Source organism: Arachis hypogaea, chromosome 1 (genome assembly GCF_003086295.3).
Source record: "Arachis hypogaea cultivar Tifrunner chromosome 1, arahy.Tifrunner.gnm2.J5K5, whole genome shotgun sequence".
NCBI lineage: Eukaryota > Viridiplantae > Streptophyta > Magnoliopsida > Fabales > Fabaceae > Arachis > Arachis hypogaea.
The window spans coordinates 107,841,387-107,913,475 of NC_092036.1; the positions used below are offsets into that span (position 1 = coordinate 107,841,387).

The 72,089-nt window shown below is 33.1% G+C and overlaps 2 protein-coding genes across 2 annotated transcripts; one reads left to right on the plus strand and one right to left on the minus strand.

Moving 5' to 3' along the window:
- Positions 1 to 23,616: 23,616 nt before the first annotated feature.
- LOC112770049 (uncharacterized) lies at positions 23,617 to 24,532 on the minus strand. Its single transcript, XM_025814493.1, has 3 exons — positions 24,095 to 24,532; positions 23,950 to 24,002; positions 23,617 to 23,908 (listed from the first exon to the last, which is right to left on the minus strand). The coding sequence occupies exons 1-3, from the start codon at positions 24,530 to 24,532 to the stop codon at positions 23,617 to 23,619; spliced, it is 783 nt and encodes a 260-aa protein (XP_025670278.1).
- A 19,278-nt stretch (positions 24,533 to 43,810) lies between these two features.
- LOC112708391 (serine carboxypeptidase-like 2) lies at positions 43,811 to 47,501 on the plus strand. Its single transcript, XM_025760556.3, has 14 exons — positions 43,811 to 44,193; positions 44,299 to 44,444; positions 44,680 to 44,756; positions 44,905 to 45,027; positions 45,131 to 45,233; positions 45,359 to 45,396; positions 45,625 to 45,723; positions 45,820 to 45,906; positions 45,999 to 46,157; positions 46,252 to 46,323; positions 46,416 to 46,534; positions 46,657 to 46,770; positions 46,887 to 46,932; positions 47,034 to 47,501. Exons 1-14 carry the CDS (start codon positions 43,991 to 43,993, stop codon positions 47,115 to 47,117), a joined length of 1,470 nt encoding a protein of 489 aa, XP_025616341.1. The 5' UTR covers positions 43,811 to 43,990; the 3' UTR covers positions 47,118 to 47,501.
- The last annotated feature ends 24,588 nt before the right edge of the window (positions 47,502 to 72,089 follow it).

Below are 72,089 nucleotides of genomic sequence, written 5' to 3' on the forward strand. Positions count from 1 at the left end.
TGAGTTTGATTATGATTTTGAGCCTGATTGATTATGAATATTATTGAAACTACTCATAAGTCGCTTGCGCCTGGAAATGACGGTTGGTTAATCCTGCTTGTCGAGGTTGTGGTTCCGGTGTAGGGGTTGAGGTAGTCTCCCGCCTACGTTCAGATGTGAGGTTTGAGGCAATCTCCCACCCGCATCCTTTCGTGTCACAAGAGTGATCTCAAGCATTATATCCCATAAGAGAAAGTTAGGGCACTATAAGCCAGGGTGCATATTTGTGTACGTAACAGAAGGGCGATGTCTCGAGGGGATGTGTCGGGTTGGTAGTTGAACCAACAAGTGATATCATAGCCAATTAGGATAGACATTCATCATATGCATCTATGTGATATTGTTTGGGTGTGCATATTGTATTTGATTTGCTTATGTGAATATTTATGTTTAATTGCTAATTGTCATACTTGCTGTAATTATTCTTGATTGTGTTTGAACTTCATTACATGTGTTTGTGGCTGATTGGTTGGATTGTGGTGAATTGAGTGTTAATTGAGTTGTTTCGGTCATAGGCTATAACTGATTATGTGATGGGTCGGAGGCCGTGATTGGTTGTGTTTAAGCTTTAGCAAAGTATGAAAAATCAAGCTGGTTCAGCATAGATTTAATAAACTATACTTGAAACAGGTTGGTCATTCATACAGTCTAAGTAATTTTTAAGACTTTTATAAGAAAAATATGAATTTTGGATGAATAACTAATAATTTTCGAAAAGGATTCATAGACGAACAATAATCACTATAATTGAAACCAATTCTTTTCTTTATACATATCTTCTTATATGACAATTTTTAAACCTTCTACTAAGAATTTGCGAGAATGATGTTCTCACCCCTTATAAATTTTTCTTTTTAGGATGGACAAAGAAGCTTATGAAGAGATCCTTACATTTTTTCTCATACAATATTGTTGTATTAGCTTAATTACTATTTCTCCTCTGCCTTTAATATTATAATTTTGTAAAGAGGGATAGGAGTTGCGATAATAATATTCGTAAGTTATTTATATAAAGAACTTTTATTATTATGTATATGTATCTTAAGTGTTATATCTGGTTTGTATGTATGTATGTTTTCAAGAAAAAAGTATTTTCGGTTTTTCAAAATAAAAGTTTATACGGTTTCAATTTTTAAAAGTTTCCTATCTTATTATATATATATGTATGAAAGTCGTCGTAATATCTATTTTATCAAAGTAATATAGTCGGAAGCGTAACATTTTGGTAGCAAGGGTAGGTGTTACAGATAGGACCAAGAGACAAGGAGTCCTGGTGGTAGAATACGAGTGTACAAAAAAAGATAAAGGCAAAAAGGGAGTGCTTTAAAGAGTGGTTTTTGTACCGCAATACAGATAATTGAAAAAAATATAAGGCGACTAAGAAAGAGACAAAAGTGGCTGTAAGTGGTTTTTGACCAAGAGCATATGAGGGTCTCTACCAGTCTTTAGACACGAAGGAAGGAGAAAAAGGTATATATAGAATCGCAAAGAGCCACGAAAGAAGAACGAGAGACTTGTATTAGGTTAAGTGCATAAAGGATAAAGGCGGAGAGGTTTTGGCTCAAGATGAGAAAATCAATGAAAGGTGGAAGAGCTATTTCTACGAGTTATTTAATGAAGGATAGAAGACTTTTTCAAGCCTTGATCAGTTATGCACGAGGTAAGAAGATCAAAACTTTGATTACTATCGAAGGATTCGATAATTCGAGGTAAAAAGGCTCTAAAGCGGATAAAAATGGCAGGGTAGTAGGACCCGATAATATTCCGATTGAAGTTTGGAAGGACCTTGGGGAGAAATGCATTAGTTAGTTAACGAAGCTTTTTAATGAGATTTTAAGATCAAAGAAGATGCCAGATGAGTGGAAAAAGAGCACATTGGTACCTATCTACAAGAATAAAGGGGATATACAGAGTTACAAAAACTATAGAGGGATTAAGTTCATGAGCCATACCATGAAGTTACGGGAAAGAGTGATAGAATGGAGGTTGAGACAAGAGACACAAATAACAAAAAATCAATTTGATTTTATGTCAGGAAGATCCACCACTGAAGCTACATACCTGTTAAGAAAGATGATGGAGAGATATCGTAGTAATAAAAGGAATCTACATATGGTGTTCATTAATTTGAAAAAAGCGCATGATAAGGTTCCAAGGAAGGTCTTATGGAAGGTTTTGGAAAGGAAGAGAGTAAGGATTGCATATATTTGTGCAATTAAAGACATGTATGATGAGGGCTACAACTAGTGTGAAGATTCAAGGTGGTGTGACAGAGAAATTTTCTATTGATATAGGATTACACCAGAGATTATTCTTAAGTCCATACATTTTCACATTAGTCTTAAAAGTACTCATAGAGCATATTCAAGAGCCTATGTCATGGTACATGCTTTTTGTCGATGATATCGTTCTTAAGGGAGAGTCAAGGGAAGACCTAAATACAAAGTTAGATTTATGGAGAGAAACTCTAGAAGTGTATAGTCTGTGCAAAAGCGATAACAAGATAGAATATATGGAATGTAAGTTCGGCTAACAAAGAAAAAATCCTAATACAGAGGTGAAGATTGGAGAAAACATCCTACGAAAAATTAAAAGTTTTAAGTATTTTGGGCACATCATACAGGATAATGGAGAGATTGAATAGGATATAAATCATAAGATCCAAGCAGGTTGGTCAAAATGGTGGAGTGCGTTTGATTTTATATGTGACAAAAAAGTGTCTTTAAAACTTGATGGTAAATTCTATCGCACTGCTATCAGACAGGCTATGCTTTATAGTATATAGTGTTGGGCGACCAAAGGGAGGCACGAACATAAGTTAAGTGCGGCAGAGATGAAGATGTTAAGATGAATAAATGGTCATACGCGATTGGATAGAATAAGAAACGAAAATATAAGAGAAAGGGTTGGAGTAACACCTATTGTGGAAAAGATGGTAGAATCGCGTTTTAAGTGATTTTGACATGTGAGAAGAAGACCAATAGAGTACCCAGTCAGGTGGGTGGATGAAATGGAAGATGGGTAAATGGTGAAAGGTAAAGGAAGACCTAAAAAGATCATACATAAGGTGGTCAAACAAGATCTACATGTAAACGGTCTCTCTGTAGACACGATACATGATAGAGTTTAATAGCGTCATTTGATCTATGTAGTCGACCTCACCTAATGAGACAAGACATTATTGTTGTTATTATTAAGAATAATAAAAAAAACTCTAAACTTTTTTATTATAAAAGTTCTAATATAATGTTATATCATTCTCCTAAATTCTGAACCTTTATTTTTCATATTTTTTCTTTAAAAGTTTCACTCGTAAACACATTTTTATACCCAAATTTCAATAATAAAATGATGGGTTTAATATTATTTTGGTTCTTAATAATATTTTAGTTGAAAATTATAATAGTCTTAATTTTTTTTTAAAAATCGTTTCTAATATTTTTAAGATGATGAAACCTTTAGTATCATTTTTCTCAGCTTCCAAAATTATCTCACTCTTCTTCACCTCATTATCAATTTATCACTACAATCATCATTACCCCATATTAACATCATCCTGACCAGTGGCCACCACTACTACCATAAATGGTCATAACCATATTAGTTAGAATCTCGATTTAACTTTTAAAATCTTCTGATATTACGATTTTAAATGAGTTTATCGATTTTATGAAATTTGTACTAAATCTGACGATTTTATAATTTAAATCTTGTTAAAATTTTACATTTTACATTTTTTATTTATTTTTTCGATTTCACATAAAATTTCGATTTTCTCTACCTTGCTCATAACCACTTTGACTACAACCACGCTCACTACTGAAGCCGTCACTACCAAGTCATGTTGATGGTAATGTTAGTAGTGATTGGGGTTATATTAGATAAGAGAAAGAGAGAGAAATTAAAGTTGAAGAAATGATATATGAAATTGTAAGAGAATAATGAAAGTATTAGTAGAAACAAAAGACTTAAAGTTTAATTTCAAAAGCATTAGACCCAAGTTTGAGTTGATTACAATTTTGAGGGATGATAATTGTGTATGTGAAAATTTGGAGTCGATTACGTGCATGCTCTATGAGTGGAGATCTAAGTGTTTTAGATGTTGAAAATTGGTGTAAGGCTTAGGCCATTGATGTATTTTGCTGTCTTTTGTAATCTCCCTTGAGAGGGTCGAAAACTTGAAATTAAACTACTTAAAAAAAAAAGACACAATTTTGAGTAATAAAAAAATTTAGGAACTATTTTTATTTTCAACTCAAATTTTTAGAATGCGTTTGTAAAGAAGATTAAAATGGAAAGATAGAAATTGAATTAAATTTTTGTGGTATAAAATATATTTGATTGAGTTATATTTTAATATTATATTTAATTTAAGATAAATATGAAAATTGAGGTATAAATTTAAAATTAAAAAAATTATTAAAAGAGAGGATTTTTAAAAAATATATTATAGAAGTTTCGATCTTTATTTCTAAAAATTTTAATTTTTTATATTTTCATCATTTTTTAGATTTATTGAAGGAACTAAAATTTTATATTCTAAGAATAAAATTTAGTTTTAATTTTTTATCATCGTGCACAATACTTAATCCTCCAAATTTTAGTCTCCGTTTCTAAAAATAAAAGTAATTGTAGGTAGGTGAAAAAATAATGTACTTTACCCTAAGATATTCGTATCAACATCATAGACAAAATAACTGTACACCCATGCCTTATTTAATTTTTCTTTTCCACCAAGTACAGTAGAGATGACCAAAAGCCTAAAACTGATGAGTGATGATAGAATCTTATAAGTTTTAAGAGTACATATAGGATATCAGCTTGATAACACGTGCTTGCACAACATCTTTCGCATTGTACAAGAATCTGGCTTTGATCGTTTTGGACCTTCCATTTAAGGCAAACTAGCAGTTTTACTCATAAAATATGTCCAAATTAAACTTTAAATTCAATCACAGGGCCGCTTTTTTTTTTGTGTTGGAGTTTTAGTCGTGTTTCTTAGCAATATGAAAATTTAGTATGTTTTTCTTTTGTATGGATACCACAAATTTAAAAATTAGATTTGTGGTTTTTAATATTTTTTAAATATAAGTTTGAAAATTAGATTTATATTGTAGTGTTATAATTTTTTTTTAAATATACTAATCGAATCTTCTGATTTATTTGAGAACGAAAATATTTTATCTCACTACAAATCAGACTCTTCGATTTATGTATTATAAAAATTCGATCTTTTGATTTCTCAAATCTGAGAGTCCGATTTATTATTTAAAATAAAAAAATTAAATTCATATTAAAAAAATCAATTAACTATGATATTAAATTACATACATTTTTTTTATTTCTAAAAAAATTAGGCTCATAGGGCAAGTTCCTTTTCTAAAATTTAGCAAATTGTATTGCTTGTGTAAAGAAAAAACGGGGATAAAATATTGATCTTTTTTAATAAGACAAACAACTATAAATGTGAGATAGATAGATATTAATTTGAAAAGACATGGTTGATGAAATTTAAGTAATATTATGAAGTACAAGCGAGTAGCTACCTAAACGGAAAGAGAACACAGCACAAACCATTAATTCATACACTTTCCTTTAGCTTTGAATTTCCGTCGTTCTGCATGGATTAGTAGACAACACGTACGTAGCACTTAAAGAGGCAAGTATTGTACAGTAGGCAACTAATTAAATCCATGTGTACCGAAGCTACTACATTTTACTTCTGAAATAAGTAAGGCTAATTTTTTTTATATCGATTAAATTTATGTGTAATATATTGTTATTGAAAAATTAGATATTTTTTTTTGGTATGGTGTTTTATTTAAATCGGACGGTCCGATTTGTTTGAAAAAAAAATAAACTACAAATCAAAGGGTTCGATTTGTATTTTTTATTTTTTTAATTTTTTAAAATACAAATCGGACGGTCCGATTTTAACATTAATTTTTTTTTTATTTTCGAAATCATAAATCGGACCGTCTAATTTGTGATTGTTTGTTTAAAAAAGAAAATAATACAAATAAATCGGTGCCTCCGATTTATATATCCACAACTTTTTGTTATACACCTCTCTCTCTCTTACACATAAAAAATAATAAGCGAATAAGTAACACTAGTTCAAAATAAAAATATTTTAATAGAAGTCAGCTCAAAATAATTAAAAATTAATTATTGCTAAAATAATTAAATAATATTAAATATAATAAATGTGTAAAGATAATCTGAATCAATTAATTGTAATTACTTTTAAATTTTTTGTATTTTCTATAATACATAATGTAATCTAACTCTAACTCATGGTATTCAACTCTATGACGAATTTTATAATTTTTGACACTTGACAGAATTTTCTCGTACTTTATAATAATTGTTTAATTTAAGAGAAAGTATGGGTTTTGAAATATTATGCGGATTCCACACCCTAAACCAGATTCTATGTCTCAAAGTTCTTATTGTGCCATTGCCTCCAAGTTTTCAATACAATAAATTGAGGATTTGGAGATGATCTTCCAAAGTTTTCAATCACATTTCCAAGCTTACTATACAACTTTGTCACCTTGACCTTAATTTTTTTTTTGGACATTGAAACAACACTTTTAAATAAATCTTCATCATTCCATATCACAAACGAATCATACTTCACAAAATTTGATCTAAGAACAACAAAAATCTTGTAAATCAATTTATTCATCACTTACTTCATTTTATAAACTCCAACATTTTGTAGTATACTATTTTGTATTTTTATAAAATTGGTAGATGAACAAATGAAGACATTAACTGGATCTTTGCTAGTAAATATGATTTTCTTTATGAAATTTTCTTAATTTTCCCTTAGCTTAATGACGAATAAAAGCTAAAAAAATTTTGATAAGACATTTCAGAGAGTTAAAAAACTTTGATCAAACACAAATGTTACACAATCTCTTATAGGCATGTAATACTTAGAGTATCCACCACTAAATCGTTGTTATTTAAAACGAATTAAATATATGTCTTTACTAAATCGTTGTGACCCAAACTAATTTAGTATGTGTTATTAAACCGTATAGAACGAATTATGAGTGTCTTCCTCCATGCTAAATTGTCCTGGCATAGCACAATTATAATTTTTCTTTAATGGTAAATCGTTTTTACAATTTACTAGTATATAATGCATTAGTAAATTCGTTGTAGGTTACAACTATTTTTATGATATGAATAAATGAAGTCAATTCAAGAAAGGGTGCGGCCAACGGTCGCTGAAGATGCATGGACGAGACGAGCATTCGACGTCGCTGGAGAAATCCGACGCAAAGTGGAGGAAGATGGCATGAGTTTGGTGTCGAATGTTGTAGGGTTAACCGCCCAAGAACGCAATTTCACGCCGCCTAAATACTTTCATTCTTTCGTTGCGATCTACTCTCTTACAATGTCTTCTTGAAGAATAACTGTGTTGAAGGTCATCATTCTTAGTTACAGCGGGTTCGTCTCTCAATTTTGCCATGTATGGCATAGAATAAAGCCATAATTAGGACGTCTCCATTTTTTAAAATGGATTATCTCAATTTTTTTAATAATTAAGAAATAAAGTGTGATTTTTTATTATTAATTTTATAAATAAGACTAAAATTAATTATGAAAGAGAGAATAATAAAAGATTAGAAATCACACTTTACATTTTTTTATTTTTTTTAACAATTGAAGAGATCTATTCTCTCATTTTCAACAAGTCCTCTTTGTTTTTTGTATTATTTTTATATAATAATATGAAATTATTAATTTTACCTGAAATTAATAATTAATAGTTATTGTATAAAAATTTTGTTAAATTATTTAAATTATTTAATAATTTTTAACTATTAACTTCACGTGAAGTTCAACGCACTTTTTTTACCATAATACGGTTCACCGAATCACCGCGCAAGGCAAGTTAGGCAACTTCAATTTTCTGTCCTTCCCTAGTAAGATTAGAAATTGGGTTTCGATCTTTCAATGCAACTTTATTTTGTGACACCAAAATGCACATTAACCACATATCAATTCCACTTGGTAATAACCAACTATAATAATCGATATATATTATTATAGTTGTCAAAATCGAAGATGTTAATACATTCTCTTGAATAAAATCACTGCATCAAATTGGGCAACGTCTGTTTTATTTATTTTGTTTAAAATATACTCTAATATTAAAAAAGAAATTTGTCTGCATTAATATAGTTCACTTATTTTTTTTAATTTATTGAAACCAATAGTTTAACCACGCCCACCAATATTTTAAAAAATATTCCGAAAAATATTTTTGTTAAATAATATTTTTTTGAAAAATCTTTTACAAAAATAATAATAATTTATATTTAAATATTTTATATAAAAAATTTTTTATCTATTAATTATATTTTGATAAAATAAGATAAAAATATTTTTTTGTTAATTTATTATGTAAATTTTTTTTAAAATATCTTTTAAAAAAATATAAATTATAATTTTTTAAAAAAATTATTTTTTATTTTTTAATATTTTTATTTTTATTATTAAAAATTTATCAAATACAATAAAAAAAATTTTATATTAATTTTTTTTTATTAATTTAACGACACTCAAACAAACACGATTAAATTAGAGTGACCAAAGTAAAAAGAGTTCCCAGTTTCTTTCCACATGGTGGATTCTTGTCAAAGTCATACAAGGTTTGCCTATAGCCTACAACCTACAGCCTACAGCCTACATCACATGTGCTTAGGAAAGTGATTGAAATTAAAATGGAATTGACTATTCTAGAGGCTTCTTTCATGTTTCTTTATTAAATTAAAATTTAAAGAAAGCTTAAAAGTCATTATAATTTATTATAAAAAAATGTTTGATAATAAAAAAATTTAGGTTAAAATCAGTTAAAATTTATTTTATTTATTAAATAAAATAAATTTTAGTTATTTTTTTATTTTTTAATATTTTTATTATTGTTGGTTTTCAATTAGCGTATATTTTATATAGGCTAAAATATATTATTAATTATCTACTAAACTAAAGAAATTAAATTAATAATTAAAAATTATAGTTAAAAAAATAAATTTTAATAATCTTCTAATATTTCTTATATTTAAATTTAGCAACATAATACGTGGCAAAAAAAAGTAAAAAAAATTAATTTTAAATTTAATACTTTAATTTTTAACAAAATTTTAATCGAACAAAGAGAATGAGTATCTACAAATTAAAAAATAATTTGACACTTAAATTAGTATAAGAATAATAATAAACTCTTTTTAAAAAATAATCTTAAATCAGTCTCTTACTTCTTTTCTTTAGATTTATCCCTTTATAAAATTAGTTTATGTCATTAGTTCTTATCAATCATAACTTATAATCGTGTTAATAATAAAAATTAAAGACGTTTGAAAATGGTTTATGTAATATAATATTAATTTTCAATTTGTAATCTATAACAAGTATATTATAGTCCTAAAATTAATTTGATAATATTTTAATAAAACAGGTTGATGTTTTAATGATAAAGTAAATCGGCATTTGATTATGGTCATGAAGCTCGCAAGATCAAGTGTCTGTTATACCCCGGTGCATTTTATATAAATTATAGAGTTCATCGTACCTTCGGCGAACTCTATAATTTATATAGAGTTCGACGCATTCCCGACGAACTCTATGATGAGTTCGGCATAGTATATATACCTAGTGGGACCATTTGCTTTTGTTAATTTTTTTTCAATCTCTCTTTCAAATTTATTCTGTTCCTCATTTTTTTTTGTCTTTTCGATGCTTGTAAAGTTCATTGTGGACGACATTTTCAGTTTCAGGTCAGTAAATAATAGGTTATGTAAATCATGTTGCTTGTATGCGAAGTTTGTATTCGTAGGTTTTGATGAATGACAAACCAACAAACGACATGAAAGACAAACCTACAAACAACTTGGATGAACAAGCATGTTGAAAGATCAACCAACATTCAACGTTGAGGAATGAAGAGTTGAAAGCAACACAACAACAACAAGAAACTCAAGTCCACAACATTTGAAGACAAGTATAGTGTCTTAGGACTTAGGTAACTTCTTGTTAAGAACCAATTGCTAAATTTCTCAACACACACTCACAAAATATTTTGATGCACATCTTGCAACTCGATGCTAGCCAAATGGTTTAAAACTTGTTTTTCAAAGGTACAAAAGCATAGGAATTGACTCCAACAAGTTTGAGATCAATCCTAAGTATTTTAAAGTGATTTTAAGCCATTCTTTAAGGTTTGCATCGATGCACACTCATCTTGCATCGATGCAAAGCATGCGACGACCTGTTGAATCGATGCAAAGATGTTTGCATCGATGCAACCTAGCTGAAAATTCAAATTTCAGCTTCAAAGACACATTTGCATCGATGCAAAGTGTTATGCATCGATGCAAATAATTCAAAAACATAAAAAACGGCTAGTTTTGACAAAAAGGCTCCATCCCATTAACTCCCCAATGTTTCTAAGGTTTGGGGAATCTATAAATAGATGGATTGAAGCCTTATTTCAGTGATTTTGATTTTTTGAAAACTATATTGTTCATATTCTTTCATTCTACATTTTTTTTAAGGTGTTATAATACACAATTTGAGAGAGCAATATCAATTGGTTCAATAGTGCTAAACTTGTAATCATACACTCTTCTAGAGAGTACTCATTTCATCTCAACAATTCTTTGAGAATTGTTTTCTTGTACACTTTGTAAATTGGAGTGTGATCTCCAAGGTTGAGTTAAGAGTTATAAACACTATAGTCGGTGAGGATACCAAAGAGGTATACTAAGTACTCAAGGCAAATCTTAGAGAAGGTATCTCTAAGTGGAGTGGGTTAGTATACGAGTGGTGATCATATACCGTGAGGTGTTAGAAACTAAGAACTCGGATTGTAAAAGGTTTTGCGCGAGCACCTTGAAGCTTGGCAATAGTGGAACTTCTCAATTGCGATTGAGAAAGAAAGTGGACGTAGGACAAGGATTGTGCCGAACCACTCTAAATAGCGTTTGCATCTCTCCAAACTCATCGCTTCAATATTATTGTCTTTTACCTTTGAGCAAATAAATTGTGATCGAAAAGTAGCTTCGTAAGTACTTAAGGAGTAGCTTAAGCCCGATTGGTGAAAAGCTTGATCAATTTATTTGAGTTGGTGTCTATTGGAAAGTAAAAGCTCCTTATAAATGCTTAGCAATTGAGTTAAGCTCTTGGAAAAATACTAGTACAATAACACTTTTGTATATTGTCTTTAACTTTCGCAAAAAGATTCATTGTTGTTGCAATACTCAATTCACCCCCCCTCTTGAGTAATTGTGCATAGGTTCTACAAGTGGCATCAGAGCTTAACCCTTTGAAAGACTTAACCGTTTAAGGGAAAAGATCATAGCAAGCACAGGCTTTAACAACAACAACACTAGCGAAGGTAACTCAACCGCTAGACCTCCTCTTTTTAGCGGAACAAATTACTCTTATTGGAAAAATAAGATGAGAATTTGGATCCGTTCTCAAGATGTGAGAATTTGGAAAGTGATTGAGAATGGAAATCACATTCCAACAAAGACAACAAGCGCTAAAGAAGGAGAAGTCTCCGTCTCAAAGCAAGTACTGAAAGGAGAAGATGAATATAGTGACGATGATTGGAAGAAAGTGGCAATGAATGATAAAGCCATCAACTTCATTCATTGTGCACTTAACGAGCATGATTATATGAAGATCTCTACATGTGAAACCGCTAAAGAGATTTGGGATAAACTCCAAATCACTTACGAAGGAACCGACCACGTTAAAGAATCAAAGGTATTTATGTTGGTTCATGAATGGAAAAATTTTAAAATGAAAGATGAAGAGAGCATTGAAGAAGCTCTTGAAAGACTCTCCAAGATCTTCAACAATCTAAGCATTCTTGGCACAAAATACAATGATAAACAAATTGTAACCAAGGTGCTTACAAGCCTTACACCAAAATGGAACTCCAAAGTGAACGCCATTGTGGAAGGAAGGCTCTATGATCAACTTACATTTGATCAACTACGAGGTAATCTTCTCACCTATGAAATGACTATGCTAAATAGACAAAAAGGTGAAGAAAGCAAGAAGAAAAGTCTCGCCCTTAAAACAACATCACTGCAAGAAGAGAGTGATGATAATGAAGAAGAAGGAGATGAAGAATTTGCACTCTTATTAAAAAGATTCAATAAGTTTGCAATGAAGAAAAACTTCAAGAGCAAAACAAAGGTACCAAAATGCTATGAGTGTGGAGAAGTTGGACACATCAAACCCAATTGTCCAAAACTTCAAAAGGAGGACAAAAACAAGAAATTTAAGAAGAAGGAGAAAGCCTACATATCATGGGAGAACGAGGATGAATCCGACTCCGATGACGACGAGGTTGCAAATCTTTGCTTAATGGCAAGCGAAGAAAAGGTTAGTGATGACAACTCCACTTTTTTTAATTTACAAGATGAATATGATGCCTTACTTGAGGTGTACACAAAACTTACCCAAGATTATTCTCTCCTAAAGAAAAAGAATATGGATCTTTTAAAACAAAATGAGATGTTGAAAAACGAGAATATCAATCTTGGAAAAGATAAGTGTAGCACAAGTAGTGATCCATACAAATCTTGCAAAATGCATGAAAATGAAATTACAAATCTTAAGAACACTTTAGCTAAGTTCAATGAATCTTCAAAGAACTTAGATAAAATGTTGAAAAACCAAAAGCATGTTCATAATAAGGAAGGTTTAGGTTTTGAAAAAGGAAAATTTAAAAATGCTAAAACTCCTATTAGGCAACCGCAAGCTCAAAAGGCAAGCATGCCTAAAAGGAATGAAGCCTTTAAACATCTTCCTCAACATGCTTCATTTAGAAATTATAATCACAATGCATATAGATCAAAAGATGTTGCATTTAGGAAACAACCTAGGCAACCATTTAGAAACATGCATAGGATGCATAATCCAAATGTCATATGTCATTATTGTAATAAAGTAGGTCATATAGCACCCGTATGCTTTACTAGAATTAAACATATAAACTTTCGTAGTCAAGATACGAGATGGGCACCTTATGGGCATTATGCTCATACTAACCATCAAGGACCCAAATTCACTTGGGTACCTAAATCCCAATTTTAATTATTTTGTAGGTACGTGTTGGAGCTAAGGATACAAATTGGTATGTTGATAGTGGATGCTCCAAACACATGACCGGCGATGAATCAAAGTTCACCGCAATAGAGCCTACAAACGGAGGAAACGTGATCTATGGAGACAACAACACCGGCAAAGTAATCGGCGTTGGAAAAGTTGGTAAAAATCCTTCTACCTCCATAGATAATGTTATACTTGTCAAAGGTCTCAAACATAATCTCATTAGTGTTAGCCAACTTTGTGACAAAGGAAACTTAGTCACCTTTGATTTAAAATGTTGTTTGATAAAAAGGCAAGACACTAATGAAATTGTGCTAATTGGGCACCGTGTTGACAATGTATACATGATTAATCTAAACGAAGTTTCCTCAAATGATGTGAAATGCCTTGTTAGTAAAAATGATGAAACTTGGCTATGGCATCGTAGAGTAGCTCATGCTAACATGGACCATCTTAACAAGTTGGTCTCTAAAGAGTTAGTAATTGGCTTACCAAAGCTACGTTTTGAAAAAGACGTCCTTTGCGACGCATGTCAAAAGGGAAAACAAGTAAAGGCCTCTTTTAAATCCAAAAACATTGTTTCAACAACAAGGCCATTACAACTTTTGCACATGGATTTATTTGGTCCTTCTAGGACTATGAGCTTTGGTGGCAATTACTATGCTTTAGTTATTGTTGATGATTACTCTCGATTTACATGGACCTTGTTCCTAGCAAACAAGAGTGATGCATTTCGAGCATTCAAAAGATTAGCCAAAGTTATTCAAAATGAAAAGAATTTGCATATATCATCTATTAGAAGTGATCATGGTGGAGAATTTGAAAACAATCTTTTTGAAACTTTTTGTGAAGAAAATGGCATTGAGCATAATTTTTCCTCTCCTAGAACACCACAACAAAATGGTGTGGTTGAAAGGAAAAATCGTCATTTAGAAGAAATGGCGAGAACTATGCTCAATGAGGCTAATATTCCTAAGTACTTTTGGGCGGATGCGGTTAGTACCGCGTGTTATGTTATGAATAGGATTATCATTCGACCTATTCTTAAGAAAACACCGTACGAATTGTACAAAGGAAGAAAGCCAAATATTTTCCACCTTCACGTCTTTGGTTGTAAATGCTTTATTCTAAATAATGGAAAAGATAACTTAGGCAAATTTGATGCTAAGGCTGATGAAGGAATCTTCTTAGGCTACTCTTTAACTAGCAAAGCTTTTAGAGTATATAATAAACGCATCATGACTATGGAAGAAAGTATTCATGTCGCTTTTGATGAAACTAACCGTTGTTGTGCTAGAAAAGATTTTGATGAAAATGTAGAAAACTTTGATTCACTAAATTTGAATGGTGAAGACAAAGAAAAAGATTTAAATGAAGCCTCTACAAGCTCAACAAAGGATAGTGTTCAAGTTGAAGAAATTGAACCATCACAAGCACAAATAAATGCACTTCCAAAGGATTGGCGTACTTCAAAGGATCATCCTCTAGACAACGTCATTGGTGATGTTTCGAAAGGGGTAACAACTCGATCCACTTTTAGAAATTTATTTGCATATAGTGCTTTTGTTTCTCAAATTGAACCATCTACCATTGAGTCCGCAATTGATGATGAACATTGGACTATGGCAATGCAAGAGGAGCTTAACCAATTCAAACGAAATGACGTTTGGGAATTGGTGCCTAAACCAAGTAATCAAACAATTGTAGGAACAAAATGGGTTTTTAGAAATAAACTCGATGAAAATGGTACAATTGTTAGAAACAAAGCTAGATTAGTAGCTAAAGGTTATAATCAAGAGGAAGGCATTGATTATGACGAAACTTATGCTCCCGTAGCTAGATTAGAAGCAATTAGGATGTTACTTGCTTTTGCATCCTCTTATAACTTTAAACTTTATCAAATGGATGTTAAGAGTGCCTTTCTTAATGGTTTCATTAAAGAAGAAGTATATGTTGAACAACCTCCCGGTTTTGAGGATTATGAAAATCCTAATCATGTTTTTAAACTCAAGAAAGCTCTTTATGGTCTTAAACAAGCTCCAAGAGCTTGGTATGAACATTTGAGCAAGTTTTTAATAGAAAAGGGTTTTAGAAGAGGGAAGGTTGATACAACTTTATTTATCTTGATTGAAAACAAAAATATCCTTTTGGTACAAGTTTATGTCGATGACATAATATTTGGTTCAACTAACGAATCACTTTGCAAGTTTTTCTCAAACCTCATGCAAAGTGAATTTGAAATGTCCATGATGGGCGAACTCAACTTCTTCCTTGGTCTGCAAATCAAACAAGGAAAAGAAGGAACTTTCGTTAGCCAAACCAAATATTGCAAGGAACTGCTCAAAAGATTTGGAATGGACAATGCTAAGGCAATGGACACACCAATGAGCACTACTTGCTACCTTGACAAAGATGAACAAGGTAAAAGCATAGATGTAAAGAAGTATAGAGGCATGATAGGATCATTACTTTATCTAACGGCAAGTAGGCCAGATATCATGTTTAGTGTATGCATGTGTGCGAGATACCAAGCTAATCCTAAGGAATCTCACTTAAGTGCGGTAAAAAGGATTATGAAGTATCTCATAGGAACATTAAATGTTGGATTGTGGTATCCGAAAGGATCCACTTGTGATTTGATTGGTTATTCCGATTCCGATTTTGCCGGTTGCAAATTGGATAGGAAAAGCACTAGCGGCACTTGTCACTTGCTAGGAAACTCTCTTGTTTCATGGCATAGTAAGAAACAAGTAAGTGTAACCTTGTCTACCGCCGAAGCCGAGTATGTAGCCGCCGGTAGTTGTTGCGCCCAAATTTTATGGATGAAACAACAACTTATGGACTATGGACTCATGCTTGATCACATTCCTATCAAATGTGATAATACTAGTGCAATAAATTTAACCAAGAATCCGGTTCAACATTCAAGAACCAAGCATATTGAGATTAGACATCACTTCATAAGAGACCATGTTGAAAAGGGTGATGTGGTTATTGAATTTGTCGAAACTAGTAAACAACTAGCGGACATCTTCACTAAACCTTTATGTAAAGAAAGTTTTTTTTAACATCCGAAATGAACTTGGTGTCTTAGATTCTAATCAAATATGATTTGTTTGAATTCATTGTATTTATATTGCTATTTTTGTATCTCTTACTAACTTAAGCATTGGAGATATCCAATTAGCCATTGTTTTGTAGGTTTATGAGTTGATGAATGAGTGATTAATCTTGAGGTAGATTGAAGAATTTGAAGATTATAAACAATGGAGGATCAACAAATTGAAGTTTATAATGGTTTAAGTGAGTATATACATGATGGAACTCAAAGGATTGAAGAAAGAACCACCAAAGGATGAAAATTTGGTGATTTTGGGCAAAATGATGCATGTTGCATCGAAGCAACCAAGCTTTGCATCGATGCAAAGCACACGACGTGCTATGTGCATCGATGCAAAGCCTATTGCATCGATGCAAACACGACTAAATTGCACAAAAACACGTGAATTTGGCATTTTTGAGCAACACAACCCCACTTTTTCATCATCTTCAACCTCACAACTCATATCCCCACATTCAAACCTCCAAAACAAGCTCACATATAGCTTCATACAACTCACAAAACTTTGATACCCACTACAAACAAATTACATATTTGAAGTCCCCACATTCTCCTCTACAAAATCCATAAAACAAAATCATCCACAATGCCTAGAATCAAGAGAACCATCAAGAAGTCAAAAGGCTCTTCAAGTGTGGTTCCACCTCCAAATGATCATCCTTTGGCAAGGTACTTTGCTTCTAATGAAGATCTTCAATTCTATGAGGCAAGGCTCGCCGGAAGAAAGGAAATTCCTCCGAGGTATTTGGATCCGACCCTTCTTGTCATTCATAAGTTTGATACTCTTAAGGCTATTCTAGTTCATCAAGGCCTCATGGATTTTGTTCAAATTAAGAGTAAATATTATCCGGATTTAGTTGCCATAGCCTATAGTACACTCATGATTGAGATTGATGAGGAAGATGAATCAAATTTCACATTATTCTTCAAGATAGGAAGAAAGGATTATAGGCTAGATGGTGATGAGTTAGCCACCATTTGGGAATTGCCAAATCAAGGTGACTTGTTTCAAGGTGGTAAAACCCCAATTGATGAATGGGGTTATTCAAAGGACAATGCCATGCATTTGTTCAACCTTGTACAAGGAGCTCACTCCAAAATTAGTTGCAATTCAATGAGTGCAGAACATAGAACTTTGTTATATCTAGTCACCTATGTATTGCAACCTAGAATATCCGAGCATGCGAATGTAAATGATGAAGATTTGATTGTCATGTGGGCTATGATAAATGGGATTAAGATTAATTGGCCATACTTTATAGTACAACATATGATTAGGCTCAAGATGAAGGATAGGAATGGTGGATTAGGATTCCTTTGCCTATGGTCTAAAGTCTTTGATTATGTTGGTATTGATGTATCAAATGAGATTGCCAAGGAAGTACCACCTCAATCTTGTATCAACACTCATCTTCTCAACAAAATGGGAAGAAGAAATGTTGATGAACAAGGTCCTCAAGAGCAAGCTCCTCCACAAGCACCTCAAGCTCAAGAACCACCCTCCTTGGTTGATGTAATGAGAGAATTACAATCCATCAACCAAAACATCCAAAGGATTGAAGTAGAGCATGGTAGGCAACTTGAAGCACTTAATCGTCGTGTGTCTCGTGTAGATCATCGCACGGGTCGCTTGGATCGTCGTATTGATGACTTATATGAGCATTTCGGCATCCACCTACCATATGAAGAGGATACTGATGATGATGAAGACCAAGATTGATTGTCTCCTCTTCATCAAGTCACTTTTTATTGCTTTATGCTTATTTGATTATATGAATTGTTAAACTAACTCCTAGTAAGCTAAGGATTTCTATTATGATTTAAATACTTTGATATTTCCTTCATAAATAACTCAAAATAGGCTTGGTACCCCTATTTTAAGTTAATGTGCATGCCTTGATATATTTCACTTCTTTAGGGGGAATTATGCATGCTTATTATATATAAAAAGAGGAAATCAAATTCTTTTTGAAAGGGGGAATATCTCATCCTTGAGAAATTGAACTTAAAAAAAAAAATTCATTGTTTTATGCATGCTTCTATGACACATTTCAAACTCCCTTCTTTTTGATAATGTCAAAAGGGGGAAGAAAAGTTTGAGGATATTTGAAGTTTTGAACTTTTGAAAAAGAAGAAGTTTGAGGATTTGAAAAGAAGAAATAAGTTTGCGAAATAATGTTTTCAAAAAGACTTCCGCTAAGCAAAAACTTTGATATCTAAATCGTTTTCTTTGATAAACGCCCTTTAAAGGAACAAATGCACATATTAGGGGGAACTCCTGCAAATTTTTTTTGTGAAGTCTTCTCCAAAGCTTTCTATAAAACAAAGTGCATTATTGTTGCTTTCAAAATCATTTATAAATGCATATCCTCAAAATTGGTTTGTCATTATCAAAAAGGGGGAAATTGTAAATCATGTTGCTTGTATGCAAAGTTTGTATTCGTAGGTTTTGATGAATGACAAACCAACAAACGACATGAAAGACAAACCTACAAACAACTTGGATGAACAAGCATGTTGAAAGATCAACCAACATTCAACGTTGAGGAATGAAGAGTTGAAAGCAACACAACAACAACAAGAAACTCAAGTCCACAACATTTGAAGACAAGTATAGTGTCTTAGGACTTAGGTAACTTCTTGTTAAGAACCAATTGCTAAATCTCTCAACACACACTCACAAAATATTTTGATGCACATCTTGTAACTCGATGCTAGCCAAATGGTTTAAAACTTGTTTTTCAAAGGTACAAAAGCATAGGAATTGACTCCAACAAGTTTGAGATCAATCCTAAGTATTTTAAAGTGATTTTAAGCCATTCTTTAAGGTTTGCATCGATGCACACTCATCTTGCATCGATGCAAAGCATGCGACGACCTGTTGAATCGATGCAAAGATGTTTGCATCGATGCAACCTAGCTGAAAATTCAAATTTCAGCTTCAAAGACACATTTGCATCGATGCAAAGTGTTATGCATCGATGCAAATAATTCAAAAACATAAAAAACGGCTAGTTTTGACAAAAAGGCTCCATCCCATTAACTCCCCAATGTTCCTAAGGTTTGGGGAATCTATAAATAGATGGATTGAAGCCTTATTTCAGTGATTTTGATTTTTTGAAAACTATATTGTTCATATTCTTTCATTCTACATTTTTTTAAGGTGTTATAATACACAATTTGAGAGAGCAATATCAATTGGTTCAATAGTGCTAAACTTGTAATCATACACTCTTCTAGAGAGTACTCATTTCATCTCAACAATTCTTTGAGAATTGTTTTCTTGTACACTTTGTAAATTGGAGTGTGATCTCCAAGGTTGAGTCAAGAGTTATAAACACTATAGTCGGTGAGGATACCAAAGAGGTATACTAAGTACTCAAGGCAAATCTTAGAGAAGGTATCTCTAAGTGGAGTGGGTTAGTATACGAGTGGTGATCATATACCGTGAGGTGTTAGAAACTAAGAACTCGGATTGTAAAAGGTTTTGCGCGAGCACCTTGAAGCTTGGCAATAGTGGAACTTCTCAATTGCGATTGAGAAAGAAAGTGGATGTAGGACAAGGATTGTGCCGAACCACTCTAAATAGCGTTTGCATCTCTCCAAACTCATCGCTTCAATATTATTGTCTTTTACCTTTGAGCAAATAAATTGTGATCGAAAAGTAGCTTCGTAAGTACTTAAGGAGTAGCTTAAGCCCGATTGGTGAAAAGCTTGATCAATTTATTTGAGTTGGTGTCTATTGGAAAGTAAAAGCTCCTTATAAATGCTTAGCAATTGAGTTAAGCTCTTGGAAAAATACTAGTACAATAACACTTTTGTATATTGTCTTTAACTTTCGCAAAAAGATTCATTGTTGTTGCAATACTCAATTCACCCCCCCTCTTGAGTAATTGTGCATAGGTTCTACAGGTTAGTTAGAGTTAATTTTTTTAGCTTACTTAGAGTTATTTTTTTTAGCTTAGTTAGATTTACTATTTACATGTTAGAGAAAATTATTAGTTATAGTTTGCATGTTAGTTAGAGTTACAGATTTACTATTTAGATGTTAGTTAGACTTATTGTTAACTGTTTTTATGAGTGTTGTTCCCGACCTAGATGACAGACAGTCACAGACGAAGTGGACTATGAATCTCACTTGGTTCCACAACACGGTTTGTGGAGAGCTGGAGCAGGATGCCACAGAGGAGCGCCTGTTGAGGAACACGAGAGGGTACATCATGCAGTTGATAGGGGGTATCCTATTCCCAGATGCATCTGACTCTCAGGTGCACATAAGGTGGCTCCCCCTACTGGAGGACCTTGAGACGTGTGGCTGACTATCGTAGGGCTCGGCTGTACTGGCATGGCTGTACCGCCAGATGTGTCGGGCCATGGAGCATGGTCAGCGCAATTTGGGTGGGTGCATTTTTTTTAGCTTAGTTAGATTTACTATTTACATGTTAGAGAAAATTATTAGTTATAGATTGCATGTTAGTTAGAGTTACAGATTTACTATTTAGATGTTAGTTAGACTTATTGTTAACTGTTTTTATGTTAGTTAGATTTTTTATGTTATTGTTTTTAAGTATAGTTGTTGTTTATTGTCTATAACATGTTAATTAGTATAATAAAGTAAATTGTTAGTTAGTTTAGTCAGAATAATTAGTTTAAGGTGTGAATCAAAAGATAATTAGTGGAATAATGAATAAGGTTAAGTTAGACTAGAAAGGAACTTAATTAGTAAAATTTAGGGTTCAGTTAGTTATTTATTAATTAATTAGTTAGTTGACAGCGTCAGTTAGTCGGGCAGGATTAGAATTACTATGTTTATAAGCTGTTTTGGATTTAAATATTTTTTTAAATAATTTAGTTAACGTAAAAAGAACTTAGTTTAGTGTGTGTAATTTCATTTTACTAGATTATGTTTAGATGGAGTAGCAGTTATTGAGTTATGAGGGTGAGATGTACAGATTGGATCACGCTGAGCACATTGTTGGTAGACTTGATCGAGTGGTACACTTTTTTAACTATTTTTTATTTTATTGTAATTAAAAAGCAGTGAATTTGTTATTTTATGTGTTCACCGTCACCTTTTTTTTATTTTTTGTTTTTGTTTGGTAGACGCCTTGGATCTTGCGCACCAGGCGGAATTTGATGACATGGCCGCTGGAGCAGATTAGGCCATATCTCAGACGAGCCGGGTTTGAGTATGTGGCCTATATGGTCGAGTTCGAACACGATTGGCCGCTTGCCTCGGCTTTGATAGAGAGGTGGAGGCCTGAGTCTCACACGTTTTATCTACCGTGTAGGAAGATGACTATCACCCTCCAGGACGTGGCCTATCAGCTGGTACTTAGGATCGACGCTGATCCTGTGAGTGGATACATTGGTGGGTGGGAGCAGCACTATCAGAGACAGACCATTGAGGAGTTATGTGAGCAGATTTTGAGTGTTGTTCCCGGCCTAGATGACAGACAGTCACAAACGAAGTGGACTATGAATCTCACTTGGTTCCACAACACGGTTTGTGGAGAGCTGGAGTAGGACGCCACAGAGGAGCGCCTGTTGAGGTACACAAGAGGGTACATCATGCAGTTGATAGAGGTATCCTATTCCCAGATGCATCTGACTCTCAGGTGCATATCAGGTGGCTCCCCCTACTGGAGGACCTTGAGACGTGTGGCTGACTATTGTGGGGCTCGGCTGTACTGGCATGACTGTACCGCCAGATGTGTCAGGCCTTGGAGCATGGTCAGCGCAATTTGGGTGGGTGCGTCAGCCTGCTGCTATCCTGGGCTTATCACCATATTCCGCTTGTATTGTCCGAGGGCTTTGATACTCGTCGATTTTCTCTGATGGAGAGATATTATTATAATACTTATAATAACCCTTCATGTTATTATTTCTTAGTTAATTAAGTTGAGCGATAAAATAATATTATGGTTGGCATTGTAGGTGGGTTCAGTACCGGACGGACAATGCCAGAGGCGAGAGTAGGCTTAGGCATTATAGGCGTACCTTGAATGGGATTAGGATGCTGAATGTAAGTGATTAATATTTAAGTTTACATATTTAACTTTAATTTACTTTAATACCTATTTCATTTGAAATTTGAATGTCGTCATTTATATGCGTTTTGTGAACAGGTTGAGTGGACATCGTATGCTGACCCACAACTGGTTGGTCTAGTTCCACCGGCAATAGCTGAGGCAGAGGCCTTGGCGCCAGTTGTTTGTCCGCTGATTTGCTTTGCTATCGTCGAGTGGCATTAGGTGGATTGGGTAGTATGTCAGTTCGGTGGCCTGCAGCACATTTCGACTAGGCCACTATACATTGAAGACATGCACATGTTGGACGGTCGGTTTGGGGGCGGTGAGTGGTTCCCGCAGCTGCTTGGTGGTTGGCATAAGTTGTGGGATGCTCGGGTCCACCATCGACTGCCTATACACCATCATATAGAGCTGCGTCCATCCCTCCTATATATGAATTGGTACCTGCAGTGGGCGCACATAGAGTTAATCGGTCTAGGTGACCAGCACCTAGTGGCGGCTGGAGTTATGCCAAAGGACCTGCCCATCCACCATCCACTTGCTCCAGATCTGCATCAGCCGAAGGATGGTCACCTTCCGGAGATGAGGCCAGCTGCAGGAGGAGGTAGAGGTAGGGGGCGGGGGAGAGCCAAGGGGAGAGGTAGATGCGGTGCAGGGCGTGGGAGGCAGGGTGGTGACAAGACTCCCCACGATAGAGACCCCGTCAGCCCACCAGCTCACCAGGCCGAGGATGCAGGCTAGACGGTTGGGTTTGTTTCAGGACTCATACTCAGAGACTACTTGTCCTTGAGACCCCCTGTGTCACATCACTCAGAAGTAGGGACCAGTCAGCAGAGACAGAAGCCGAAGGCTAGTGTTCATTTTGATATTGGGGAAATAGCTTGACTTAACAAGAGCTATGATCGGCAAATTACGGAAACCGTTCATAACATTGTTAATACACTCAGAGATATTGGTCTTCATGTGACCAAATCAACGACCCTCATCAGCATACTGTGTCCACTGGGACCGTGGTATTTCTTTAATCCAGTTTGTGATTGCTACATTTTCTCCCCTTAGCCGGCCAAAATAATGAGCAAACTCACGCTGCGACTTTGAATACGCTGCATTAATCAGAACCTTCTTCAAGTCTTTGTTCTTAAAGTGAGTCATGAAGTTGGCTGCAATGTGTCTTGTACAAAACGCCTGGAAGGCGTGAGGTGGTTTCCATAAACTCCCTTTGGCGTTCAGCGCACCATCAATGGATTTATGTTTGTCTGAGATCACTAAGACCTCGGGTTATGGTGTGACATGCTCCCGCAGATACGACAGAAAGAATGACCATGCCTCCTTTGTCTCACCCTCAACAATGGCAACTATAATAGGCAAAATATTTGCGTTGCCGTCTTGAGCTATGGCCATCAGCAAGGTCCCACTGTATTTACCATATAAGTGAGTTCCATCAATGAAAATAAGTGGCTTGCAATGCTTGAAAGCCTTAATGCACGTTGGAAATGTCCAAAAGACCCGATGAAACATGACAGTGTCAGTGGAACCAGGACATGGTTGAGTCACTAGTGTACCCAAGTACCTAAAGAGACATATTTAGTTGGCTTATTGTACACGTCTGACTTTTTTAGTAGTGAATAACCGAATTTGAAATAAATCTTACTAGGCAAGTACATCTGCATAGCGAATAACCAACGAGAAAGCTCATTGTATGACTCCTCCTAATCACCATATATTCTAGCAATGACTCTTTGTTTGCAAGCCAAACCTTTCTATAGGACGCCTTGTAACCAAAGTGATTCTTCACACCTCCTTGGAGAACCATTATGCTGATTGTTGGATCGGCTTTGACCATCGTGAAAATGTGTTGCGCAATCACCTTCGAATCCAACCTACCATGGTCTTGTCCCATCAAAGTTTGCATGCAAGTATGAAACCCAGTGTATCTTCTCACCTCCCACTTTTCTTGCTTTCGGCGATATGATATGAGTATGCACCAATTACAACCGAGTCTGAACTGGATACATTGTGCATTGTACCTTAACTGGTCACTCTTTACTATTTTGTACTCCGCAACCCTCTTGATGCTGTACTGCTTAACTGTCAACAGGACTTCTTCTTTGTTCTTAAATTGTTGTCCAACCTCAAACTCATCGCTTAGATCCTCATCAGGGCCTCCTTGGGTAAACGGCCGATCTGAATTCATTGCATCGAGATTCAACCTCGTGAAATGATCCGGCCGGTCATGTGGTCGAGAAATGGCAGGTTATGTCAGAGCAATCTGTATGTCAACATAGAAGTTCATCTCTTCTTCCTCATCACCATCATCAGGAATTTCAGGTGGTTCTTCCTTAGCATCGTCTCTGTCATCGGGGTTAACTTCATACTGATCCATCATCGGATCTCTTATAGCAGAACCATCATGACTTTTAACATCATCGTCCATTAAGTCGACATTACGAACTTCAATATTAGAGCCCTCCTAACTACCCTCAGGTGGCATATTTTGATCCACCATAGTTCTTCTGATAGTTCGTCTAACAGCTCCACTCGACGAACTATCATTGACAGTATCTGCAGATGATCCTCGGCCACCCACCTTAACGAGATACACAAATAATTTCAACAGATGAATATTTGTCCATCGATTGTGCCACGACCTTATAAGCCGTACGTTCTCGTTGTCGCGCAAACGGTACCTAATTCAAGACAATAGAAATATTTCTCACAACCGTGCTTTGATAAATATAATAGTAACAGAGACAATACAATTGTAATATACCTTTTATAAAATAAACTGCCATCTACTTTCATCGGATATCTGTAGTAAAAATTTTCACCCTTTTTGCCTCTTGCTGCCCGATGAAATACAATATCAAATTCTTCAAAACTATTAAACTATTGACTTCCGGTGTTATATAGGTAATTATTGTTTGTCCCGATCTAAAAACGATAGAACCTTCTTCGTCCTACACAATTTCACCATCGTAATGAATGGATATCAATAGATTCCTTGACATCATAGAGAAAATATCAACAATGAGAGAAAGAAAATGAACAATGAAATTGTGGTTTTGTGATAAGCTCTTCAACATATATGATTTTATTTTGGAAACCTAACATATAGTTCGCCGAAGGGTGCAAAAAACTCTATAATTTATATAGAGTTCACCGGGGGTACGGCGAACTTGATCTTATTACAAAAAAAATTGTATTCTGGAAAATAAAGCTTAAATATCTTGTTTGGGAAATTATTTAATTTTTTTATTTTATTTAAGAAAAAAATCCTATTCTAAGGGAATAGAAACTGTTAAGATGAAGGATTAAAAAACGTGAGTGGCGTGGATTAAAACAATGAATAGTTTTCATTGAATTGAAATAAAAAGTCACACCTTCGAGAGTGTAGCTGTAAAAATAAGTCGTAAAACCACTTTCAAAAAAATCCTATAACGCTCTTTTGTCTTTATTGTTGAGTTTACATTTTTTCTGTTTACTGTGAGTAAAAAGGGAAATAAAACGGAGAAATCCTCCATAAGTGATGATAGCGACGCATATGCATGAGTTGACGATGATATTAAGATTCGTGGTTCTTTGTTCATTGAAAAGAAAGTATCATGTCAATAGATTGTTCGAAAATAGTGAGGAGTAGTTCTGATATTTAAGTAGAGTTGATGATATGCATTAAGGCTAAATGCATTTTTCACAAAAAAGATGATTGTGAGTTCTTTTATATTTATAGTTGGATCTTATAGGAGTTGCAAATAAGATTATTTTTTATTAATTTTGAGTATTTAGTATTAAAACAATTAAACTGTGTAGTCTCGCAACTTCATCTGAACGGATGGATTTTTCTAAAATGTTTTGAAATATTGATGGAGGTTTTAGAAGTAAAACATTTTTTGAAAGTATTTTTCTCACTATTTTAGGCAAAAGGGATATGAAAAGGGATTTGGATCAATTTAAATGCTGTCCTAGATGGAGTATTTTAAGGTGTACAACTCTTCTTATAAAGATTTTAAAAAAATATTTTTAAAAGTGAAATATGTATATGAGGATTTTTCGTTTTATATTAATGAAAACCTTGGCGAGAAATTTCTATTATACTGGTGTTGTGAACCTCAACAAGTTCTTGGGCCTGAGGTAATTAGCTTCAATGATGAATGTGTGTTAGAATACTTGGTAGAAGCTATCGAAAAGAATAAATATATGTCAGTTTCAAAATTACTTCCACGGGAAGAGATTAAAAGCAGGGAAGAAATTTTCTAGTGTAACTGCGGCTAGATTAACAGCACATTTAAGGAGAAGACAAGCTGAAAAAGAAGGATCTTCTAACCCAGAAAAAGGAGATGGTGAAGCTAAAGTGAATCAACCAATTCCTAAGAAAAAATTCATAATCTTTAAGAAGAGAAAAATAGATCAAGATATGGAAGATTTAAATGTGAATGAAGGTGTGATAACCAAAGAAAAAGAGATTCCTTTAGATGAACTATCATCCTTAATGGGTAATTGGTGAGCACTAGATACGGGTTTAGAATTTCACAAATTAAAACACAGCATCCGTCGTAGATATAGTCCTAAATCGACAACCAACGCTATCAAAGTTTTTTCTCCACTTTTTCAAACCATCCTTGCCTTCTAAACCTTAAATCACTCAAACAAACATATCAAAGTATCGAATAGAATAAAAGTGAAATAAATTCAACAATTTAAAGCATAAAAAACATGTTTTTAACAATTAAATACAATTAGGAGAAAATTCACAAAAATATGCAATTTCAAGAAATAAGTGCAAGATAAGTTGATAAGTTCCACCATTGTCAACCTAAAAATTATTGTAAAATATAGATTAATCAATTTCCACACACTTAAATAATAACATGTCCTCCTGCTAAGCATTGAGAAAGATAAGATCAAGGGATATCAACACTTAATAGATGTAAGCTATCTATATACATTTAACTATTCTAGCTAATTCTACCTACTTTTATCTACTTGGTAAAAAATAAGTCAATTTTCAAGAATATATATGAGCATTTAGGTTAAAAATAATATATCAATCAATTCAATTCCATCAATTAACCGAGTTCTAGAAAATTTTACAAACTTGCCAGATAAGATCCGATGAGAAAAGCGAATATAGAATTGAGCAGTCGAATCGTGTATTTACTCTCTAACCGCTCTAGTGTATATGGTTGATCATTCAATTATCTTCTAACCTTGCTTTCTAAGACTTGTTTTTCTTCTAACAATCAACAAATATTCAATGTATACATACAAATCTCATGAGGACTTTAAAAGGTTGTAATGGGATTAGAGTAAATATGAGGATGTATATGGTCAATTAGACTATAAATTTGAATCATTGATTAGCTTAAACCTCCACCTAACCTACAACAACCTACTTGATCCTATTAGCTTAAACCTTCACCTAACCTACAACAACCTACTTGATCCTACTTCATGAATCTAGCTACCTATGCACATACACACTCTCTTCAATTTACATCACATATGCCCTTGCTTTTAGGACTACCATATGGAACAATAATTATTACCTTCAAATTATTTTTTTTTCTATGAGTAAATGCATATGCTTTTAACAATGTAATGCATGTATGTGTTGCTCAATTTTCAAAATTTTTGTTTCAAGAAATACACCCTTTTTCTCTACCAATATTTTCTTTTTCCCCACACTTACATTATGCAACATCCAATAGTCTAAGCTAATAAAAAATCAAATTGGGACATTTATGATTTTCCGCTTAGGGTTAGAGTTATGCTAAAATTCAGAACAAAGGAGAATCTATTAGGCTCAAAATTAGGTAACAATGATAGATTAATAGGGTGAGGCTATTTGGGCAAGTGAGTTAATATGAAATAATACCTCAATCATATAAATGCATCCATACATGAAATAATGGAGATCAAGAATCAAACAAGTCAAAGATCACAATTATATAGAGAATAACACGCAAAAGAATGAAATAGTGGTTAAAATAATGTAACCATACATCAAAGCTAAAATCTCACTTGATTGTGTGTTCTAGCTCTAATCTACGCTCCACATCTATTATTCAAGAAAGTTCAAAAGAAAAGCTTTAACTCAAATCAATGAGATTTCCTAAAAAAAAGATTTTTTTTTAAAACTTATTATTCTAACCAATTAGCTTAAATCTTATTATTCTTGGAAACTCAAATCTATGCTCTAATCTTTTTTTTTTCAAATGAGTGGTTGGATGAAAATTAAAATTCTAAACTTCTTTCTTATTTCACTATTCTCAGTTTAACGCATGCACATAGGAAAAAACCTAGATCCTCTAGTCCACATTCACTCAACCATAACTAAAATTAAAAAGAAACATATATACAAACCATAACAAAAAAAGTGTGTTAAAGAAAACTAGAATAAAGTTTCAGCTTATATACAAACTAACAAGAAAAAGAGTTCAAATATCAAAATAACTAAAGTAGAATTCAAGGAACATAACAAAATAAGGTAGAAAGTGTTCAGAGGAAGAATTTTACAACCATGCCGATCCGATCTAATCCCCCCATACTTGAAGTTTGCACGGTCCATCGTGTGCTTTGACCAACAAGGTGAGAAAGAAGTTCTACAACTCTCTGCCTCCAGCTGGTGGATGCTCAGGCTCATGTGGCTAGGGTACCTCCAAATTCACTGCCTGGTTGTCATCTCCGCTTGCTTTTGACTGTGACTCTGGTGTATCAAACTCTTCAAGCAATGGATCCCACTCCTTGACCTGCCTCTTCATGTTTTTATAGCGCCGCTTTTGGCGATACTCCATGTGGTCCATTGTCTTGAAAAGTTTGAGGACTATGTGATGGATCAACTGTGATGGTGGTAGAGGTGGTGGTTACTAGTAATCTGGTGCTGATGATGGGGCCTGCTTCTGAAGAAGATGCCTGGCTCTTCCCTTTTTACCTGGTCATGGCTTGAGACTTATACCACACCCCATGAGGAATGACTTCCTTGCTCTGAATGATGGTGGGCATCTCATCATCTTTCGCCCATTCCACACCAGCCTTGAGAGCCAGCTGTGTAATCAAAGTAGGGAATGCCAAATTACCCACGACATGCACTCTTCTTCCCATCAATATTCAAATGTGCTTTGGAAGGTATAAAGGTTTCCCTTCCAAGACACACCATATCATCACGCCATGTCAACGGTAACCTTGGTCTCATCAGTGCTCGGCATCACATAATTTGAAAGGATTTCATGTTAAAGCTAAGCCTCAATGGTTAGAGCCTTGATCGGGATTCCATCAGGGCTAGGCTTCTACTGTCTCATAATTCAAGCGCTCTCAGGTTGTGCTATACACTCCAAAACCTTGTCCTATTCAAAGGTAAGCATCTTTCAAGCTTCCTTTGCCTTTTCATAGGCATCTTTTTCGTTAGGCTTTGGTCGCATTTGAAAAATCTCCCGGAGGGCTGCCTCAGTCATCGGGATTTGCTTCCCGCAAAGATAAACCAAATCGAAAGCTGCAATGTAGTAGTTGGAATAGAACTCGTGGATTCACAATAAGTTTATCTCCACTAAGTCCCTATCAAGGAACTCCCATCCCCTCTTATTAATACGATTTTCAGTAAATTTTTTAAGTTCGTTAGGGATGCGGAGTTTTCGCTCAACATGGAGGCTCCGCTTCCAAAAATTTGACATCTTAAGCTTAGAGCATCGGTTGGAAAATTTGGAAAGGTCGTCGGTAGGAGTCCTCTGATCAACTTCATCTCGCTTGGTGGCTCCATTAAGGTGAGGTTGCGGAAAAATGACACTTATTGCTTGCTCTTGTCAATTTGACGTCAAATCCTAGCTTTGACTTTTCTTTTCCCATTTTTCCTTTGATCACTTATCCTGAAAAAGAATAGAGGGAGAATATATCAACTATAGGAATGAAGGAAACAAGGCAAGATTATAAACAAATAACATGGAGTACACACAAGTGTCATTCGTAATCAAATGCCAACAAGAATCATTAATTCCAATTATATGGTAGCTACAACATGTAATTTGAAATCTAAGATGTGCATAGAGGCATATCCAAAAGTAATTGAATCAACCAAGAACAATGTTCAAATAAGGTGTGGATAGCATGTTCAAACACCAATGCTTTCACGACTAATAGCACAAAGATTGATGTAAAAAAATTTGAAGTTTCACACATAGTGTAACCCAAAACCAATTGTAACACACGAAGTGAACCACATGGGGTCACATAGGATCAATTTCATTAATCTTGCACCATTAGGTAAAAGATCTTAATCAATCAACAAAATATCGACAATTTTGATCAATTAGAAATATTATACTCAATCATCAATGTACAATAGTTCTAATAAAAGAGAAACAAGCATTAATTTCAAGGGATTGATCAAAATTTGAATCAAAAGCTCTTGAGGTAATTTGACAACCACTTGGCCTATGTAATTGTCAAAAGTGCAAACGAAATAAAACCAAGTAACAATCTATAACCCCATTCAAAGAATGCTATTTAGCCAAAATTCCAGTAACTTTACACAAAACAGGCATCCATTGACCTAAATACGAATTCATCAAGATTGACATAGATTCGGTAGCATGGTATAAATTCAGTAGAATAAGTATTCAAACAATAACTAATCAAACATAAAACCATATTCAATCAAGTTTAACCACAATATCCACCAAGTAACAAAGATTCATAAACACTTCAACAGTATTAAACCTAACAATCCTAGTTCTAACCTATCTCAACAATCTAATATCAACTAAAATAACAATTAAAGCTAACTAAACTAACTAACTAGAAACAAACATAAGGTATTAAAACTAACCAAAATAGATGTTAAAAGCAAAATGGTAACTATAACACCCTATCACACAGAGCTTTACGCTTAATTTTGAAAATCAGAGGTGGTGGAGTATTACGACTTCTAAAAGTAAACTACGTACACACACACAAAGACGCGCACGCACACGCGCACGCGCGCGCGCGCGCACACACACACACACATGTACAAAGAACAATTTAACTAGGATCCTTGAAGAAAAGTTAAACAAAAAAAAACTCGAGATTCACATCACACTCAAAACGGTTAAGCGTAGAAGTGATAGATAACAGCGGACATAAAGGATAATATACATACTCTTTATTCACTTTACAATCATTCTAACACCTAAATTCATCAATTCATTCAAACCATTTTTCACATATAATTCTACCAATTTCACTAATCATTATCAACATCACATTTATACATATATAATCAACCAAATCCAACAATTCAGAGCATTCAAGCCTATCTTGTGGCAACTAGCTTAAGTTTTCACACAATATTATATATTAGCTATAGGAAGCCAAAACCATACATTGGCCGATTTTCTCTCAAGCTCAAAGATACTACGAAGACCTTTTCTTCTCAAGCTCCCAAGCTTCCAACCCAACTCAATCAAGTTTCCAGCCACCAAAAAGTTATTCCATGTTGTCCACTTTACCGGTTTGACTTCAATTCACATGGATTCAATCTAATTCCATACAATTTCATACATAATCACAATTTCAATACCTAAACTTCACAAAATCGAAGAATTCATAGGAGATAAGAGTTTCTCACCTTTATCCACTTAGTAATTAGATAAAACCCAGCTATGCGTCGCACTAGAGTACCTCTAAATCATCAAACGTGCAAAATTCTCAATACCCATGAACCAAATTCACAAAAATTAAAGAGAGGTAAGGGTTGGGTGAAAGATTTTAAATTTCATACCACTGTGTTCAAATGGATTTAAAGAGATCGGCAAGGCGGTCGGGGTAGTCGCAAATGGTGCGGCAATTGGAGCTTCGGATTGAAAGTTAGGAGGAATTGAAGCTTGAGGTGATAAGGGTTTAAGGTTCTTGCTTCTCCCCTCTTCAACCCAGTATGAATGGCAATAATGAAGGAAAGGAGTGGCTGAGTTTGGTTTATATATGTTGGGTCTTAGGCCCAATATGGGTCCGGTTCAATCGATTTGATTTGTTGGTCCAACTTTGGGCCAAAATATTTAAAATTAGTGTTTTAATTCATATTTTAAATATTTTTATTTCTTCAAATTATAAAATTTAATTTTTTAATCCCCTTGACTTATAATTAATTTATTAGTTAATTATTTATTAATTTACTAAATTTTACAGTAACTTGCATGCAGAACTAAAAAATAGAGAATGGGTGAGAGGAGTGCTACGATGCTGTGATGTCATCGATGCTAGAGATGGTAGACGGTTGGTCACTAATGGTGGCAGAGCTCACTGGAAATGAGAAAAACAGGGGCTATCCTATTTTGAAAATGCGAATTGAGAAGAGATAAAGTAGGTGGTTCTTGATAAACCCCAATTTGACGGTTTATTTTGTATTGAATTTAGAGTATTTTGATAACCTTTTGTCACATTTAGCCTATGAATTGGTATAGTTTTGAAATCTCTCCCGTATTTGTGCTTAAGTGTAAAAACATGCTTTTCAAGCCTTATTTTGATATTTTAATCCATCCTTGATTCCATAAGATGCCTTGATGTGTTTGCTAGTAATCTCAGGATTGGAATAAGCTAGGCATGGATCAAAGGAAGCAAGGAAGAAAGCATACAAGTGGAGAGAAGCACAAAAAGCCAAAGAATTGGTCTCGGCCATGCACGCGCACGCGCGCACATTGCGAAACAGGCCAAGGACGCGCACGCGTACCGTGCGCGCACGCGTCGATGACGGCACATGACCTCATTAATGCAACACGTGCCTGGCGTTTTGAGAGGGTTTCTGAACCCATTTTTGGCGCCAGTTGCTAAGGGAAAGGAATAAAAGGATGAAAGATTAAGGGGAAGGCATGAATTAATGATACACACTCATTAGGATTAGTTTAGAGTTACTTTCTAGAGAGAGAAGCTCTCACTTCTCTCTAGAATTAGGATTAGGTTTAGTTCAATAATCTTATATCTAGATTTTAATCTTTGCTTTCATCTTCTTCTACTTCTATCTTCTCAATCCCTTCTAGTTACATTCATTCTTCTTCCATTCTTTAGTTGTAATTTCTTTTATGTTGTTCTTATACTTTGTTGTAGATCCACTTTTGTTTCTTCCTTTCTCTTTCAATTCAATTCAAGGTAAATCATAATAATTGTGTTCCCTTCGATTTGTGTTGTTAATTCCTTCCAATAATTGTTGTTAGATTTTGTTCTTGTTGTTGATTTACTATGCTTTCCTTTTATGCCTTCCAAGTGTTTGATGAAATGCTTGATTGGATTTTAGTATAGGTTGTGTTCCTCTTGGCCTAGGTAGAGTAATTAGTGACTCTTGAGTTATCTAATTCCTTTGTTGATTGACAATTAGAAGTTGCTAATTGATTTGAATGCCTCTAAAGCTAGTCTTTCCTTTAGGAGTTGATTAGGACTTGAGGAATCGAATTGATTCATCCACTTGACTTTCCTCCATGGTTAGAGGTTAACTAAGTGGGAGCAATATACAATTCTCATCACAATTGAGAAGGATAACTAGGATAGGATTTCTAGTTCTCATATCTTGTCGAGAGCTTTTATAGTTGTTAGTTTATTTTCATTGCCATTTACTTTTCATGCTTCTTATCAAAACCCCAAAATAACTCAAACCAATAACAAGACACTTTATTGTAAATCCTAGGGAGAACGACCCGAGGTTTGAATACTTCGGTTTATAAATTTTAGGGGTTTGTACTAGTGACAAACAACTTTTTGTATGAAAGGATTATTGTTTGGTTTAGAAACTATGCTTTACAACGAGATTTCATTAGTGAAATTCTAAACCGTCAAAAATCCAATCATCAGTTCTCTAGGTGGATTAGAGAGAGGAGAGAGGAAAGCAAAGATAGCCGCGACGGCTGTGGCGACCGTTAGTGAGCAGGGGTTGAGCAAAGAGAAGGGGGTGACGCGGTGGTTGAGAAGAAGGTGAAGATAAAGGGATAAGGGAAATGGAAAGAGAAAGAAGAAGGAGAAAAAATAAAAGAAGAGAGAGGTGCGGCGGCAATGGTGGACGCTGGTGGCAAAAGAGAAAGGAGAGAATGGGAGGAAGGAGAAGAAGAAGAGAGGAAGAGAGATAGTGGCCATGCGAATTAGGGTTCGCACTCTAGTAAACACGAAAAGAGGGGTGAGCTAGAAGAAATTAGAAATTATGCGTACGCATCATAAATGTATAGACGAGAAAGTTGCCACTGTTCGCATGTATGCAATTGTGAAATTGAGAGTGGTGTGTTGTATGTACGCATCATTACCTCAATTTGATGTTGAGAAAATTTAGATATTTGTCTAAATAATCTGTTACAATTAGTTGATTTAATCTGTCATTGCATTGTTTCTTCTCTTATTCTCATTAATTAAGTATTACTTTCTTCTTTTGTGTGTTTAGGATCTTCTATCTTATCTTCTAGATAATACAACCAAAATTGATATGTCTAATATTTGTAAGGATTCTGTGTGTTTTAAAGTGAACGAAATCTTGATTTAGATTTTCAGAATGCCTTGGATAAAACTATGGGTCCTTCCTCAAAGATGATCAAAATTAAATACTGTTAGGATGGATCTTTATCCATCAGAAATTAGCTATTGGAGTAGGTCTACAAAGCTTAAATTTCAAATTAGTTCTTATCTTTGTTATGTTGATTTATATTTTAAGTTTTTCCTATTTTTTGAGATGTGTGCAAATGTTGGGAGAGCCACACTTATGCCTTGAATATTTTGGGTTAATGTTTAGTTTATGGTTTATCTACATGTATTTTGTGGTACTGGTCATTGCTGTAATACCCTAATATTTTCAGACTAGCCCTAAACCTTATTTGAATTATATTGGTTGTTGATACTTAAATTTTATGAAATTTTAAAGTAAAAATCTTTAAATAAAATATTCTATAAAAAAATAGTAGATAACTAGTTTTTATTTTTGAAAGTCATTTGAAAATAGTGAGAAGCTTGATCACAAGAATCGTTACTAGTTGGGAGAAGTATAAGTGGACCTAGTGATACTAAGACAAAAATTGGGCGTACTAAATTATAAAGGCAAAAACAATGAAAAATTTTACCCATATCAAATAATCTTATAATAAATAAAGACAAACATTATAACCACAATTATAGTCACTCAATAAAGATTAAATAAGACACACAGGGAATCCTAATTCTCTCACTTTGTATAACTTTGGTTAAAACAATCGTCTATCCTCCATCCTTAATATGAATTTGGGTAGGTGCTTAATGTTCTATATCTATGTCCTTGATATTCCACTACTAACCATCTTATAGTGTACTGGTCTTTTTAGCTCAATCAAGTAGCATATTGCTTTGCACCACATTGTTCTTGAAGATAGTATAGAGAAAGGGGTCAGAAATAAAAATTTCTCAGTAGTTTATCTATATATGGTGCCATCGTATCCATCCCCAATCACTCCGAGTTTAAAATAAAAATGATGATAATGCAATATTGTTCAATTATGATTTTAAAAATTTTTTATTACTTGGAGTGGCGTAACTTTTAGATGTTTCTCATTTACTTATATTATGACACATGTGACTCATAACGAAATGCCTATAATGTTAAAACATATAGAATGCAAACTCATAAACTTTGATTTGATGTTCTCGTAGGCCATAAAGCAAGGGAAAATAAATAAAAGAAGAATAGTAACATTGCCATAGATAAATCAAACAGAAATTATCTATAAATAAAATAAGGACAATAAACATAATCATAAATCAAACAGAAAAGATTTTTGAATAAAAGAAGGATCTTTGAATAAAATAAAAATAATAAACATAATCGTAAGTCAAACAGAAAGGATTTCTGGATAAAAGAAGGATCTTTGAATGAAATAAGAATAATAAACATAGTGCTTGTTTAGGTGCCATTATCTTGATAAAAAAGATTTTTTTCTTAGAAACTCTCCCAAACAAGCTGATGAGTGGATATTTTATACGCTTTTTGATATCATTTTCATATAGTTTTTAGCATATTTTGTTTAAGTTTTATTATGTTTTCATAGATTTTAGTGTAAAATTCACATTTTGGATTCTACTATGAGTTGTTGTGTTTTATGGTGATTTCAGATATTTTCTGGTTGAAATATGAGAGTTTTGACAAAGTCTGATTCAGAGGTAAGGAAAGCGTAGCAGATGCTGTCAGGATCTGACTTTCGTGCATTCAAGCAAGCATTTCTAGAGTTACAGATATCCAAATGGAGCATTTTCAACGGATATGGAAAGCTAACCTCTAGGGATTTCCAGCAATATATAATAGTTTATACTTGTCTTTGGAGATGAAGGCCCAAAACTGGCATTCAACGCCGCCATCTACCCCCTTACTCGCGTTGGACGCCCAAAAGGAAGTATCTGGCGTCCAACGCCCAAAGGGGAGTCCTAAGGGGGCGTTCAACACCCAAGAGCCCTACTAGCACGTGGAGACACTCTAGCTCATCCCAGACACTCACTAAGTGGGCCTCAGAAGTGGATTTTCGCACTACAAGCCTAAGCCTATCATATTTCTGTAATCCTTAGTTATTAGATTAGTATATATAGGAGAAGATCACTCTTGTTTTAGGATCTTCGACCACCATAGAATATTATTTCAGATTTTCAAGTTTCATTGTACAATATGAGCCACTAAACCTCTTAAGTTAGGGTTAGGAGCTCTGTTGAGTTTTATGGATTAACAAAAGCACTACTGTTCTATTTCAATTCGTGTTTGATTCTCTCCTAAGATGTATCTTCGTTCTTCAACCTTATGAATAAGTTGAACCGTCACAAGTTATCTCTATTCTACATGGGTTCAACGAGCGTCTTTCATCGGATATCAATGAACCACTAGCTTGAGGGTACATCTCTTAGACAGCTAATCCACGACTTCGTTGGGAACTTCTTGAGACATCATTTCAGCCGAGGCATTGGGAGATTAGGATCTTTGCGGTAAAGCCTAGAATCAAGGCACAACATTCTCTGATTCGGAAGATTCAACCTTGTCTGTGACATTTTGAAGAGGATCACCAAGGGGATGGACTACAGGAGCTTCACCCTCATTCATACTGGATGCGCACTAAACCTGGTGTTTAGCCTAGAGGAAGATTGGCGGCCTCTCAACTGGCGTTGATCACATACAGCCTGCTATAGAAGAAATCATTCACAATTGGAGTAGATAGTAAGAAAGTATTGATCTAGAAGAACAAAACATCTCCAAAGCCTTAACCATCTTCTTATCATTGAATTCACAACCACTGAGTAACGTTAATTTTATTTTATTTTACTTTTATGCGCTTAAACAACTAAACAACTTTTCTATCCGCTTGACTAAGATTTACAAGATAACCACAGTTTGATCAAAGTCGACAATCCTCGTGGGATCGACCCTGACTCACCTTAGGTATTACTTGGATGACCTAGTGCACTTGCTGGTTCAGTTGTACGAAGTTAAATTTCGTGCACCACAAGCCCATAACCATAAATCAAATAGAAAGGATCTTTGAATAAAATAATAATAATAAACATAATCATAAATCAAACAGAAAGGATAAAAGAAGAACAATCATAGTCACACTTTTTTCTGTACTTTTCATTACTTTCTCTCTTAGTTTTTATGAATGGTATTGAGCTCAAACCGATATAAAAAGGTAGGAGTCCCCTTCCTTTACCGAAGGTTCTTATCCCAAACATTTTGACGATCACCTTTCCTTACCGAAGGATCATCTCCATTGATCACCTTTCCTTATCGAATGATCATATCCATATCTTGTATTTGAGAGTAACCTTTCCTTACCGAAGTATCATTCCTTTGGTTCAATTAACAACCAAAGTTATTTAAGACATATACAAGAAGAAAGTCACGCAAAAAAAAAAGAGACATAAGTTTGTCGATCACATTCCCTTACCAAGAGATCATTTCATTATTTTGTTTTTAGGAGTCACCTTCCCTTATCGAAAGATCATTTCCTCAATTCTTTAGTGTACTTAAGATGGTTATTATAATGCTTAATGTGTATGCAATAAAGAGATATTATTATATAAAATTCATGGGAGTCTCCCCCCTTACCGAAGGTTCTTATCCCAAAAGTTTGCCGATCACCTTCCTTTACTGAAGGATCATCTCAATTCGATCACCTTCCTTTACCGAAGGATCATCTCGATTATCTTATCTTTGGGGGTCATTTTTTCTTACCGAGAGATCATTTCCTCAGTTCTTTAATACCCATATGATGGTTATTATAATGCATAATGTGTATGAAGTAAAGAGACATTATATCATGACATGAAATGCTAACATCTATATTAAAAAATATTTAAGATGTGACATATAAAAAAGTAGCATAAAACTCCTACCTCCAGTGAAGTCCCTATATATATTCCATTGTAAATAGACACGATTCGTTAGTGAAAAGAGACTTGTTCCATAGTTAGACTTTGTCTATGTTTTGATGTAGGTATGAATCCTTGATTAGATAGAAAAAAAATCTCCATATTTTATAGTTTACATGATTCAGAGAGGATATCTTCTCAAACAATATATGAGTGAAATTTTTGAATAGTTTGGCTGAAGATTTAAAGTGGGAGTAAGGAAGTGAGGAGAGATAATGGTTTTTCTTATAATAAAGTGGAGAAGGTATATGAATGATAATTTATAGAGATAATAGAAGATAGAGAAGATAGGTTATCTAGAACGTTTTGTATAAAAAAGAGAATATAATGAGAAAGAAAAGACTCAAATAACTTTTAGGTGTATATAAATTGTGTTAGGAGAATCTAACTCGCGTTTAGGTAAAATCTTCAATCTGAATTGTCACTTTACGAGCCCTATAACATTTTGTATGTTTGGAATTTGGAAATAGCTATTAGAGACATATTTACAGATAATTTAGCAAAGTCAATTAGATAATCACAACTTGAGATATTCGTGAAATACTGTTAGTATATCAGACTGGTTGGTTAGAGTACGATTTTTTACTATGAACTTGTAACAGATTTATCTACCTAATTTAATTTGATTTTGATTTTATACTGAACTTAAAGAATAAAGCTAGTTTTTTTTATCTTTTAATATAACTAAAGATCATTTAAATTCAATGAACATGAAATTAGTTATGACTATATCTTAAAAGATGGTTTATTGTCGGTTAAGAATTTACTACAAGTAATGTTTTCATATTTTTTAATTTTAAATTAGATATGTTAGTTTTTTAAATATATTATTTTTTAATTCTTTATTATGAATTTAAATCTTAAATCATTACAATTTTAATTAATTAATTAATTATTAAATAATAAACATGATTCAAAAAGTTGGGATGTTACCATTGCTCTTTTTGATCTTTTGTCATAGTATTTTGAATTGGAGAGGGTTTGTTCTCAAATGTAATAAATGTTATTATATTATGACTCAGATAAAACTAAAGATGACAACCCTGAGATATTAGGCATTAGCTAAATCTTACTTTGGCAAATCTTTGAATTGTTATTTTGATGAGTATTGTAACGATCCAATTTTCAGTATGACATGTTCATACCGAAACATCGAGTGTTACCAACTTAAAACTACACTGACACTATTATTATTAATACCAAGCTTGTAATAGGGTTAACGGAACTCGATTTTTATGAAAAACCTTCCTTAAAAAAAAAGAGCAAACAAAAAAATGCAAGATTATGCAAACTAATAAGATAAACAGATACATACACAAACAGGATAATATACTATAATATATATACATATATAGCATCCAAAAGATGACAAGTTAGTTACTCCTTCACAATTATGTACATATATACAACTCAAAACATCTCCGGTGTCTGGTCCATATAGGAAGCCCCCTAATCTGACGCCCAGACTAGCCTAGTCTTATAACCTGATCTCTCAAAAAATAAAAGTGAGAGTCTAAGATAAAAGAAAGGCGAAACTGGAGAGCTGCTCAAAAGAAAGTGCTGATGTTGCTGCTTAATCATTGTCAGAAGTCAAGATGATCTCTATATCCATCTCAGGATCCTCATCGTCCTCAGAAGTCAGATCCACAATCTCTTTCTCCTCGGTGTCCTCGTCGTAAAAAATAACGATGACCTCGGGTGTATATTGAAGGCTACCATCACTGCTACCTCCTATTGAAGCTATACCACTGGATGGGAGAAATCTGCTCAACAGCTGAAGGCCGAGCAAACATAGCGACTGAAGTCTCGATATGCTCTATGGTGAAAGGGTCAGAGGAGTGAGTAGACAGAGACTCCATCGACATATCCAAACCTACTGGGGGAAACTCAGGGATGGGGTCACCGATGACAGGGCCAGGCTCAGGCACCACCTAACCATCCTGCTGTGCTGGATCAGGATCTCCATGCATGAAATCAAAAGGATGGTGGATAGAATCGGGATGTAACCACGATAGCGGAAAGGCATATAGTGCATCAGGATCAAAGAGAGGTGAAGCTAACGAGTGATGGAAAGGATGATCTCTAACTACGTACATATGAACTCGAGGCTCCGCAGCCACCACATAGAAGTTGCGAAGGATAGGATCCTTGTACATAAGGTTGCTCGAGCTCATAGAAAATGGCACCTGTCTCCATCTGAAGGGGGAGGAAGATAGAGGGTAAGAACTGCGGAGTTATTAGTAGGTGAAACAAGTTAAGTTGTTTTTTATAAATCGGCGCGAGACCAATCAGACAACAACAAAGAAACATAGGACAAACAACAATCAAGAGCAAACAGCACATAACATATAACCACAAGAATGAATTCAAAACACACATAAGAAATATGCGCAAACAAGTATGATGCATGTCTAACCCTAGTGCAGGTAATGAGCTCATTCGTCGGTTTTCGACCTGCGTTCGACATTACATCCTTACGGACGTTGTCTCTCATTGCCATCACTTCGGGATATAATGCTCGGTACATTCTTGGGTTATCGCGCTCGCATGTTCTTCGGCTATAGTGCCCATACGAGTCCCATGATTGAAGTGACGGGTCACACTCTTGGGCTATAGCGCCCGTACCGCTCTTCAGCAATTTGCCGGATAAATCGATGACAAGAAGAGTCATTAGTGTTGCCTTTTCAAACATCAATCATCTCATCACATAATTAAATACCTCCCAAGATATGATAATTCTTTATCCATAACACCACAATTTCTCCAAAATAATAAATTGAAACAGAGTGAATCATGAGATTTAACTTAAAAATCGCTTTTCAAATATTTCAGAGTTATTCTTAAATTATGCCTAAATATGCCCATAGGAATAAAATACATAAATATGCTTAAACTTTGAAAAATGACATATTTTACAAGTTACTTTAATTAAATTGACATATTTTAAAATTACTCTAAATAACTCTGAACTTTTAAAAAATCGACCAAGTCTTCAATGGTTACTTTATAAATTATTTAAAATATTTTATAAATTTTAAAACACCCAAAACTTCGTTAAAAATAAGTAAAATGGCACGATTCTTTCATTTTCAAAATAAAATATTTTTCATTCAATTAAGATCATATTTCTCCCAAAACTTCCGCTTTAAACTCTTTATTACAACCTATTATTTTTTTCTTCAAAAACCAAACTCAATTAGTTTCAATAAAAATTCATATATTCATAAATAAATAATTTTGTTAATTAAATCTTTCTCAAAAATCAAGTCTCTGTTCCTTTTTACTCGAAATCTCCGTTCAAAATACTCATTTAGTTATAATTAATTCCAAATCAAAATTTGACCGTCAGAACTCAGTTGCATACTATCATATAATTCATATTTCAGCCAATTATTCAACAACAACATCTCAGTGCCTTATTTCTCAACATGGCCGAAACACAACAACAAATTCAACAGCAATTCAGCTAAAATTTTAACAGCTAACAATCCAACCATATATATCAATTATTTCATAATTTTAACCGATTAAAGAGTCAAACCCTATCTCTGTAAAGTGCAGAACACACGTAAGATACTGGAGGAGGTTTCTGATAGGTCAAATGGAGCGAAAATATTGAAAATTCGGTGGTTCCTTCCCTCCTTTGGTTCGGCCAAACTGATTCCTGGCAGGGACAACTCCACTTCGCGATTCCACCGAACAAAAGATACATCACCGCGTAGAGGAGGAAGATACGGTCACTTTTATCGGATCAGAATTTTTGTGGGGGATCATGGATCTCAAGAAATCGAACTCGAAAAGTTGAAAAATCAACAAAAATACTTCCTGCATGTCACGACTGAACTAGAGGAGAGAGAGAAGATTTGTGCTTATATATAATGTGTAATTAGTGACTAATGTCACTTAATTACATAGGAAAGGCATGTGTTGCGACATGTGGCGCATTAAGTGCTGTGTGCGGCAATTTTAAGCTGCTGAGTCAGCAAGATTAAATTTTTAAATATCTTAAAAGGTAATAATTAAGGAAATTAAATATGGTAAAAATTCAAATAATTATCTCAAGTGATGGTATTTAATTAGAATAAAGATTGGGTAAATTACTAATATAAATGATATTAGTAAAGTCGAACTTTTTCAATCTTTCGGGTTCAATATTAAGTGATCGTTTTTCGTCAAATAAAATTAAATAATAATATAATATTAATATTATATTATTATTCATTTTATTTAAAGATTGCAGAAAGAAAAATTTATATGTATATAGATGAATCAAGATGTTATATGTATATAGATGAATGCAATAGTTAAAAGTATATGATCTATTTTAATTAATTGTGTAATATTTTAAAATTGTCTGAACCTTTTGGTAGAGATTACTTATTATTAATGAAAAAAATACCTACTAATATTTAATAGTTGTATATCAAAAAACTGTTTATGTTGTGAGTCATGTTAATATATTATAGAAATATATTAGCAATTTCATTTTATTGATTTGAAAAATGGTATTTTATCGAATAGTTGCAAATGAAAAAACAAGTAAAAAAATATAATAATAATAATAATGTAAGTTATTATGTTTGCTAAATGTTAAAGATTATATTTAATATGAAGATTATTGGAAGAGAAAACATTTAGTTTGATGCAAGTGTACCGATTTACTGTTAGTATTTTATAAGTAAAAAAAATTTTAATAAAAAGGATAACAGGGAGCTATATATATATATATAAATTTTAATTAATTATTTTAAATAATTATAATTAATAATTAATAATTTTATATTTTTTTAAAATAAAATTTAAATAATGAATAATTAATGACAAACGGAAGAAATAGAATGCCGTTTTCATGATAATAGGCATAAGATAAAACACGTGATCTCTTTGGTCTTTAGTCTTTACTATACATTAGTCTAATTTTTTATTTTGATAAATTCTGCCCTATGATACAAACAAACGGAAGAAATAGAAAGCCGTTTTCATGATCATCATCTATCCATCCTAAAGTCTCACCAGAAAGATCCCACCGCCAATAGGCCACTGACATTCGTCACCTTTATTTTTTTATGGTACATAAATAATTCATAATTTTTAAGGGTTCCAGAAAGTCAGAAACATTGTGTAATCCACGATAACTATTAAAATAAAATAACAAAAGAATACAAGGCAAAACAAAATTCTTCTCCTTGAGATCTAAACTCTAATCTAATCACCAATGAAAAACGAATGAAAAGTTGATGACCATCTTGGAGATAGCAAGAACTAAGAGGCTTAAATTAAAAACATGAATATGCTCAGAGAAAGAAGACACAGTTCAGTGAGAATGGCTACACTACTAAGCTCAAATTGTTATAGTGATAATCATGGGGTCCTACTTCTCCTTCTTTTGTTACTACTACAGATCTCATCTCAACTTGCAAACTGTGGCAGCATAGTGAAGTTCCTTCCAGGGTTCCAGGGACCCCTTCCTTTTGTTCTTGAAACTGGGTCTGTTACACTTTATGCTGTAGCCTATGGTTTTTTTAATTTATGGGATTTGGATCATGTACTTAACAACTAACTTTGCACGCATGCATGTCTTAAATTAATCAGGTATATAGGAGTGGGTGAAAATGAAGATGTGCAGGCTTTCTACTATTTCATCGAGTCAGAGAACAATCCTAAGGTGGATCCTCTCATGTTGTGGCTCACCGGTGGTCCTGGATGCTCTGCTTTCTCTGGCCTTGTCTTTGAAATCGGTAACACACTCACACGGTACTCCTATCTGAAATTTTCATGCTTTTAGTCTTTTGCATAGTCTCAGTCAAAATCAGGTGAGTAATAAGGAAAGAGGCAAAAAGAAAATTTGTTTCTATCTGAGCCTTTAGTATCTTCTGAGAAGATTGTAACATCTATGAGACTATGACAAGGATTGCATATAATACATAGCTGAATTTATGTCTTTAATAATGTATTTGAGGTGTTGCATTTTAGGACCACTTGGATTTCAAAATGAGGAATATAATGGGAGCTTGCCAAATTTGGTCTATAGGCCATACTCATGGACAAAGGTGTGGATTATCTGCATTTATTTGCTGAATATATAGTTTGGCATTCATTTTGTTTATTTTATCAAATCCTTCTAGATTTTTCTTTCAGTAATTTTGTACATCTTTGATGTTCATTCACTGCTAATTATTGCAATTTGTTTTGTTGTAGACAAGTAGCATTATATTTGTAGATTTACCTGTTAATACAGGCTTCACATATGCCAGATCAGAATCTGCCACAGCGCGAAGCGACTCATTGCTAGTCAACCAAACTCATCAATTTCTTAGGAAGGTAAATCCCTACAACTTTATGGTGTTTTTACTGCATATTCACAAATGGTTCTCTTTGTGTCTACTAAAGTGAACTTTTATAATCTTGTTAAAAATCTTTGCAGTGGCTAACTGAGCATCCACAATTTTTCTCAAATGAATTTTTCGTCGGAGGCGATTCATACTCCGGTATTCCTATTCCAGTAATTGTTGATGAAATTTCACGAGGTATAAAACTCATTGATCTAATGCCTAGTTATAGACAACTATTTGAGTAATGTATGTGTGTGATAAATGAGATCTAAAGTAACTTAAACACAGTTTAATTCTACTCCATATTGCCTTGTTTACAGAAAATGAAGAAGGAGTCCAACCTTGGATAAATCTTCAGGTTTCATTTTTAGTCATTTTTTAAACTTTTCTAAAGGTTGTCTTAAATACACCACAATGTAAAGCAATCTTAATAATGCTTTTGATCTTCTTTAAGAGCTTCTTCCATGTGGAATTTGAATATCTCCAGAGTTGGCTAACTTTAAAAAGAATTATGTATTTTCTATATATATAAAATGATTCTTCTATGTGATTAATTAAGTTTACCATGAGAAATCCTTTTCTTCAGGGGTACCTTCTGGGGAATGCTGCAACAACCCGAGTTGAGAAAAACTATCAAATCCCATTTGCTCATGGAATGGGACTAATTTCTGATGAACTATACCAGGTAGTTAAGTTCACTTGTAAAGTTTTTCTTTAAATTGGTATTGCAAAAATAAAATACAAACACTAAGTGATGTCTGCAATTTACTCAATGAAACAGTCACTGCAAACAAATTGTAGAGGAGAATATATAAAAGTAGACACTAGAAGTGCATTATGTTCAAGAGATCTCAAGTCCTTTGATGAGGTATTCAATCACCTATTGTTATTGTCCGTGCTATGTTTGTTGAATCTTTTTGTGTTCAATTTCTAGTTAGAAACCATTGTACTTTTCTGCAGATGACATCAGGACTCAATAAAGCCCATATTTTGGAACCTTCATGTGAATTTGGTTCACCTAAACCATTGAAGACTTCTTGGAGACGATCTATAACCGAAAACTATCCTTTGAAGTTCGTCAGCAACACTCGTCTCAGATTACCACCCTTGAACTGCCGGGTAATCCACATGCCTTGTTGAATAAGATATGTTTCCTTAATGCTTCTTTTCTCTTCTTGTTTTTAACTTTTGTTCTTCTCCTTTCCAAAATCAGACTTATGGATACTTCCTTAGTAGTTATTGGGCCAATGATGACAAAGTACGGAATGCGCTAAACATACGAAAGGTATAACTGAAACACATCAAAAAAATTTTCTGAAATTCATGGTTAGTATAACAACTATAACTTGAAAGGGATTGTCTCCATTTGTGTTTCAGGGAACAAAAAAGGAATGGCAACGCTGCACCTACAATATACCCAACAAGGAGGATATCCCTAGCAGCTTTCCATATCATGTAAAGCTCAGCAGAAAAGGCTATCGTTCGCTGATATACAGGTAAGTGTTCGCTGTATGCTCGAATGGTCGAAATTCAGAGGAGATAGCACAAAGTAACTTGTTTGTTATTTTCTTTTTACTTTTACTTAAAATGGAGAAATAAATCTATGTATTTCTAACAGCGGCGATCATGACATGAATGTTCCTTTCATGGCGACTCAAGTGTGGATAAGATCGCTAAACTACTCAATAGTTGATGATTGGAGGCCATGGTATACAAATGGCCAAGTTGCAGGGTATTTCCCTAACTATATATAGTTATGTAAAAGTAAAACTATGTTGGATTTATTCAAACTTAGTTAAACCATATATGTACTTAAAATCATGCTTCTTTTTTTTCCCTCTCAAGCAGATATACAAGAACTTACTCCAATATGATGACATTTGCAACTGTTAAGGCAAGTCTATCTTATCACACACACTTCATTTTAATGAATCTATCAAAGATGTGAAGTATGGGGGCTTACTCTTATCTTTAATATTTCCACTTGCATTGTAGAATGGAGGGCACACAGCTCCTGAATACAAGCCTGAAGAATGCTTGGACATGTATAGTAGGTGGATCTCTAACAGGCCATTGTAGGAAGAAAGAATAATTGACAACGCATATATATCAATAACAAAAATGTTATTTGTACATCAAAATCAGTCACTAAAATCAGTCACCAATGTATTTATGTATAAATACATGTGTGGTTTAATTTATTTTTAATATATATTTATATTCTAACATGTATTTTATACTGGTGGCTGATTTTGGTGGTTAATTTTGATATACACGTAGTATAGTCCAATAAATAAATAGTATATCCATTTTCCATAGCTACTATACCACGGAGCAGATTTTGTTCACCATAAAACAGTTGAATCATCTATGTATTCTCAATATATGTATTGTAGATGCACATCTGATCTTAAGATTTGGTGTGGATTAAAACAGTAAATAAAAGAGACTTTGAGATCTCAATGAATGCTACATTCATCTATATACCATATTGGCATATTGCCATGTCTTTAAACTAGTGGAAGTGTTATGTTAGCTAAAAGGTGGTGTCTAATTTGTTAAAAATATTAAAAATTAATATTTAATTTAAAAAATATAAAAATAAATTATTTTTAATTATTTAAAATTTATTATAAAAAAAAAGTTAAATAAAATTTAAATACTAAATAATAAATACTATAGAATTTACCTTAAATTAGTATACTAATTTTTTTGTTGTACAACTACATAAAGAATTCCTTTGCAATTTTCATCGATAAAGTAACACTTTTAGTACTTAGTGATTCATTTTTAACTATAGAAGCATTAAATTTAAAATCATACTTATTAGGTTTCTTTAAGATAGACTATATTTATTTATCTATTTATTAGTAATATATTAAAATAGAGCTTAAGATAATCTCTAAATACATTATTAATTTTTTAGTGTTTTATTATTATGCCACGTCAGCTTAAATAGCTAATTCATACAACTTGAGCACAAGCTTCTATCTTTACATTATAGCATAAGATTTTCATTTTATTTTTATTTACTTATCATAATAACTTATCTTCATATAATATTATATAATTCTTTTTTAATCTTAACTTTTCACATTCTCTTATCTTTTATTTTTATGTAAATTACACTATTACTTTCAATGTTAATATTAATTCTTTTTAATAGGTATAAATTTAATTAAAATCTAATTTCTTTTCTTCTTCTTTCGTACTCATTATTCATTCTTATCTTTATTATATAAATCAATATCCACTTCACACATTTTTTTTATCTTCTCTCACATAATCTTATACCTCTTTTTCTTTCTTCTTCTCCCTCTCTATTCTTACTAATTTTTTGTACAACTTGAATTTGGTTGATGATCATAAGTTTTATTTTTATTTTTTTTAATTTACTAAATGTATGTATTAAATGATTGTGTGATTGTATTCATTAATTTTTTATTTCTTTCTGTGATTGTATTAATGAATTATATAAATGTCTTTGTCGTCTATATATCTTCTTTTTTCTGTCCACAATTTATATTTTTTTAATATCATTTAGTTGTAATAATATTTTTAAAAATACATTTTATCATGATTCTTCATAAAAAATAAAATTAGAAAATAAATATCATTTTTAATTATCAAAACATTAATATTATTTACTATATAAATCAACATTCACTTTACATATTTTCTTTATCTCTTCTAACATAATTTCATGCCTCTTTCTTTTTCTCTTTCTCTTTCTCCCTCTCCATTCTTGCTAACTTTTTTGCATAACTAGAATTCAATTTATAACCATAGTTTTTTCTTTTTTAATTTGCTAAACGAATGTATTAGGTGATTGTATAATTGTATTCATTAATTTTTTATTTCTTTGTGTAATTGTATTCATAAGTTATATAATTTCTTTTTCACCTATATATCACTTTTTTTTTCAATAATTTGTATTTTTTTAATATCATTTAGTTGTAATAATATTGTTGAAAATACATGTTGTCACGATTCATGAAAAATAAAATTTAAAAATAAATGTCGTTCTTAATTATCAAAATATTAATAATATTCATACTTGTATTTTATTTAATAGTTTCATCGTTGTACCATACTATTTAAATATAACCTAAAAAAAGTTCTAAAAAAAGTAACTATTTAAAAATAAAAATATAAAATAATTATATGAAATCAGGTGAATAAATTTCAATTGAAAGCTCGATATAGAACTTGCATATAAACCAAAAAACCATATCAAAGCAGCACCTAGGAAGTGTACGACATAATATAGGATCGAATGCACCGTTCATAAATATCATTGAATAAAATTTGGTGACATAGATGTTGGGATCATCGATCTCCTCACAGGATTTCAGTGTTGTCATTGGTAGAGTGAAATTTTTTGGCATTTGAAAGATCATGATATTTTTTGAAAATGGATTAGCCCTCTTTACTCTTTACTGTTAGTTTTAGAATGATTATCATCGTGACTTTGGCCTCTGAGATATGGTCGTCATTATCATCGTCGTTCCTGGAATCTTTTTGCTCTTTCTCTTTACTTTGGTTGTTTTGCTTTTGGTTTAATAAGTCGGTCATCTGCTGTTTGTTTTCTGTCTGCAGAGACTTATCAATAGTTAATAGCTGGACATCGATGTAAGGAGGAGGAAGATGATTGTTTTTCTCTTTCGTCATTGGTTATGATTTGCAAAAGAGGGTGAAAGCAATGCAAAAGAGATAATGGTAATGATGGTGGGATTAAGTAAAATCGACCCACAGTAAATACCAAATATTCCTGTATAGTAAATTTCAAGAGAGGTATAACTCGTCCGATCCAAAATTGAATTTACTTCCGTCTGAGTTGGATGAGATATACGTCAGTTTCTCAAGAACTATGGTAATAGACATTTATAAAGACATTCTAACACTTAAATAAATAAAAAAAAAGAATGAATAGAATATATTCCAATTCAGAGTGAACAACATACTTTTCTTTTTTTTTTATGCGGTCCTTCTTATAAAGTGGATTAGGTTCTGTTTTACCCTATATATAATGTGACTAACCTGATCGTTCTCTAATCCAGTGTATTCTAAAAATTACATATAACCACTTCCTTTCTTTTCTCCGTGCTTGATGAGAATTCTTCTTTTGTTTTATTTAGCACCTTACCGATTTATAACATTAACGTGTACGAGCTAATGGACGGATCAATTTTGATAATGTCATTTTTTTGGATTTTGTTATTTTGCCTCTAAAATTGGTTTTGACAATAACTAACTACATATTCATATTCATACTCATCCGCTAAAAAGATTAGTTTGTCCCTTTGTTTAAATAAAAAAACCACGTGTTTACATAACTCTATTTATTCTACTTCGTTTTTCACTTTTTTTTTTGTCTCTCTCTAATGCCACTTTCTCATCATCTCCTAAATCACTCCTTCAATATTTGAGGTGACAAAGTTGATAATCCACTCTACTAAAGTAAAGCAAACTTAAAATGTTAGCCTGTGTTATTTTATGGCAAGTTAGTAGGTAAACGGACTAGCTTAACTTTTTCTAAAAAAATACTAATTAAAATTAATCTAAAAACAATAATTAAAAATTAAATATAAATAAAAAATAATTAAATTATAATATAATTTTAATACTATCTTTTTTCTAAACTTTCAATTTCAATATATAGAACTTATTACAATAATATCCGATAACAGAATTATTATTTTAAAAAATAAATCATATAATTTAAGCATATATATGAGAGTAATAAAATAAATAAAATTAATAATAACAAAAAGAATATCAAGTAAAAAAAAAAGTGTGTTCGAACATTATGTAATTATTAACTTTTGTAGCACTACTCACTCTTTTATTTTAAAAAAAGTCTTTGGTCCGGTAGTACAAGTTTGACGAATTTTTTTATTTGGTGGATTCAAATCATAGTCCAACTTGTCCTTTTTAGGAGATTTGAGCATTTGACGGATTAAAATAACGAATTCATCCCATGCATTTTGTCACCCTACTCAATATTTTTAAAAAACTATTCTCTTTATATTCCGACCCATAAATCATTCTCTCACAATTCTCTAACAACCAAATTAAAGGGTGGTGCGACGAGAACAAATGAAAGGACTTGCCCTTTGTTATGAAACTTTTTGAAAAATCTTGTAAACTTCTTTAGATACAACCTATAATTATTGGGATACTCCTGTAACAAGAATCACCTTTGAGAAAGGACTACCAATTTGGTTTATTGGACAAATAAAATTCATGGGTGAGTGAATGCCATAGTTGTGTCATGTTAGGGTTAAATAAATTGAGTTTTTAAGGAATGTGAATTGTGATTTTGTGTGAAATAGGCAATTGACTAATATTTTGTAACTTGTAAGAAAATCCTGTAATACCTCTGGAATACAACCTGTAACTTAGGAGATAATTCTGTAATAAGTTCCACTAGTGAGAAAGGACCACCAAATTGGTTACCTAGACACAAAATACTTGGTTGATGACTTTATGCCCTAGTTATGCCATGTTAATAAATAAAGAAAGTCAAATGTGATTTACTGTGAAATAGCCAGGATCTTATACTGTCTTGTAACTTTCAGAAAATTCCTGTAACCCACTCTAGATACAACTTATATACACTTTTAGGAAATTTCGATTGTTTGGATATATTTTTAATTTATTTATATACAAAAACCTTTATTATTGAAGTACTTTTTATATTGAGCCAAGGTTAATGATTTCTCTCATAAGTTTTTTTTTTTTAAAGTAAAATGACAAATAAGTCCTTAAAATTTTACATTCTGAACAGATTTAGTTTCTTAAGAAAAAGAATACCAATAAAATTTTTTATGATAACAATACATTTATACACTCCTTACACACTTATCAGAACTTTTTTTTCACTCGGTTGCAACTGATGAGACTCAAATCCAAAACCTCTAAGTGAGAAAAAAAACTATATCATTTGAGTTATAGCTTGTTACACAGTTTGACATCATACTTTTCGCTTTGAGCAAGAAATGCAGAGAATCCTAAAACTGCGTAATCCAGCCCAAACTTTTAAGTCCAATACTAGCTTTTTGAATGCAAGTTTTTCTGAACCAAAAAGAAATAAACTTTAACTATTTCTTCTTCTTCTTCTTTTTTTTAAGAAAAAAATGCAACTTCTTCTTTTAAAAAAAAATGCACTTCTTCATACTAATATAAAATGAAATATTTTTCATATACAAGTTATTTTTTGATACAAATCTACACAAATCTTTTTAAACTAATTTATCTCATACGCCATTATCTAACTAACTTTTCAATCAATGCGTAAATATATAATTGCTTTTTTCGAAAAGATTTCGTTTCCGTTTTTGAATTTTCTCAGCGTTTTTGATCTACATTTTCTTTCATCTCTGAGTTTTCTGCGTTTCTCTTCGTTCATTCTTTGCGTTCTCTTTTTTTATTTTTCGCAATTTCCTTCGTTCTCTATATTTTTTAAATCAAGCTCTGAACTCAGTTTTGAACAGTTATCTCGTTGAAGATAATGAATGATTCAAGTTCAGATTATCAATTGAATTAGAGTAAAATGGATTATTATTTTGAATCCAATCAAGTGGCTGAGATATGGTTCGATTATAGTTAATGTTTTCATTAGTAGTTTATGATTTTGTAGGTGAATAGTGTTATTTTTGTTTGTGAAAATTACTGTTCATCGTTGATAGTTTGAATTGAATGCAATGTAGGAGTGCTGCATTAAAAAAAAATATTTTTGTGTATTTACAGTAAATTTTGGTGTAAAACTAAGATATTTATGTGTATTTTTTAAGAATTTTTGGTGTATGTATATTGATAAGTTCTACATAATTCAAAACTTTTGTTCTCTCTCCTCCTCATATGCTGCTGCTTCTTTTTCATTTTTTTCATCATCGTCACCATCTTCTTTTTTTTCTTATTCATTTTTTCGTTCTTATTTTACCTTCTCAAGTTTTTTTTATTTTACTATTTTAACAAGAATAAAAATAAAAAAATTAAACAAAGAAGAAGAAAAAACACATAATGCTACAAAATTACTTGGAAGAGGATGAACTTACATTCATTCAACTAAAAAAAAGAAAGAAATAAGGAAAGAAAGAAAAAAATACAGCATTAAAGAAAATATTTTTATGTATTTGTAGCCAATTTCGGTATAAAACTAAGATATTTATGTGTATCGTTTAAGAATTTTTGGTATTTTTGTAATGATAAGTTCTGCATAATTCAAAATTCTTCCTCTTTCTCTTCCTCCTCCTCATCTTCTACTGCTTCTTCTTCTATTTTTCATCATCATCATCATCACCATCTTCTTCTTTTTTTTTCTTCTTCATCTTTTCCTTCTTGTTTTATCTTCTCAAGTTTGTTCTTGTTTTACTTTCTTAACAAGAATAAAAACAAAAAAATCAAACAAAAAAGAAGAATAAATATATAATGCTGCAAAATTACTTGGAAGAGGATGAGTTTACATTCATTCAACTTATAGAAAGAAAGAAATAAGAAAAAAAAGAAGAAGAAAAAAATGCAGCATTAAAGGAAACATTTTTGTGTATTTGCAGTCAATTTTGGAGTAAAACTAAGATATTTATGTGTATTGTTTAAGAATTTTCGGTGTATGTGTACTGATAAGTTCTGCATAATTTAAAACTCTTCTTCTTCCTCCTCCTTATCTTCTGCTGCATCTTCTTCTTCATCTTCTTATTTCATTTTCTCATATAATTCTTTCCGAATTCAGCTACGAAATTTTCTTCATTTTTCGCGACAATTTTGAGAGATTTTTGAGAGATATATATATTCTTATTTGAATTTTGAGTGTTGTGATTTTGATTGAGAAAGAAGAACCATTTGTTATAATAGTTTTTGCACTATTCAAGAGTTAGGAAAGTGTGTGTTTACACGCAATTTAAACCGAGAATTATTTTTAATGGATTTAGACTAACTTGTATGAATTTGTATGCCAAAAAAATTGTATATATAACATACATGATATAAAATTTGACTTATTGAGTTGGAGAATATGTTAAAAAAAATATATTGAAAACCATGAAAAGCTAAAGAACTGTTTGGTTTTGGATTTTATTTTTTATTATTTAAAAAGAGAAAAAACAATAAAATCATATAATTTCATTTTCAGTTTTACTTCATGTTCTCTTCACAAAATTTTGAAAAACAATTAAAAATAAAAAATGTAAGAGTGCGATTTGGTTTATATTTTATTTTCAGTATTTATTGTTTTTAGAATTTTATAAAAAAATAAAAATAAAATTTTATTATTTTTATTATTTTTCTTTTATAAAATCTTAAAATTAGAAAATCTTAAAAATAAATATAAAAAATAAAAATACAAATTAAATACACTCTAATTTTTTTAACTAATAATCTGTTAATATTTCTATTCTCTTTGAATCTCTTTTTCTCTTTGTACAATAACAATTCAAACCTTTAATCTTTATAATTTTTTATTTTATTGACTAGTAGTTGCAAAAAAAGAAAGAAAAAAAGAAGAAATGGATTTTTAGCATAACGCTTGCACACATTTTTTGTTTTAAACCATACTACATAAATTAAAAAAAAAGGTAGCCACTTTTAAGCTTGCATATAGGACACAATATCTATATGTTTGCAATGAAAATAAATAAACTCCAAAGTATTCATTTTTCCTTTTAATGGGCAAACCCAAAAGCCCATAATGTAACACATTGATTAGCCAATGATAATGGTGCCTTCTGGATGATTGGAACTTGATTAGCAATGTCAAAGTTATTACTTTAGTAGGTTTGCGTGTCCACCGTTATCAGAACCGAACCGGTAATTAAGTTATTGGTTCAACTGGTGGATCACTGATTTACCCGATTAATCCGATCATAATTAAAAAAATATAAAATTATATAAATAAAATTGAAACAATGCCTTAAAACTTAAAATATGAGTCTTACAAACATTAATAATCAAATATCAAGTCTTAAACATAACTAATAATCTAAAAGAAGAGTTAATAAACTAGTCTTTAGTATAAAATATGTTCTCAATTTAAATCAATAAGAGCAAATTAAAGATAAAACAATCATTAAATCAAGTCCAAGGAGTGAGCTCAAAGTTGGCATCAACATCTTCATAGGACAAATTAGGAGCTTGATCAACATTTCCTTCATTTTGATTTACATCCATATCTTCCATAGCATTGTTACTTGGTCCATCATTATCTTGGTCATCTTCCAAATTTAATTGATCTATATTTGTGTATTTTTGACAAATCAATATCAAGAATAATTCATAATAGCAATTGATAATTAAAATATTCAGACAATTGAAGAATTTTTCAAGATCATCCAAAATTGGTTGAATGGACATATTTGCCAAATCATTTCGAAGATACAATAGCAGCAACCAGCAACCAGCAACTAAGAAACTAAATACCAACACAGCAACCAGCAACAGCAGCAACCAGCAACAAATTAGAGTAAATACATCAACCAGCAACAATACAACAGGAAAAATACAACAGCTCTACCGAATTACCGATTACCAAATACCAACACAGCAACCAGCAACAAATAACCCTAAAAAACTAAATACAATAGTAGCAACTACCAAATTCAATAACAATTTTAACTAAAATTCTCCCAGCTTTAACAACTACTCTAAAAAATCAAATTTATCCACCAGATTCCATAACAATAGGTCAATAGCAACTAAAATATGCTCAAGTTCAACAACTTTAAAAATCAAATACAACAGCAACTGAGCTGAGGGAGCAGAGGCACTGAGGCAGAAGATGAATGCTTTCTGAGCTTTTTGACGACCACCACTTGCACATAAATGACCCGAGGGAGCAGAGACTAAGAGTGACGGAGAGGTGAGGCCGCAGAAGATGAACACTTTCTGAGCCTTTTTATGAACACTTTATGCCGCTGACGAGGTGAGGCCGAGATTGAGAGTGATGATGAGGTGAGGCCGAGACAACGAGGTGAAGCCAAGACTGGGTGACGACAGAGCAACGAGGGTGAGGTCGAGACTGGGTGACGACAGAGCGACAAGGGTGAGGCCGTGAGCGTGAGAGTGAGGCAGTGAGGGACTGCCGACGGAGAGACGTGGTTGGCTGGGGGTATCGGCGGTGACTGGTGAGGAACTGCCGATTGATGAACTCAGAGTCTCAGACACTCAAAGAGTCTTAGATGCCATTAGGAATTTAGAGGCAATGGGGGGAAGGGGGGATTAGCCTAGGGTTTCACTTTCACAGTTTCAACGAAGGAGAGGGGGGATGAATTAGAACGACGCCATTTCAGGATTTAAAAAAAAAATTTCACCACCTAGACCGGGTCAAATCACCCGGCCAGGTCACCGGTTTTCATCAAAACCCGTCGGATAGAACCGGATTTCACTGGATTCATTACATGGCCGGTTCAATGAGTGATTCGGCCCGACCAGGTAATCGAGTGACCGAATTTCTGGTCAAACTGGCCAGATCGAACTGGGTTTGATAACTATGGTCTTCACTGAGTCCTTCCCCTCAAAATTTTAACACCATCCTCAAATCCAAGCATATGATTGCACTCATCATCATCATCATCATCATCATCATCATTATTATTATAGAAAATAACCGAGAAGAAAAGACTACATACTTCTAAACTGATACAAATATAGGTTGGTTTTATTATGGGGAAAGAATAATGTGGTCCTCTAAAGACCTGGGGGATTTTATAAAATAAAAAAGTTGTAAGGGTTGATTTATAAATATTAATTTAGTTCAAAAGCCGTGTTTGGTGATAGATTTGCTGATGATTTAGATGATCACTGTAAACACTGGAAACGGGCAAAACGACGTCGTGCGAAGAGGCATATACCATCGAACAAAAAAAAAGAGCAGCTGCACGGAGAAATTGCTTCGACTGAGCTACAAGAAAAGAGTATCTTCGGCCACTTGATTTGACGAACTAGGGTCGAATCTCATCACACTCATATCAACATCTCTCTATTCTACCTTCCATCCACCAGATCCAGCGATTCAGATCCACGAGGTTAGTGTAGTTTTTTGCTATATGAATGTTTGAGTTAGGAATTGGGGAAGCCTATAACGACAACCCCTAATCTTTAATGAGTGCTGTATAATTCCCCTTGCGAATTTTCTTTCTTTTGTTGGAGCAAATAGATGTGTCATGGGGTTATTTTTCACAGTTTTAATGGGTTGTAAAGTGAATTTTGTGTTGAAATGTGATATTGTGTTGAGGTGTTGTACATTTCTTTGGTTCAGGGAGGCTTACCCTTTCGAAGCAGTGCAAGCTGAGATATTTGGAGCATACTTTCCAACATTGGTAAAGTGGTAACTAAGAGCTTTGTTACACTCTTATGCTTCTGTAAGGAAAATTAAGGAAAAAAAATAGAGAAGGGTCTATGCAAAATATTGGCTTGAGAAAAAAAATTATTTGTTTATTTATTTATATACTGATTATTATTTGCAGGTTTTATAAGATGAATTGAATTGTTCAGAATATAATATTAGGCTAGGATTTGGTGAGATTGAACGGATAAGGAAATAAATGAAATGATTGAACTTGAGTGAAATAGTGTTGTTCAAATTCAAACAATGAAATGGGAAAAATAATTTCATATGACTAGCGCCTATGGAATTTGAAGCACACAGTCTTTGATTCGCTGCCTTTTTGTTTCTGTGATTCTTTTATTAGTCTTTATGCCTTTTTTTTATGTTCTCACTATTTTTCTTATCTATCCAGTTGTGTGAATTTGATAAACTCCAATTAAATTTTGCTAAGAATATTTTAAACTTAAGTTCAATTTCTAAATACTTTCGTTGAGATAAATATTACTTCTGACTTGAATTTCATATATTTTGTATTATTTTGTGATACATTCTATTATCATAAATCCACAATCATGAGTATAAATTCACTTTAATTGTTGAGGGAGACTTTTTTGTTACGAATCTTTCGGTTTATTTTACGAAATGGGAGAATAGGAATTGAGGGATGAAAAAGAAAAATTGCAAGTAAGTTAATGATGAAAGGGGGAAGAAGAAAGGGATTGTGCTTTCTGTTATAAGTGAAAATTCTTTCAGGCGTATATATTTTATTTGCATAAAGAGAGTTGGTTAAATACCCTTCTGAGAAACTTTGTCCTAACTTAATTTTGTATTTTTGTTTGGCAAAGTTTTGAAAATAATAATTTCAAGGATGTTTCAGTTTCATAATGATGATGAGGTAAGGGCATTGTTCATGCTGCTCTCCAACTCAAACAATTGTTACACTTATATTTTATCAATACCCATCTTTCATTGCTCTCTAATTTTTATAAATTCGGTTTCAATTCTTCTTTTTATAATGTTGAATACTCTCAAAACTGGCAGCATTTTCCTTTTTGCAATTTGCTCACCATCTGTTTGTAATTTTGTTTCTTTGTTAGTGTGTTCAAATAGTGAAGGAGACATGGAGATTCCAGTGGGAGAGATGCAATGCACTATACCCGTTACACTTGGGATCTGGGGATAAAGTGTTGAGGCATCCCATTTGGTTCATAAGAAGTCTTCATGGTACAAACTTGTTGCCTCCATTGGTGCCCATGAAAATTTGTCAGTTGAGGTAATCTCATACAGAAGTTATAAAAACTCTCAACTATACAAGTTTGCGTTCAAAATTGATCAAACTTACGATTCTACAAATAAAATTTTACAAGTTTGAGTTTGATTATTGAATTTTATGTATGAAACATGTATAATTTGGTCCTAGCATCATTAGTAGAGTAATTAGTTATTAGTAGAAATAATTTAAATAATAGTTAGAAGAGTTATAATGGATTATGATGAGAAATGAAATTTAAGTTTCACTTTCTTAAATTCTCTTTCAAATGCTTGGAATTTGCATTGGCTTTTTAATTACCCTATTTTAGGTGAAACTTGTGAGTATGCTGTTGGCATTCAACAAATCATGAGTTTCTAAAGGTGCACAATTTATGAATGCAAACGACACATATTCTATGCCTTGAATTTTTTCATGTTTTTGCTTATGTATTTCTGATTGCACTGCTAGCGACAGGTTAAGCATGGTCAGAATTTTGAAGTTGTCTTTCATTTTTTTTCATATTTCCCTTTGAAATCAATTTAGATAAGGAAAAGTCTAGGGGACCAGCAGTTTTGTTAAATTTTGGCCAGCATGTAACCAGCAAAGGAAGGTGAGCCATTGGATGAAATCTCACACCAATCTCACACCATCAAATCATTATTGATGGCTAATTGATGGCTAACAATCACAAAAATTGCTGACCCCCTAGCATTGCTCTTTAGATAATTGTGACCGCCCTTGCATATGTCATTTTATTGAAAGATTTGCCTTAACAGGTTGTAATTTTTTAAGGAAGTGTGCGAATTCTCCGATAACAAGAAATATGTATGTCTTTAAAGTAATTAATCCCTTCATATATTAGACTTATATGTGTAATCTGCAGTGATTTGCTTTTATTTCTTTCGTATTGCTTATGTTAAGGTTTTCAGTTACTTATTTGATTAGAATAAATAGTTCATTAGGTTTTATTGAACATAAAAATGGTTCACAAAGAACATATATTTTTAGTTATGCACTCATTGTGGATGTTTAGATTGCTTTTTATTGACATTACCATATTTATTGACTTGGGCTTGATTGAGGTACAGTTGCACATCAAAGAAGCTATTTGAGCTGCACTAAGTGAACCTGGTAAAGTAAATAGGACACATTTAAGCTTTCTTGTATCCACATTGAATTAGGACATATGGCCTCATTGTGACATCACTGACATGAGTTACTACAGCAGGATTATATGTTTGTCAACACTGGGTTGACGTTGATTTGAAGACCTAACAGGTTTCACATTATTTTTTACTTCAGTATTTCAACATACCCATCCTCAATAATGTCGTGTGGATAAAAATATTGTTTCATTTTGGCTTCCTCTGATTGTTTGTTTTGGATAAAAAATATTTTAGTTTATATATGTGAATTATTTTTATTTTTGTTGTGTGTGTGTAGGGGATGGTTCTTTGGAGGCCCCATTAGCAATAAGATATGAACCATGGAGGAAAAAAAAGAGAATAAAGAAAAGGAAAACAAAATTTTAGCTATTATATTGTTTTGCCTATGTCATTCTTATAAAAAAAGGCAAGCAAAGAAAATCCCCTTATGTTTCTTTTATTTCTAACTTTGAATTTGTATCAAAATGAAACTTTTTACCTATTTTATTCTTAGTTGATAAGTGATATTTGTTTTGTAGATAGTCTTAAGTAACATAAGCATTTGTGATTTGTGATGATGGCTCCAATGTCTTCTCCATTCCTTGTATATAAAAAAAATAGAATTGATAAGGCATAAGATTGGTTAGATCAATTTATGATGTCTTGTCTTTGTTTTCTTATCCTTGGGTTTTTTCGTTTCTGATTTAATAATATCGAACAACCAAGAAGATAGTTCTTAGTGGTTTGGGATTTGGCGAGTAACAATGCAGGGGACCGAGGAGGTTTCATCTAATTTTCAGGAGAATTTCACTCCAGAGGTAAGCATATCATCGTAATCCTGATGGAAATTGAAGTAAGAGTATTTTTTAGGACAACCTCTTGGCATCAACTATGTCTTGCTATGGTAATGGATTGTTTTAGGTGGAAGAGGACCCGATAGGAAATGAGACCTTTGTTGCAGAAACAGAATCCGTTCTGATTGGTGCTAGTCAAGCAGACGATCAAAGAGATGTCATCGTTCTCGACGGTATAGGTTCGTTTGGTGCAATTGATTTTGATGCGTTGCAAGCTGAGGAGATTATGATGATAGAGTTTGCGGATTTGAAAACTGCTTATGACTTCTATAACGAGTACGGTCGGATTAAGGGGTTTTTCATAAGGCGGTCGAAGGTAGGGCGCTGCAGGAAGGCAGGATCTGAGGGAGACATTATATGGCAAATTTTTGTATGCTCGTGACAAGGTGAACGAGATGCAAAGCATGTTCACAGAAATGATAGGAAGATGGATCCTAGACCAGTAACACGATGTGGGTGTAATGCGCGAATACAAGTTCATGTTGACTCGAGGAACGGGCGATGGTACGTTGAGTTCTTCTTCGATGAACATAACCATGACATGTTGGAGGCAAGGTTTAGGGGAATGATGCGGTCTCATCGGGCAATAAAAACGGGGGATTTACACCAAATTAATACCATGAGAAGCTTTGGCCTTCGAGTTCCGACAATATTTCGGGCTTTTGCAAACCAAAGTGGTGGATTCGAGATGGTTGGGTTTGAGGTGAAAGACATCTATAATACAATTGAGAAGTAAAGAAGAGTTGGAGCCAGCGACACGGATAATGCACTAAAGTATTTACAAATGTTGAAGAGTTGTGACCTCTGTATGTTTTGGAAGTATTCATTGGATGAACAACGGAGGCTCCACAATATATTTTGGTGTGATGGCGCAAGTCAGTATGATTTCAATGTTTTCGGAGATGTTATGGGGTTTGATGCAACGTACGGAAGAAATAAGTACAAATGTCCCCTTGTGATATTCTTTGGCGTGGATAACCACATGCGCACTGTTGTGTTTGGATGCGCGGTTCTCTCGACGGAAAGGGAGGAAAGCTATGTGTGGTTGCTTCGGGCATTTGTGGAGGCCATGAAAGGAAAGGCTCCTAAGTCTGTTATTACCGACAATGATCAAGCCATGAAGAGTGCAATTAAAGCTGTATTTCCAGAAGCACATCATAGGTTGTGCAACTGGCACTTGCTACGCAATCCAACCGCTTGAGTAGGTATTCCACGGTTTATGACCAAGTTTCGTCTTTGTTTAATGGGGGATTTGGAGGTCGATGACTTCGAAGATATATGGAATGATGCAGTTGAAGAATTCGGGTTGCAACAAAATTTATGGGTCAAGGATATGTACGAGAAGAAACATATGTGGTCGAATGCCTACATTAGGGGTAAGTTCTTTGCTGGGCTCAAGACAACATCAAGGTGTGAGACGCTGAATATGCAGATAGGGAAGTTTATACACAACGGCTACAACTTGAGAGAATTTATTGAGCATTTCCAACAGTATTTAGAGTTCATGCGTAGGAGAGTAGTCGTTGCTGGTACAAATCTGCTTATGGAGATCCGGTTGTGAAAACAAGATTAGAGGAGTTAGAACGGTTTGCAGTAACAATATACACACGAGAGGTCTTTGTATTATTTCGGGAGGTGTTATTACTAGCTAGCAATGTCAGAGTAGTTTCTTCGAAGAAGACAAGCACCTGTACATTGTTTGAGGTGGCCATGTATTGCCAAGGTAGATCATGGAACGTTTCTTGGGGGGAGATGGATGATGAATTCAGATGCTCTTGCCTGCGCATGGAATCCTTTGGAATACCCTGTGTCCACATAACTGGTGTGCTTGTTAGACTTAACATGGTTGTTATTCCAGATAGTCTTATACTGGGTCGTTGGACAAAGAAGGCAAAATAACCACCAATAAATAACCATGTTTTTAGTGGAGAGATTCCTAATGCAGCCTATATGAGTATGCATGCGGCAATGCTCGATGACTGTAGAGAACTGGTAAAGCTTTCTTGTAGTTACTTTGAGGATTATTTCGAGGTGAAGACCAAAATAGCTAATGAACGAGACGCGTTAAGAGAAAAGATCCGGAAAAGGTTGGCGACCATTGCTGAGGGCAAGGGCGATGTTCGTCCATACACGATCCTCTGAGAGCCAAACATAAAGGGTGTGTTCGTCATGTTGTGACGACTTGTGGGAGGTACCGGCGTGTCCAACGCTGCAGAAAGTGTGGCAAGGCTGGCCATAACGCTCGTAGATGCATCGACGGGAATGGTGACGACACCATGCATGAATTAGATGCTTTTGAATCATCGCACAACATGGACGAATCACAAGAAGCTGAGGCTTCACAACAGATGGAATACGATGGTCTGAGCTTCTAAATGAGTTTGAAGAGGTATTAACTTATGTTACATTATTGTTTCATTGTTGATTGAATTTCAATCCGTGGTCTGAGGTTGTTCATTCCACAATTATACACACAAAAGCCTAAAGATAGCAGAATGAGACAAGCTATACAAGTCCTACAACTTTATATTTTTATTGAAATTGAAAATTCACTAATATATCAAATCAAAGCCTGATATCTTAGAAAAAGTTGGATAATAAAAGGTTTTTTTTATCATTTTTTTACTGACTTATGTTTACATAATATTTACTTGGATACTCAATAGTAGGCAACAAGTTTTTATCTGTTCCTGCCCAAGCATAATGTTCTAAGTGAGAATTAGTTCTTGACAGTTGCATGTTATGACTCTTTTGTACTATGATACAAAGTTATATGTTGCATGAGATGTATTTTAGACATACTAAAGACCTTAGGTTTTACAGCAATTGTATTCACAATCTGTCATTATCTTTTCAAACTCTTCTTTCCCTGACTTGGCATATGTCTCATTTGGTTATCATATGTATGTGATAAAACTCTTTACTATACATGTATAACTGCTAAAGTAATTGAGTTCTACCAATTCTTATATAGACTTATGTAGAAAGAGAAAGAATTGTTACTAATCCTCTGTGCAAGCCCTTTAGTATTTGCATGTTTATTTTATAAATTTGTTTGTAGTTATATCTGTAGGAGTACAGATAGGGTTGGGGCTTTTAAGGATATCTAGTTCAATATTAGATAAAGCAGATAGTTAAAGAAGGTTGACTTCCTTGTGACTTTCTTACTTGTGTAAGTTCTCTTCAGCTTATTCGTTGAATTGCTTAGAAAGTCTTTCCCTAACCTTGGTATGATGTCTTGAATTGAGAAAAAGATCATATTATTGGATTAAAGTTGAGTTTCTTGTTTCTCCAATTTTTTTGTGCATTTGCAGAATTGTTGCTAGAAGACTATGGTAACCAAGCAGCCCCTTATCAAATAGCTGTCCATGGTACTTACATCACTACAGGAGAATTTTGAGACTATAACTAGAATAGTATAATTTTACGTATTTGATGTACCCACTACGAACTACGAAGAACGAAATGTACAACTTCACTTTGTTAATGTTGATGGTAATTTGTGTGTATCATTTTAATAGGATCAAAACCTGGCCCTGATAACAAACAAGGCTTCCAATGTGTTTTTTGACATTTTAATGATATACGTTGGGGTTTTTTTGGTAATGAGTTTCGGTTAAAAGAAACTTTTTTTTAGTTAAACTATCAAGTAGTCAAGTGGGCCTATTTGTTAAAATATTAAATTATAAGGGAAGCCCAACGATTAAGCAGAATTTTCTTTTGCTAGGCCTCAAAACTTAACTTCTACTGTCCAAAAAAGAAAAAGAACTTACATAATTTCTCGGAGAAAAGAACAACGAAAAACTCCCTTTAAGATTGTTCCTTTTTTTATCAAGTGCAAGAAAAAAAAAGATTTTTCTTTTTTCTGACGAGCGAAATTAATCAAATTATTAAGATGTCAAAAGCATTATAAACCACAATTCTAGCAGAACCCCACACATAATTGAAGGATGTCCAAAGCATTCATTAGTTTCAACGAAGTGGTCATGTCCCACACAGTCCACATAGAGAGAAGACAACATAATAAACCACTATTCTAGCGTTCTTGTGTGCATAATTTGAACCAGTTGTGTGAATTGAAAAATTAGATAAGCCAAAAGACTAGATACACTATATCATGCATGTCTTATAATGTTCTCACAAACTAGCATAACATGTAGATATTAATATTTAGCATTAGTAGCTGTTGATAATAGTCCTGACAATAGCAGTGACATGCATAGCTAACAAGGAACAAATTCCAAAACCTACATGTACACTTGCATGCTAATGCTCCCTTGACATATTTAAGCCAATTTAGATGACCATCATAGATGTTGAAACTATATTGGGGTAACAAAAAAATGGACATTTAAATCGGCACTAATATTGTTCACGGACCATGCTAGCATAGAGTGCACTAATAATATTAAACCTTCTACTGATACGTGACAGTAACTAAAATATTAAACATTCATAATACTAAGATATAAGTAGGTTCCTAAAGCATGCATATAACAACCATAGGTGCTCATGGCAAGATTTATCTTGTAGTCCTTCAAGAATTCCAGTCAACTAGGGACCGCTAAAAAATTCATCTCGCATTTAATTAAAGTGCTCCATAGCCAACGCAAGCGCAGTGTCCATCCTTATCTTGTCAGCTATACAGTCAATTTTGTTCTGAAAAAGTGAGTGACAAATAAAAGATAATGTTATAGTTACTTCTGCCATCTCTATTAGGCTTAAATAATATAAAGACAGAAAAAATTAAGGGAAGAAAACCTTTCGCTGCCCAACAGGGTTGAGAGTAAATAGTTGCTCAATTTGGAACCAGAGAAGCATCCACAATTTGTCATAGTAGCTGCATGGATAATCATACTATAGAGCCCATAATGATTCAACGAAGATAATATTAACAAAAAGCTAGCAACTGTCAAAATACGCTACCAATTGTTCATATTTGGTACCCCAAGGACAAAATTTGGGTGCCAATCAGCTAGAGGAGGTCTGCTGTCCAAAACATTCAGGTCAGGATACAAGACCTTCATGACCTTATCTAGTGCCCTTGCCTACAGATAAACCATAGAAGAGGACCATGAAAAATGTTGTGTTAATAATGGCAGAATGTAGACACTCGATTGCATAAATGCATATTGATTTGCTTCAATTTGCGCACTATATGGAGATTATGTCAATTTATATGATGACACAAATGACTCTTTTGAGTCTCTTATTGTATATATATAGCTGAGAATTCACATGAATGCTTATTTGTTTATGGCTAATCATAAAGGTGAGGAACTCACAAGATATTGACATAGTTTCATTAGCATATCTGCATATGCTTCTGGTTGGCAAACATTCAATGCACTAATGCACTATAAATCAAGTTGAACAAAACCACCACATTTCGAGTTCACACAATTTTTAATTATATTGAAATAAACATAATTTTCTTATTTGTCTTCTTTTTTTTTATATCTTGTACAGTATGAAAAGCCAACTTTCCATTGGGAGGAAACTACAGCATGGGGGGAATCACTCCAAAATAATGAAAATGGAGCATGATAGAAGTGATTTACTAGTAAGGTGTTTATTTATGTGGTTAATAAATTGAAATCAATAGTGTTCATTTATGTATAATAAAAGGAAATGTTTTTTTTTACAACAAAATGTAACATAATTAATAATAATATATTAGAGATAAATTTGTATAGTGAATACATCGTAGTCTAATAATCTTGGAATTATATCATCATTTTCTATTAAAAAAAAAGAGAAAAACTGGGTGGTTAGTATTACAACAAATTTGCATGCATGGAAGAACATAAATCAACATATCAACCGTCCAACCAAGTAGCTCATATGGTGACACTTACCACATCCGAAGCAGCATGAACCCTCCCTATATAGGTTTCAAGTGTTGGAAAACTATCAAACAGCCATATTTTTCCATTTGGAATGTCCACCGTCATAAGATAGTAGTGACTTTCTTTTGAGGGTTTCAGCACATCTTTCATTTGAACATAAATCTGAATAATATACATGACAATCATGTGAGAACGTATCAGCATGTTGCAAACAGAAAAATCAATGAAAGGGATACGAGGTGAACTTACATATTTCAGAGCAGTTGGTTTGGAGAAGTAATCATCGGCATAATACGTGATAACATTCTCGTCGTCGATCTCCGAGTCTAGTATGAAGTCCTACAAGGAAGGATCAAAGCAAAGTTTATTTATTTGTGTCCCAAATGTGAATGTTAGGTAGGTTTTTAAAGTAAATAATTACTTACTGAGAAAATGACTGGTAGGGACCAGACAGTGCATTCATGGAGTTGAGCTTGTGTCCATGCAGTTTTATAAGACATGAGCTCCATGACATAGTCCGATGGATCATTCCCTGGCAAAAGGCAAGAGAATGCTTCACGGTCCATAGTATGAGTCTATGAGATCCTCTCTTGAAAAGAACCTCATTCGAACTCAGTAAAGCATCAAATAAATAGGCCGCTGCCTGAACCTCCTCAAGGCTATACCACATTGCCTTTGTAATCTTGAAGTTCGAACGAATAAACTGTTAAGACATGGAACAAGTTGTTAGGGTTTGGATAATGGCGGAAGATAAGCACCTAATAGTCCATAGACAATGCTTCTTACCGGTGGAAAGGTGACCCCCACAGTAGTGCAGCTCAACTTCAGTGGTGGTTCTCACGTTGGCTTGTGCATCTTACCACTCCTCTTCATATCCTCTGGAGAGCGTTGAGCAATCTTTACAATCTTCGAAGGTTTTGGTGTTCTAAGCATGGAAGGTGCACAGCATCCAACATTCTCACCAAGTCCACCCTGGACAAGTTGAAAACAAAAAGAATCACTAAATTAACAACGACAAATGAGTTTAAAATAGGTTCATGTGAAATGTGGTAAACATAATTACCATGACTTTACCCCTCATTTGAAGAGGGATGTAGGAGGAGTGGACCGGGACAACTATTGTGGCAACTGAAGAGGAACCTCCGGCGCCGGACCTGTTGAACATGCGGGTCTGATCTTGATGAATAATAGAGCCCAATATAACAGTGTCCTCGTTCCTGTTGCCAAGGATCCCAGAGTGCAGCAAGGGTTCCATAAAGGGTACGGTGTCACCCGCAGGTTGGTCAGCTGGTTTTTCGGGGATGTAGACCTCCTTCTCATCTCTTGCAACGGGAATGATAATGTTCTTGCCACCAACGACGTCATCATCGTCAACAACAATGACATCAGAGGCGGTGTTGTGAGAGTTGCTCGGTTGTCGATCTTTCTGTTCGAAAGTTTTCAACGCTTGGTCAACCAAACTAAGGGCTCTTTTTAGGTCGTCGGCAATAGCTCCAACCTGCTCGGCTCCCTGCTCGAAAGTCTGTTTATGAGGAACAAATTATGGTTTCGATAAGTTAGTTATGTCAATTTCGGAACCAAAATATGGTTATGTAACTCAGGGATTTTTTCAAACGGATTTACCTGAAGAACCTTGAACATATTCTTGGCAGGACCCTCCATGGTTTCATTCAAGACCTTCAACGCAGAACAAACATCACTGTTCTGAGAAAACAACACAGATTCACACATTAATATCATATGACTACAACATTATAGTGTAAAATAAATGAGAATGAGTAGCAAGGAGCAATGTACCGCAGGAGGAGGTGACCCATCTTGGTGTTCTCCCACAGCCTTCACTGCCTCATCATAATCCATGATAGGAGAGAACCAATTCTTGGGTAGTGAATGGTAATGCAACAGAAGCCCTTTTTAAATGGTGTGAATGGTAAGACATAATCCTATTTAAATGGGTAGTGAAGCATTGTCTTGGGAAGTGAATGAATAAAGGTAATGAGTGAAATTTTCTTAGGTCATGTCATAGGGTGGCGTTATGGGAAAAGCGGAAGCATAATATCTAGCTTAATCTCCTTTCTGTGGTCTGTAGCAGAAAATCTGACTGTTAAACCATCTTACATCCATGAGAATGGAAGAATCTCAATATAACCTTCAGGTCTTCTATTTTCCTAACCTCTGCCAACACCCTATTCAACCTATGTGAATGAGACATCTTTGTATCTTCTCTTCTCCTAACCTGCCAACATCATACGTAACCTAAGTGAGTGAGACATGATGGTTTCACTAATCATCCACAACACTCAAACATCAACTAATATGTTAGCATCCAATCCTCCTATTTGACATATGTATAAAGTTATTATAATTTAATATATTTAATAGGATAAAAAATAAGATATAATTGATAATGTCAAATACAATTATGAATTCTTGAAAAAAGTAATAAAATGGGTAATGTGGTGAAATAAATAAACTTCCTGGACAAAAAATTCTAATACATTGTTTAAATTCTTTTTTTAAATACGCACCATTTTTTTGTTGAAATAATTTATAGTTTGAAATCTTTAATTTTTATTGTGCTGGTTTACATTTTTTTATATTATATTTTTAAATCATTGATTACAATAAAAAATTCGAAAAAATTGGATTTACGTTAGAGGAACAGAAAAGACTTCAGACATTAAACTGTTATTATACACTTAAATATTTGTGTAGTCAAGCAATACATTTGGGTATTATAAGCTCCTGCTATCTATTTTTTAAATTGGTGGGAGAATAATTCTAATTAGAATTACCATAGTTGTGTCGCTCATACTCGTGCATTTTTCAAATTTTGATTGAACCTATCATCCCTAAAGAGGATGCATTATTCTCTCAATATAAACTAGAAACTGAATATCGCCCGCTAATATGACGAATAATTTAAATCCAATTTACTAAATCCAGTGAACATTCATAATAATCGTTAATTTACTGGTCATAATAATGATTTAAGTTTAACTTCAGCATTAATAACATCTTACACAACTTTTTTAAACTTAAATACAACTGCCACTCATATCACAGCAGACACAGTAAGTATCACTTCTAATTCTACTTAATTAGATAACGAAAGAAGTAAGAAACGGCGAGACAGAAAAATTTGGCTATGGTGGTGAAAGAATAAAGTGGCCCTTAAAGGACACTTTAATTTTATTCGAAATGTGTGGCTATTGATCAATCATACAAGTTAGGTTGTGTATTTATATTCTTACCCAAAATTTATAATAATTATAAAGAAGCCTCAATTATTAATGAAAGTATTTTTATTTGGATGTAATTAGGGAGGGGTTAATTTTTTGGACTTTTTGTAACTTGGGCCTTCAATAGTCATGTGTATAAAGATCCAATATTTTAAACTAATATTGGACATAGTTAACAAAAATTGTGACGTTACTACTTACTCGTTTATCAAAAAAACCTCATAAAGCAAATTGTAAACAAGAAAAAAAAACTCATAAGCAAAAGTGTCTACTATAATAATAATAATAATAATAATAATAATAATAATAATAATAATACTTGATTATATACATTATTTCATCAAAGCATTGATTTCAGCCAAAATATATAACAATTCCTTAAATGTAATTTTAAAAAGATTAATATATATATATATATATATTAATTTTAAAATAACTGAAATTAGATCGTGAATAATATATATGTAATTCAATTGTCTTCAATTACTATACTAATCTAACCGTGATATTATATAACTAAGATATTTTGGTAATTAAGTTTAATTAAATTGGTCTAATGGCTTAACTGCATTTGGTTTTGAAAACAGGATAAAACAAGACATTGAAAATAAGACACAAAAGACAGAGATACAAAATTAGTATTGTTATATTTTGTTTGGTGATAAACTAGCACAATTTATAAAATTTTAAATTATTATCATTTTTTCAATTAATAAATTTGGAAAGAAAAATATAATAATAAAAAATATAATTATAAAAAATTAACAAGAATAATAAAAAAATAAAAAATAAATTGTGTCTCTTGTTAGTGTCTCTGTGTTCTCTTGTCAGAGTAGACCCAAAATACACTAATGCAGTGTCTCTCGACACAATATTTCTATTCAAAATTTTTATATCTCATCTGTCAAATACGATTTTGTGTTTTTGTGTCTCTATAGACAAGTGCAACCTTAAAAATTGATAAAAAAAATCAGTTGATTAGACATTTAGACTTGATTACAAAAATAATTTGTTCATCTAATATTTCTTATAAAATAAATTTAAATATTTTCATTTTTAAATATATTAAAAATTTAAATGTTGGACTATATTTACATATGTAGTTACTAAAATTTGTGTTTATTATTTGTATTACTCATTACATATGTGGTTACTAAAATGTAGGGTTTACAATTTAGAATTTAAACGTTTATGATTTATGTATTTAAAAAAGATTTACGCGAATATGCATTTTTAGTTGATGAATTTGAACAATTTTTTTTATATTTTTGTAACAGAGTAAATACAAGAATAATAAATAATCAATATATATATATGAATTTAAAACATATTGGCGAATAAGATATATAAAATATAATCGTTTTAAAGAATTTACTTAGTATGTTATAATTTTTTTATCATGAGAAAAATAAATAAATTTTAAAATATTAGATGTCAATGTTATTATAAATATTAAAATATTTTTATATTATAATTAGTATTTAATGTTAAAGGTTTATAGCTAATAGTTTAGGATTTATGGTTGAGTATTGCATCTAGGGATTAGTGTTTAGGGTCTTATGTCTTAGGATTTTAGAGTTTGAGATTTAGGATTTAGGGTTTAGGATTTGTGGTGCAAGGGTTAGATTATTAGAAATGATAGTTTAGGGTTTATGATTTAGAATTTGGAGTGTAAAATTTAGGGTTTAAGGTGCAAGGGTCAGAGGAATAGAAATGATAGTTTAGGGTTTAGGTTTTAAGGGTTAGGGTTTAGAGTTTAGGTTTAAGGTTTAGGGTTTAGGGTTTAAGGTTTACGGTGCAAGGATTATAGTATTAAAAATGATAGTTTAGGGTTTAGGATTTATGGTGCAAGGGTTAGAGTTTTAGAAATGATAGTTTAGGATTCAAGGTTTGGAGTGTAGAGTTTAGGATTTATGGTACAAGGATTACAGGATTAGAAATGATAGTTTAGGGTTTAGAATTTAGGGTTTAGGGTGCAAGGGTGCAAGGGTTAGAGTATTAGAAATGATAGTTTAGGATTTAAGGTTTAGGGTACAAAGGTTACATGACTCGAAATTATAGTTTAGGGTTGAGGATTTAGGAGTTAGGAGTTAGGGGTTAGGAGTTAGAGTATTAGAAATGATCGTTTGTGTTTAGGGTTTAGGGTGTAAGGATCAAAGTATTAAAAATAATAGTTTAGAGTTTAGGATTTAGGGTTTATGTCACAGGATTTAGCATTGAATTTGAATCCTCTAAATTTTAGATTTTCACTTTAGAGGATAAAGTGAAATCTCTCACCATTGAATGTTTTATCTCTCATGTTTTCTCTCGATCCCACCTATGAAATAAATGGTGATAGATTATACTTTACCCTCTAAAGTGAAATTCAAACTTTAAAGAATCTGAAT

What these genes read in the sequence shown, in the direction of transcription:
- LOC112770049 (XM_025814493.1), bottom strand. Translation starts at nt 24,532, where the DNA reads ATGAATTCAGATCGGCCGTTTACCCAAGGAGGCCCTGATGAGGATCTA. An exon ending in ACAAGGCGTCCTATAGAAAG is followed by an intron (nt 24,003 to 24,094) that starts GTTTGGCTTGCA and finishes TTCGCTATGCAG; the next exon opens with ATGTACTTGCCTAGTAAGAT. An exon ending in GGTTATTCACTACTAAAAAA is followed by an intron (nt 23,909 to 23,949) that starts GTCAGACGTGTA and finishes ATGTCTCTTTAG; the next exon opens with GTACTTGGGTACACTAGTGA.
- LOC112708391 (XM_025760556.3), top strand. Translation starts at nt 43,991, where the DNA reads ATGAATATGCTCAGAGAAAGAAGACACAGTTCAGTGAGAATGGCTACA. An exon ending in TGTTGATGAAATTTCACGAG is followed by an intron (nt 45,234 to 45,358) that starts GTATAAAACTCA and finishes CCTTGTTTACAG; the next exon opens with AAAATGAAGAAGGAGTCCAA. An exon ending in AACCTTGGATAAATCTTCAG is followed by an intron (nt 45,397 to 45,624) that starts GTTTCATTTTTA and finishes CCTTTTCTTCAG; the next exon opens with GGGTACCTTCTGGGGAATGC.